The sequence below is a fragment of the Macrobrachium rosenbergii genome, chromosome 16 (assembly GCF_040412425.1).
Source record: "Macrobrachium rosenbergii isolate ZJJX-2024 chromosome 16, ASM4041242v1, whole genome shotgun sequence".
NCBI lineage: Eukaryota > Metazoa > Arthropoda > Malacostraca > Decapoda > Palaemonidae > Macrobrachium > Macrobrachium rosenbergii.
The window spans coordinates 61,639,554-61,711,642 of NC_089756.1; the positions used below are offsets into that span (position 1 = coordinate 61,639,554).

At 36.2% G+C, this 72,089-nt stretch overlaps 1 protein-coding gene across 1 annotated transcript; it reads left to right on the top strand.

Annotated features, from left to right (window-relative positions):
• Positions 1–29,671: 29,671 nt before the first annotated feature.
• Positions 29,672–50,243, top strand: LOC136847471 (uncharacterized). The gene is made up of 6 exons (XM_067119204.1): positions 29,672–29,776; positions 37,762–37,825; positions 38,375–38,458; positions 40,026–40,202; positions 46,706–46,793; positions 48,972–50,243. Exons 2-6 carry the CDS (start codon positions 37,776–37,778, stop codon positions 50,097–50,099), a joined length of 1,527 nt encoding a protein of 508 aa, XP_066975305.1. The 5' UTR covers positions 29,672–29,776; positions 37,762–37,775; the 3' UTR covers positions 50,100–50,243.
• The last annotated feature ends 21,846 nt before the right edge of the window (positions 50,244–72,089 follow it).

The following is a 72,089-nucleotide window of genomic DNA, read 5'->3' on the forward strand; positions in this document are numbered from 1 at the left end:
GCTCGCACACACAAAGGAGGAGGAATAACAAAAATACAGGAGTTTGCTATAAAAATAGATTTATTAATATTAAAGTTAATAAAAATCTTAAACAAAAAAAAGGCCATAACAAAATGAGCCAGGTCCGGGCCACGAAACACAAAAATAAAGCAATATTACTTTATATCAAAAAAGAAGTACCAGCAGCAGTCGATACAAAAAAAAAAAAAGCATCTCCAGCGAAGTCCACCAACTAACGACAACAGGCCGTATTATCACGACGTCCTGCTGCCGTCTCGCCAAAATACAAAGGACACGGGGCCACTGCACCCGAGCCAAAACTGCCGACAGGGTCTCCACCTGCGGCCAACAAACAACCATCTTCGTTGGTGCGCTGCTCCAGCCTGGGCCCAAACATCGGCTGCATCCTCAAAGTCGAACTGCTGCTGGTACTCAAAGTCCTCTTCCCAAGAGAACAACCCGTTCGCCAAACAACCTGACTTGGTGCTGTTACGAACCTGAAACTGATACCTGCTGCTGCTACAAAGTCTGCTACCCCAACTGACTCGCTGCTGCCCTGGACCATCGGTCGTTCTGCCCTAGAACCTGGCTCGTTGCTGCAAATGACTTGTTGCTGTTCCCTGACTCGCAAAGAACATACCTGCTGCTGCCCTGGACCATCGGTCGTTTCGCCCTCCAGAACCTGACCGTTGCTGCAAACGAACCTGACTAGAGGTTGGCGCCACGCCAACACAGACGTAAACACTCCTGTGAAAATAAGAGGAGGGGGAGGATTAGCCAAACAAACAAACTACCGTAACGCCCATAAAACAACCAAAGATCCTAATACCTTCCTCCCCGACAGAAAAAAAAAAAAATTTACAAAATTTTTTTTTTCAAAATAACCAACCTCCTCCTCAATGTGGTGAAAACTCCGACAACCAGAGCAGAGCCAATCCTGTCACACGGTCGCCAATGTTACGAACCGAGGTTTTCGGCCCTTAAGAAAAAACACAGGATCTAGATGGAAATATTATTGGGGCTGCTCTGGCTAATCGACAGCTCGCACACACAAAGGAGGAGGAATAACAAAAATACAGGAGTTTGCTATAAAAATAGATTTATTAATATTAAAGTTAATAAAAATCTTAAACAAAAAAAGGCCATAACAAAATGAGCCAGGTCCGGGCCACGAAACACAAAAATAAAGCAATATTACTTTATATCAAAAAGAAGTACCAGCAGCAGTCGATACAAAAAAAAGCCATCTCCAGCGAAGTCCACCAACTAACGACAACAGGCCGTATTATCACGACGTCCTGCTGCCGTCTCGCCAAAATACAAAGGACACGGGGCCACTGCACCCGAGCCAAAACTGCCGACAGGGTCTCCACCTGCGGCCAACAAACAACCATCTTCGTTGGTGCGCTGCTCCAGCCTGGGCCCAAACATCGGCTGCCCAAGAAACGTCCTCAAAGTCGAACTGCTGCTGGTACTCAAAAGTCCTCTTCCCCAAGAGAACAACCCGTTCGCTACTGCTGCCCGAACCTGACTTGGTGCTGTTACGAACCTGACTCGCAGGTACTGATACCTGCTGCTGCTACCCCAACTGACTCGCTGCTGCTACCCCAACTGACTCGCTGCTGCCCTGGACCATCGGTCGTTCTGCCCTCCAGAACCTGGCTCGTTGCTGCTACGAACATGACTTGTTGCTGTTACGAACCTGACTCGCAAAGTCGCAGGTACGGATACCTGCTGCTGCCCTGGACCATCGGTCGTTTCGCCCTCCAGAACCTGACTCGTTGCTGCTACGAACCTGACTAGAGGTTGGCGCCACGCCAACACAGACGTAAACACTCCTGTGAAAATAAGAGGAGGGGGGGAGGATTAGCCAAACAAACAAACTACTGTAACGCCCATAAAACAACCAAAGATCCTAATAGTAACATATATGAAAATATATTATTTCCGAGGTAGAGCGAATTGGATATTAAAGGACGTTTGTAGCTTACTGATTGTATATGAATCACGGTGATGTGATAAAAAGTCATATACATGTATATTTATATATTGTAACACGCATATCAAGGGTACTCAGTCTTATTTCAAGGCAACAACAGACGACTGCCAATGTTGGTTGTTGGTAACTTTATATCACTTCTCCTTTACAGTGCTAGCCCTAGAAACAAATGAGTAAAAAAATCAGATGTCGCTATCCTTGTAGAAGATACTCACTCTGCCTCATATAGAAATGAAGTTCCGCTAGCAGTAGCAAAGATCTGGAAGAGATCAGTAATTCATGTAGTCACTTGAGTATTAGGTTAAACTCCATCAAGATTAACTACTGCATTTTTGCTTTATGATTAACATAATTATTCATTTATGTTTGACAATATTTTCCATTTTCTTCATTTTTTCACAGCACTTCAGTAATATTTTATGAAATAATGCTATATCAAAACTAAGCAGCCTTCGACAGGATTCCCATTATCGACAGAGATGATGGCGTGAATGCTACGGGTTTTAGATATTTTGTGCAACTGCTACTGAAATACTGTTTTCATGTCTGGATGTAAACATCTCCCTGGAATGGTGATTTCCTTATTTTTAAATAGTGGTAATTATGATATGAACCGTCACTAGAGAAGATCTGGCTTGACCATCTTCCATTCTAATGTAAGACTGAGTGACAGTTATGGTAGTATTGTACACACCAACACTCAGGAGTAATATCGTTTTGCAACATTGACTTGGTTTACTCAAATTATATTCCATCTTAAATAGCTAAACCGCAATTATTATCTTCACAAAGGTGCTTTCAAGACTGAATCATTATAAATTGTATTCCACTTTCTAAACACATGAAGTACCATAGAATTCAGATGCAACAGTGTTTTTCTTTACTCATAATAATCTTTTATCATTGAGGTATTGTTGCGAATTATTTGAGAATAATTTTTGTGGTCAAGGTTTCTTCAATCTTTCAAAATTAAGACAATATATTGTAGTGTTTAGTCCTAGACTTATTTCGTCCATGACTTGGTTTTTATCCTCATAATATTGGTTGTGATGTCCCGACAAGCCATTTAAGCTAAATACTTAGCTTACCTTAGTGGTGATAGAAAGTATAACTTCATACTAGACATTTTTGAAATGACTGCCAGTGACAAATGGTCTCTCACCATTAAATTTTTTGACGAGTAGAATATTTGAGGGAATTTAGTTTTAAGGAAAAATGTGAGATACATTAATACCAAATAATAAACTTACTTGATGAAGAATAGTTTTAATATGCCATTGTTAAATTCTTGTATATTTCTTAGAGTACCAGAAACAGGAGGATGTATAATTATTCATATTCAAATTCGAGGTTTGGTCTTTCTTCACAACAAAACCTTACGACTACATCCGTAATGAGCATGATGAAATAAAGCTAAATATTATCAAAATAGAGTCAGCCAAGGTTATTACACAAACATAAAACCAACCATGGTAAGACAAAATGACTGGCAATTAAGAAACAGTTCTGTTAGTAATCAATAATATAACCAGTTGTAATTTATTCATTGAGCACTTAGTGCCTGTTTTACATGTAATTTATCTTAGCACCAACACCACAGGCCCCTTCTTCCATTCCCATATCTCATAAGAGATTACCACTAAAGGTATTTCAGACCCAGTTCCTGAATCTCAGCATTAGTGCAACAATATAAAAACATTCAGCAGGTTCCAGCAAAATGGCTGTGACGTCCCTTCTGAAGAAATTATTTTAAACCACTAAGGTCTAACCAAAAATTGCCACTGAAGTATCAAACATTTCTTTCAGCAAAATCCCTCAACCAGAAGTACTTCATCAACTTTAATGTAACTGATTACAGATGCTAATCCTGACAGATATACTGCTCCTGCTACTTACTTGTGCGTGCAAACAAGTATTTTACTACTGTAGTTTGGATCATTTTACATGTGTTTTTACGGACTGCTTTAGATGAATCTAGTAAGCAACACGCTGCATTCAGTATGGGTAAAGGTCTCTATCAATATCTATGTGTACCATTTGGCTTAAAATCCTGGCTTATCATTATTTTTACAAGGATGATGAACTTGCATTTTAAAGTTTATTTGGTTTTGTTCCATGAATTATTTTTCCCAATTATCTTGATGAATACATACAGAAACCTAGATTGGGGAATTAATTTTAAAGTGAGATTAAAGAATTGTGATTTTTTTAAGCCATAGTTGACTTCTCTGGGAAGCATACTGTAAGAAATAAGGCACCTCATATTTTGCAGGTTAATGAAAAGGGTATTCAAGATTTTCCTGTTCCACAATATAAGAAATATATATATATAACAATTCCTTGGTTCCTTAATGTACAAGACATTATGGAAGAGCATATTTATAGATATTCATCAGTCACAGCCCAATTAACTCAGTTACATAAGAAATATATTCCTTTTGCATGGGGAACATGATCAAGAGAATACTTTTAATAAACAGAAAAAAACATTCAGAGTCCAACTATTTCCAGTTATCAAAATGTTGACATATCCTTTATACTTTTTAAGCTTCCAGTAAGTTTTCAAGCTTACTGAACCCTGCAGAATCCAGGGAAGCCACCAGGCTCAGGAGCTTCTTAGAAAGTGCTCTAAAAGTCACATACCCATACATCACTCTCATTTCCCTCCATAAAGTCGTGAAACCCGGGTAACCAATCCACCTGTTGTATTAAAATGGGTAAGAGTCCACTAATGAGGTCAGTTGTTTTCTACACTAGTTACCTCAGACTAACCTGGTTGAAATAGACCACAGACAGTAAGGGACTAAAAAAAATCCATGTTATACCAACAAAGAAGCTACTACTAAGGGATTCAGAGCCGATGAAACATGGTTTTCCAGCAACACCTTTTTACCAAAGCATCGGATAAAGGTGAAAGTTGGGAAGTGTATATTTTATAACCCTACCTAATTTTTGCAAGTGTTATTAAGTACCTAAGTTCGATAGTTTAGATATTTATAGAGTAAAATGAAGTCGCTGATGCCAGAACTGAGAAAATCACAGACAAGGATCCTTAAACCATTCGTCACGTAAACATACGATGTCATGAAGCGCCACCCATCCAGTCATCCACCAGGTAGACAGTAAGTCACTGGCGCTAACGCTTACACAGTCTAGGCTTCAACAAATTCAATAATGGCCAGCAGGACATGGGATTGTCCCCATGGTTGCAAGACTGCATTTGTGCTATGGCTTGCCACTTTGTATAGCCTACTAGTGAGAGGACCCGTGGCAAAATTTACTATAGCATGAATAGGTAATCTTTTCTATAGTGGGTAATAGTTACTTGGCCACCCCAGAAGTGTGGGCAGGAGCTATTAGACATCATGTCATTTTGAGGAGGAGGAGTACTGGAAGTCGGGCAATATCCATGAGAGCGTGGAAGGAACCAGTCTTCACTGACATCGCTAGCGACGATGAGGATGGGGATGATGACCTCTTCCTCGAGAGTGACGATGAAAAAATTTTGTAAATAAATTATGTATAGTGTTAGACGTTTTATTTGTACATCTAAACAAACTTATTAAAATACAATGATTATAACAATACGTTCCTCATTCAAACTGATTTCAATATATTTTCATTTCCATGCATACCAGCATGAAGCGTGTTACATTTGATTGATATTAAGGATATGAATAATAGCTTGCTGCTTAGGGTGCTGTATGATATAAAAAAACTAAGAAAAATAACAATGGGTTACATTAACTGAAATAAAACAATGGCGTTGACCTTTACGCCTTAAACAATTGAGGGAAATGAGCATCATTGCTTTTCATTTGAATTCTACTTCTAGTGACCACTCCTGACTTGCTGCAAATAGAAGACTACAGTGTCGAAAACTGAGGTAAAACAAAGCGGATTGTCTTTTTGTATTCCCACTCTGAATAGATGTAGATCTAACAAATGAGCTATAGACTGGTTCATTATGCGGATGAATTACATACATTGAATTATTTTTAAAGTAGAAACAATATGAATATCAAGAAAATGCAAGAATTCCAGGCTAGCAAATTCGTCCCAACAACTACTGTAGAAGTTGCGATTAAACCTCCACAAAATAATAATAATAATAATAATAATAATAATAATAATAATAATAATAATAATAATAATAATAATAATAATAATAATAATAAAATTATTGAGAATGATAATGCAATCAACGGGACGATGATAAATCCTTTCTGGCCACAGGGAAGAGACGTTTTCCTCCTATTTTATCTTCTCTTCACTGTGGGTAGATCCTCATGATATCATAGGTTAACGTCACTATTGTTTTCAAAACCCTTACCTGCGATTTTGATGTCTCTGGGATAGGAAACACACTTTTACTCTGATAAGTACCCGAACTATTGAACTTAGGTATTAAATAATACTTGCAAAAATTAGGTAGGGTTATAAAATACACATTTGCCAACTTTCACTTTTGTCCGAAGCTTTGATAAAAAGATGTTGCCGAAAAACCGCGTTTCATCGTCTCTGAATCCCTTAGTAGTAGACTAAATACAGTGTCTCAGCTTTGGTTTTACTCTCCCAAGAGTGCAAAGTCATCCTCCAAAAAATCAGCAGACACAGCATAGTTTTTTCGTCAGACTGCACAATTCACAGACTAACTACACCCATACCTACCAATAAAAACGCCACCAATTAATTAAATATGGTTTTCTGAGTTCTGGTTTTGATCTCTCGAGAGAGAGTTAAGGATTGGATTGTCTTAGAAGCATAGTGGACCTAACTTACTTCTTGCACCTAACCTCTGTCGACTAATAAACTAGCTACATCCATGCCTACTTCTATAAGACAATCGAGTAAGGGAATCATAGTACCTGACAATGAACAAACAGATGGACATCTGTCTGCTCCCCTTCTCTGCAGCCAATCCATCAGTATAATCTTGAGATACATATATACAATTCCTCCTCTGGAATATCTCAAGTTTGATACCCAGGAATGAAGAGTCACCTACAAAGATCTGTACCAATTCCTTTCATCTAAATTTTCCATGCTTCCACCCACCCTTGTCCAGTGAGCCCCCTGTTTGCTGAACACGCTGATGGGGACACAATGACAAGGGAATCCTGGGATGAACTCAAGTCCCTCCTCATGCTGCCGAGACTCGACACCTACAGAAAAATGCAAAATTCAACCTTGTGAGGAAAATGTGAATCCTCTAAATGCCAACCAGCCTCCAAACTGCTCTCCCAAAATCTGAAGGTACACCAATGGCAGACCTCCTGATGGGAGCAGAGGAGTTTCTAGAGGCCTCAAAGTCCTCTCTGTGCGCTGTCTACATTTGAAAAACCAGAGAGGAACAGGACCAAGATGATGTTAGCGGGACCCAAGCTAACACCATGCACATGTGCCCATTTAAACAGCGACATAAAGAGGCTTTCTCATTCACCTGTTTGGGAAAGCAGTTGGGAACTGACCTCTGAATCTGACTGGAGAAAAAAATATGAGCTGGGCAACCACCCAAAATACAGTGACTACCATAATCCCGATAGATGCCCACTCCAGCTGATTCTATATCACTGACCCGGCCTCTGACAAGAAGTTCGCAGCAGATATGGGGCCTAAAAATCCATTTTCCTTGCACTGATATGCTCATTCCATAATCTGCTCCATCCCCATAAAAAAACTGTCCTTACAAAAAAGGCATTTAAAAAATCGAATAGTTGGGCCTTTTCCAGAAGGCTTCTAGCCCATGGGCCTCCCCACTCAATATGATGAAAAAATACTTCATGTTCTGCAATACCAGTACCAGTCACCCTCCAGGAGAAAGTGTTCACTTCCATTCACGGCCTCTCCCACACCTCCAGAAGAACCGCAGGCAGGTTGGTGACAGAAATTCATTTGGCACAGAGCAAAAAGAGACATAATATCATTACCCAAATAGTGCCCAAGGTGCCCAACAAGTAAAATAAAAGACAGAATCTGGCCTTGTCAGTTTCCCTCAACCTTGGTCACTTGCATGTCAACACTGTAGGAACCATGCCATTATCAAGGCAATGGAATGGTCTACACAATAGCCAACAACCCAACTGCTGATGGATGGCAGAAAGAACTAATCAATCCCTCAAACCTGCCCTCATCGCCAGATGTAACAGATCTGAATGGAAGTCGCAATCGCCCTAGGTCTTCCTCAGATGGCACACGGCCAACAGACTGAATACTTCTCAAGACTTCATGAAATTGTTGGAACACAGACATATAAGGACATGAAAAAACAGTGCAATCTGAATCATCTATTCACTTGCCAATTTATATTCCTGCGGAACAATGCCCATGAACCACCTCTGATGCCCCGTACAGGGGCATCTAACCCCCCCTCTAGAATGTATAAATAAAATATTCAAAATGTAGCTACATGGGCACGAAGACTGGGTCTTTATTGCCAGGCTAAACCTGGCATACCTCGTAGATAATAACAGCCACACACCCGTCATCAATCTATCAAAGTCTAGCTGTCATATCTGCCTACCTTGAAAACTTGATCTGTGACAGATTAAATATTTGGAAACAATCCAGTACTGTAATAGTATCTGGAAAACTAATATGGGATGGTTGTACGTATATCATTTCACCATGTCTTGTTTGTTCGATATTTCATTTAATTGCACTTAGTTCTGGAAGGTATGTCCTTGGTATAGGTCTGGAACAATTATATCATTCATATCTTGTGCTCACAATGCTTCCAAAGAAAAGCAGTGATTGCAAGTATCATCATCACCAAAAGTATGAGAGCTATGAATAAGGTAAGTATCTCATAATTCTCTTCATGGAAGTAGATTTTATCTTCTATTTTTTTCCAGTTTAGATAATCCTAAATGAAAGATTGCATATCCATCAAGACATGATAGCTGGCAATATTTGTAATCAAGAAATATTTGGTATATCTCTTGAAATCTTTTCTGATCCATAGCAAATCATTGTAGGTGTTGTAATGTTGCATGGCCCCGTGAGTACGCTGAAATCCAACCTCTTTCCACCATGACAGGCCATCTCAAATCTGTGTCACTTACAAAGGACCAGTGAAATATATTTCAAAATCATGAAATCGTTCCACACATCAGGCGACCTCGTATGAGAAAGTTCCCTTTTATCCTAGTTATGGTAGTATACAATCATTGTTATTGGCAGCCTAGAATGCAAATGAATCTACTGAGCACACTTCAGCATTTAAGATGCATTAACTGTCATCATTTTCAGATACAGTAACAAAAAGAACATTACTTTAGAAAGCAAAACTAATGCTCTGTAGAGAACAGATATGACATAAGATCCAAATGGATCAGTAGGTTCAAATAGAATAGAAATAACTTAAACAGTTATGAGGCTATAGTGAAGTTACCCTTCCTGGTTCAACCATAGGTTTCCAACCCATCTTGTTCTGTGCATTCTGTCGATTTAATTAAATCTTTAATAATTAAGGGGACCACCCTTAACAGCCAAAGTGATTTCCTTAGTTGATTTTTTTTATCATCAAAAGACAAGATCTTGATATACATTTGGGAGGTCTTCATGTACCCAAAAGTTAAGGTTTTTAATAGCAACTGAGCATCTCCAGTATCTTGCATTATGTCGGTTGCACTGTTCAACTCACTGGTTATTAACTGAGAGATGATTATATGTTGAAACTTATCCATTTTGCTTTTAGACCTCTAGTCTGGATTAAAGAAGCAATTCCCAGTCGAATAGAGAAAACATAGGAAAAGAACTAACAAATAAGAATACATGACCAGACAATAAATAGACACAAAAATGCACGACTATACGTCAGAAAAAACACAGGAAACAAAGAATTGCGCTATAGAATCGTATCAGTATTTTAGGTATCGGCATCAATAATACTTACAAGACAGCCATTCCACAATTTTACAGTGTAACACCAAGAAACCTAAGGTGGTTGTATATGCCCAGCAAAGTGAAAAACCCCTTCAGATTGCCTTTCAGGGCGCAAACACTACAGATTCTAACAGAGGTCTCAAGATGAAATAGGCTTGGCCAGTCAGCCTACGTTCCTGTGATAGTCAAAATTATAATTACCGCTGTAGGGTAAGAGGATACCACCATCACTCAAATCAGTTAAGTCTAAATCATAAATATCTCTGAAAGCTGCTAAAAGTATTTTAATCTTGAGTTTTCCTGGCACAGGCAATTGGTGTGGGATACCAAGAGGAGGAGACTTTCCTGCACAAGTCACATACAATAAATATTAGCTAAGTGAATATCAAGGGGTCGCAATGTCATACTGCATGGTTGATACAAAATATCTCCTTCATGTGGCAAAAACATATTCGAAGTACAAGGTAAAAGTATCATCATAAACACATATATGGGAAGTTCCAGGATCTCAGCATTCCATCTTACCAAACGTATTCACAATCACGTTATGGTTTCAGGAGAGCGACAATTGTGAACGGAGTATGTGAGACATTTGCGTGAAAGGAAAGAAAAGGTAAAAATAAATATGTAAAGCAAATACAACAGAGTTAGAGAAAATAAAGCTGCATGGACTCACTTTTTATTCTGATGGCCATGTAAATCATTGTCGTAGTTTGATCTACATGTAAATCAGTAGTAGTCAACTTATATGACTCTTTCTTCAGATATTTTATTATCAAGGCTTGTAGGATACATAATTTCGCAAATATTAATTTTTACCACCAGCTACTGGTTTTTGAAAGTTTTCCCCTAAGTGTCGATGAGCCAAGTTTGCTGAATAAACCTGACTTGTATCCAGGATGACGAAGTCTCTCGGTTTCAGCAGAACGGTTGGAATATGTATTGTTTTCTTTGCCGAGGTTTTGCTCGTTTGAAAAACCTTTTCATTGTTATTAAACGAGTCTTTATTTTTCAGGGAACTCTTCTTCCACACACATCTATCCCGTTGGATGTCAACTTTTTTGTGCTGCTTTCTCATAGGAAACAGAAACTTTAAATAAAGTGGACCACGTCTATGCCTATGGTAGTCAGCTCGTGTCGGCTCTGTCAGGTGCAAACTAAAAGATTGCTTCATATTTCACACTGAGGAAACAGCATATCCGCAGCATGACTCCTGATTTTCGATACGATAAAAGAATGGAAAAGGGATTTCGCTCTCCCGGCTGTTATTTCTTTATTTCCATTCTGCCTATGGCAATAGTGAGCATCGGATTTCCTTTTGCGTCATCCATGTAAGGACAAGAAAAAAACACACACACATCTAGAGAATCTATTTGCACATCTTTGAGGTAAAATATTTAGAAAATCATTTAGAAAACTGACAGGTTAGAGAAATTATGAAAATAATATAAACTTGAGGAAAATATCAGTACTAAACTCAACAAATATGTAATAGAGGTAGCTTGCTGAATTCTCTGTAACGTAATGTTAAGTGCGTTTTATTATCTTGCATATTGCATCCTTTCTTATGGTACTACTACTGCTTTAATGCATGGCTGCAGTGAATCTTTATCAATAAGATTAAGCTGTTGATAATTTCAAAAGCACCAAAGATAACCACCACTTTACCTGATAACCCTAACCGATAAGACATACTGGTGGTACAAATGGCCTTGGAACTCAGCCCTCTGTATCTCTGATGCTCGTTCACAGCCCAGATGCTCTTTGCTGATGACTTTTTTGCGTCTGATTTATTGACCACCTTCTCCTTCTCTCATGTGAATGAGCTCTATTACACATGTTTCAACTCCTCCAAGCTATATGAACTCTACAACTCTAGAACTCTCCTACTGGTTCTGTTTACCCATATTCTTAACCTTGTAGACCGTGGGCCACCAATAGCCGCCCATCCCCCCTTCCCCTTGGAGATTTTATAGGATGATTACTTTAATAATCTTTGTATTATTGACTGATGGATATTAGTTGTCTGCCAAAAATTATCCTCTATTTTTATCGATTACTACCATTTTAAATAGGATAAAATTGTTCTTTGTTGTTGTAAGTTAATAGAGGTTTTATGTAGACTCTGATGCTGTGTTTTATCAAAAATTCTGTTTGGACTTTGTTATAAACTTAATTCTGAATAAATTGGTGAAAAGTTTTCAGGACTTTTATTCAGGAATGACTACTTAACAAGGCGAAGAGTTTCAGTGAACTAATTAAAAGGCTCAATCTCAAGACGTTCTTAGCAGCTGCCAAGTCAGCAAATGTTACAGGAAAGTTGAAAAAGACCCACAAAATAACAGCTGAGAGAAATGTCTTTGGTCATTTATTTTTTCTTGCAGTAGAGAATAAAATCAGTCTAGAAAGAATTCTAAGCTACCCCTTGAGTCCAGTTCCATGGGCACTGGCTACTGGAGATGCAGTACTGGCAAAAACAGACAAACCTAAGTTGTTACACCTACTGGAAAGTGATACACATAGAGCCTCAAACCCTATTCAAAATAAGAACAACTACATCATCGATGGAATTGTTATAATTCAAGCTCAAGTTGTTCTGCCTCACACATTTGGGGAGCTATCGAAAAGGTTGCTTACACAGCTCCGTAAAGAACCTCATGTCGATTTTGGTACCGATTCATATAATCCAAACTCGATAAAAAGAGCTGAAAGAAATAGAAAAGGATCTTCTGCAGCTTACACGATCAAGGGCCCATTGACAAAAATTCCAGGAGACTGGAAAGGCTTTTTACTCACTGACAAAAATTATCAAAGCCTTACTCTTTTCCCTCTAAATGAGTGGAAGCAAGACAGATATGCTAGGAAGTTGACGGGGAGAAAAATATACTTTGTATATGGAGATAAATGCACTTGTTTGACAACCACTGATGGACAGTATACAATTAATGAAGATATTGAATAACTTGGATCCTGACAAGAAGAAGCAGACACCAAAATTGTGCTCCATTGCTTGCACATTGCAGCTCAAAGCTCGTTTGATTCAACTATAACTGTACGATCACCTGACACTGACGGTTTTATTCTCCTCCTTAAACATTCTCAGAAAATAACACAGACTGCTTTGTTTGATACTGGAGTAGGCAATAAAAGACGTCTAATAGACATTCAAAGTGTCATCCAAGATGATGGAAAGAAATTTTGCTGAGTTCTTCCAGCCTTGCACGCACTTAGTGGCTGTGATATGAGAAGTGCGTTTGTCAGAAAGGGTTAAATTGCCATTGTCAAAATCATTAAACAGCATTTAGAGTTCGTTGATACCTGTGCTCAATTAGGAATCTCAGTGAAATTCCAGACCATGTCCTATCCGAGCTTGAACACTTTGCATGCCTTCTCTATTGTGGATTGTCTAATAGAGACAGCAACAAGTTGACACATGAGAAGTTCTTCCAGGATTCAGTATCAAGAAGTCAAAAGCACTAGTCACAAGCTATGATGGAGTGGACAAGGCCCTCTTGCCCCTTTCTTGCAAGAATTCATTGAAAATGCACATCAAAAGAGCGAATTATCAGACCCTTATTTGGAACCAGGCAGGCACAGCGAACCCAAATTTACCTATGCCAGAACTTATGGGTGAAAAATTTCAGAAGGAAAGATAGAATTGAAATGGTCAGAAGGTGAACTCACGCCACAGGAACCAGTAGACGTGTTGTTGGAGGAGCCCGAGAGGATACGAAATGATGATGATGACCCTGAGTTTGTTAATCTTGTAGATTACATTTTGAAGATTAAGTTTAAAAGATTATGACCAGCTATGTTTATTTATAAAACTTGCTGTACAAACAACTCTTCTTTATTGTCAATTTGCATGAGAAATTTAAGATAAGGATGACTTTCATTTAGGAACTTGTGGTTCCAATCCTGCTTCTTATTATGTTGTTGAGTTATTATCTTAAAAATATTCTCTATTATCAAAATGACTTAAAAACTTCAATTTCCAATGGAAAGTATTTGTACTCTGATAGAATATGCCTTGCATTTGAATACGGTATTCTCTTTATTTCTAAGGGCCTTGCACAAACTTCTTTGCCTTAAACTTTGATGAAAAAAAAAGTTATGTGGTTGTTATAGAAGCACTTACAAGTAAAATTACATATATGTTGCTACTTGAGTAATTCAATTGGGCATCGGTAAAGAGGTCAAACCAAATTTCTTGAACTGTTCAGCACCAGTATTGTAACTGAAAAACTTATTATTTGGTCATATGATATCTAATAATGATAATTGTATATAATGTCCAGGCATTATTTAGGCTAGCTATGTAATTCATCTCCTAATTTTCCAGGTCTTGTTGTATGTGATGATTGCTGTTATGATAAAAAAAATATCTTACATTTAATTGCATTACATCATTATTTCAAAGGATTACTCACTGACTATGTGTTAAAAAACTTATGAGAAGTTACTAAGTTCTTAAAGATATTCATGGAATGAAACATGTTGGAGATTTCCTACGAGAAATATTCAGATTATAATTATGGTTTCACATGCATTTTTTATCAATATAAGTTCCTTACATTGATACACTGTAATTACAAGGAGAATTACTTTTGCCTTAAATGTAATGAATAAATCATATATCCTGTGTACAGCATATAGCCCGGAATTAAATATTTGATTTTAATCCTTAGTTTTCCGAACCTTTTTAATTTCTTATTTAAACACACTGTCGCTGATTTAAACGTGCAACTTTTCTTAAAATCAGAATGAAAGAGTGTTTTTTTTTTTTTTTTTTTTTGCAGGTATCTCTGAAAGTCATGCGAGTTGCGGATTTTGTAATTATAGAGATATTAATGCTTAAACTCCACATGTACTTTCACTCTGAGAGTCAAAAGCAGCAGAGTTCAGGTGGCAGACAAGCAGATTCTGCAATTATATAGCTTGGAGATTAAAAAATCTGTATCAGCAAAAATCCTCAGGTACCTGTCCATGGACTATTAAAGGTCTCTAGAGTTAACCCCACTTTTTCTCCTCCTCCTTAATGTTGTAGTTTTCTTTGGGCCTATGCAATATTTGGATATTGAGTTAGCAGATCCACTGGCCTCGTCATCCATTATTTTAGATTGCACCAATTAAGTTTCAACGCCCCTATCTGCCATTCCACAAGAAGAACAGGAAGATTTCTTATGATAACAACAGAGAACATATTGCATAAAAGCTTTATTATACTGCCATAGTACAATAACTTCATGGATAGCCATATGATCAAAAGCAAAAGTGTTAAGGTGCCATTTAAGAATAATAAATTATTTCCAAAGAATTCTCTTGACAATACCAAAGGATATGTATATCAAATCTCGTCAGTGATGGTAAATTCTGTGCTGGTCAAACGGGAAAACAGTTCACCAAGCGAAATGAACATTATAGTCTGTATCAGACATGCAATGGATACCAGTGCAATTTTCGTTCGAGCAAGAGAAAATAGGCTTTTAACTGGGACGTGTCTAAAATTTGGTATAATTTATTTATATATTTGAATCCTGTATAATAAAGTTTTGATTGCTATGTCATTATCAGTATAGGAATGCATAAAACTTATCGAATTTACTTCAGAAGAAATAGGTAACTTATATAGATTTTAAGGAGCATAGTTATTCTGGTCCAAATGAAAACAACCACAATTTTCTTTTAAGCAGATGCCCAGGAGTAAATTCAGCTTTCCAGTGAAAAATGTACACTAGTAAGCAATACATACATACATACATATATATATATAGTATATATATGTGTGTGTGTGTTTGTTTGTATGTATGTATGTATATATATATATATATATATATATATATATATATATATATATATATATATATATATATATATATATATATATATATATAATGTATCTAGATTTTTAAATTGCGTGATTTTAAGCGTGTCAAAAATATATATTTGCGCATTATAATAATTGTATATTTTTTATATTTTTTCTTTTTTAGAACCATTGAAAATGTAATTATTCGAAAATTACTAAACGTCCAGAATAAATACGAACAATGTCCATCACCATAATGTCCATCACCATATGTATATATATATATATATATATATATATATATATATATATATATATATATATATATATATATATATATATATATATATATATATATATATATATATATATATATATATATATATATATTATTAAGAATAGCAAGACTTCGCTAGAAAATTGCTCCCTTTCCTTTTGCTTGCTTCTTGTCTGCCGATCGATATTTTGCCCGGTCAGAATACAAGGGATTAAAACCGATTGTAAGCCACTCCCTTTAAGTAGATAATTTCTGAGGCAAAAGTGAATCTGTCTGGTAGTCCTTTTCAGGCAAAAAAAACCCCTGCGGGCATCAGCTGAACATGACGCAACACCCCTATGTGTTGGACGTGCCCCCTGCCCCATAGGAGGAGATAAAAGCGGAAACCAGGCCGAGGTTTGGTCTCACACACGCGCTGGATGGGTTGGAGTAGGGTCGGCACCCCAAATCACTGCCATGAGATGACCTTAGCTACTAAGCACGTGGCACTCCTGCCCAAACACGTGTTCCCTTGGATGCTGGCCGGACCGATGACCACTCCATTTGCTTGGAGTTTCGAGAAGTCCCCATTGTCTTACCCTTTACTGAAGCCCTTGCATCTCACCACGTGGATGAAAACTCGCCCTCGGAACTCCCAATTCATCCACGGACCGCTTTCTGCGCTGGAACCAAATCTGCCTTATGGAAAAGTGCTCTGGAAGACACCCATTCAGTCACGCTTTTCCTTGTAACATTTACTTAATTTGAGTGCCAGTAATCACCGAATCTCTTGTCAAATGTCCGTGCTCCTCGAGTGTCGGCAGTGCTAAGCTATCATTAATTCATCAAAGGCCCTTGGCACTCTCAGTGCAGCTTCGAATCCATTATTCTTTGTCTAGTTTCATTACTGGCGTATAATGTGTATATCTCTCATTTCAGAGGGACCCTATATCGTGGAAGCTTCTTGGACTGTGTCTGGAATCCCCCACAGTTTCATCCATCCCGTAGGAATCCCCTTCAGGATCAATAATCTACTTGCATTCCTCTTTCCCGTACTGATGTTATTTATGTAAATACACTCCTGCAAGTTTGCCCACTTGTTTATGTAATATTTTCCTCAGTAGTAAGAGCCTTACGCTCATATGAAATTCACCCTTTTTTCCTCGTTTTATGTTTCCCTGGCCCCACGAAGTCAGAATCACAAGGCTAAATTATCTGAAATTGTTGCTACCTGTCTCACAGAGAATATTTCAAACTAAATTGCCAGGAAAAACATATATATATATATATATATATATATATATATATATATATATATATATATATATATATATATATGTGTGTGTGTGTGTGTGTGTGTGTGTGTGTGTGTGTTTAATGACCCTATCCCCAGATCAAATAGGGTCATGTTCTATTGTTGTATCTGTTTTAAGAACAGCATCAATCATCTTACTTTCCTAAGATTCTCTGGTAGCAGTGGTCCATCCTGGATCAGCAAATTCCTTCTCCCTCATCGTCTCTTCTCACTGAATCTATTCTCAAACAAGAGCCTACTGGAATTAAACAGTGATATACAAAACTAGACTATTTGTAAGTTTAATGAAAGTGATTCAGCAAAAGCTACGATCATGAAATGGAGTGAATTCAACCCCCTATAAATGGAAATCATCACTAGAGGAAATTCTGATTCCCAAACATTCAGATTAATGATTCTAGACCAAACAATACTAGTGACTCACACCCTGGTCACCAAACCAAGTAAACAAGTCATAATTATTCTAGACCACAATAAATGCCATATAGTATGTAAAGAATAAAAACCACTGCCAAAATATTCCTCCTCCCAAGATGAACTCAGACTTCCTGTTAGAAGAAACATATCATATATTTAAACCTGAAATGGTGTAACAAGACATCAATGTTCAAAACAGAAAAATGTACAATGGAGAACAGAATTGGAAAATGCATAATGGAGACACAGAGGAATTTCACTGCAGCACAACTGTGTATTTCCACATTATGTCTGGAAAAGATATGTGTTCATGAGTTATGGTACTCACTTATATGGCGACAAATAAAGTATCGTCATAGTGGTGGTTTTTAAACACTCACAAGGCAAAATATACTCAGTCACCAAAAACCACAGTCCTCCCCTGAGTCACTGTTCCTCTGATAATATACCATTAGAGAGTGCAACACACATACACACTCACTCTGTTTCCATGCACCTAAATCTTGATCATGAGCAGGAAAGCACAAATTCATGCATCAGATACCTCGCTGTACCTAACTGTGTAAACCTCCAGCGTCGACACAACTGCACCTGCAGTGGATGTGCCCCTGCCAGGCCAGCACATAGTTCGTCAAAGTCGTCACAGACGTAACAGGAGCTTGGTCCACCTACCACTGGGCGTCCCCGCCCAGGAATGATAACTGTTCAATCGAAAGTTCAGTAAGGGCCAGCTCCAAAATCATAGCAAACCATATGCACTAGATACAAAAATTATTTGTCTCATATGCACAATTGTTATTCTAACACACTGTTCATGGTAGAAAGCATCACTTCACATCTTGCATTCTTGATGGTCTAAATATTCTGGACGACTTGCAACTGTACAAGCCCATGCTTCTCTTCACATCTTGAATTCCTAGCAATCTAACCATGCTGAACGGCTTGCGATTGCACAAGCCCATGTTGAATGCGGCACCCACGAATCCTTTGCGCCAAAGAGATGTCTCCCAGCAACGACGGCGATTTGTAGACGTCCTGCCTGACATCTCTCCAAAAAATCCTGGATCCTCTCATTAAGGTGCAGGTGTAGAAACCTGCAGGTGTAGAAACCTGCAGGCATAGCATAGACGGCCCCCATATCTAACTTGTATCCTTGTATCAGCTGAGGCCCATAGAAGTCATTCATAAGGCACTGCTGCGAGGAAGTGGTGTATAACGTATGTTGGTCATGTCGACAGTCAACCCAAAAGGTACCCAGTCTACTCGCTATGCCATACTACTACTGAATCATTAAAACCACTAAGGAAAGGTCGTATGATAAAACTGTGGAACAATTCCAAGTTACTAACTGGAATTTCCACAATGAACCCTCTATCAGGTAAACTAACTTTTAGAAACTACCCATAAAAATTCTTCCCAGTAAAATTTACCTGAGAACCATACTAATATACTGAATTCATCAAAGGCAATTCTACACATCCGAGAGGTAAAATATCTTGTAAAGTCATCAAAGTTTTACCCTAGTTAGCAAATACTGTCGATACTTGCTCATTTCTCAACAAAATAGCAATTGACATAATAGCAATCGCTCCTATAATCATAACAACTACAATTACCAATGGTGCAGCCCTCTTATTCCTTCTAGAAGAGAACTGAAAAATCTAAACACATAATATTTGGAAGCCATATTAAAGTCTTCCTAATCCTATCCTGAACCCTAACTGATTTGCCCCAAACCAATAACAAATCAGACAAATTCCGTCCGATATACAAATTAACCCCCCCAAAAATTCTGAGCAACAGAACTTTATTCAGAAATTCTATACTCAAAGATATTGCATCAGGCGACTACTACACATCATAGAATTCTTACATAATAACACAAGGGCCTAACCTCACTACGAAATTATCCCATACCACGACTCCTAAAGTCATGTGAATACGAAACTTCATCATAAAAACAAAAGAAAGAATCTCAAAGATACCCAATCTCGAAAGGGAAAAACCAGCAAACAAAAAAAAAGAAATTCATAAATCTATAAAACCCTGTGGTATTTTGCATTTAATTTCAATTAAGATTTGCAACACATAAGAGCAAAAACTGAACTCGAACAATTAAAGATTTGTATAACTCTATGGACCAACGTCCTCCCCCAGTTAAAAAAAAAAAAAAAACTACAACATACGCCCATTTAAAACCCTTCTTTGTTTAACGTGTTTTTTCCCATTTTTCATGTGGGGTAAGCACGATGCCTTCTCTTGAAGGACTTTAATTTGGCATTGGGGTAGGCCGTAACCTCAGTCGGCTGCCCTGCCTGACATCGCTTAGACCCCAGTAGCACATATGTATATGTATCATGCCAAATCCCCAGCTCCCTTTCTCCCAGCAGCAAAGAGACGTGAGTGGTTTAGGCCGACAGTTCGAGACGTGTAAGGCGTCTGTTATGTTTTTAGAAGATGTTAGAGTGGCTTTGTTTGTGTGTGTATTAGTTTGTAACACCCATTTTGCTTTCAGCAAACCTATCCGTTGATTACATACATAATCCCGGGGTGTCTACACGGATAGCAAAGTGTCCGCCCTCTGACTGGCCGGCTGCGGATTTGAACCTGCGACACAGACTTCTTATGAAGTCCGAGTCTGCTGCTCTACTGACCGAGCCATCGAGTCTCCACGCCCATTTAAAACCCATTAAAAAAAAATAAAGGGAGAGAGAAAAAGAAAAAAATTACATACCCACAGTACAACACATGAATTAACCCATAACATTCCCATTCACCTGTCTTTTTAATTTTAGATGTGTCAACCAAGACACCCGTATCCTCATCTAGAACAACAAATCAGTTCCCATTCTTTATTTCCACAACACAAAAAGGACCTTCAAATTTAGGACCTAGCTTATAGTTCAACTGATTCCTGACATTTATTTTCACAAATACCCTATCTCCCACAGCAACTTTAACTCTATCTAGCTTTTGCTCACTCCTATCTACCATGTCCCGCACCTTCATTTCAAGTTTCCTAGCAAGACGCACATATCTCTCTTTTGCCTTTGACATGAGCACTTTAATCGTTTCATCCCCCGATGGAATAGGCAACAAATCAAACGTGCCCCACGCTGGTTAACCAAACAGCGCTTCATTGGGAAACATTCCAGTGGTATCACTAACCAGGGAATTAATGCTATGCTGCACCTGTGGAATATATCAATCCCAATTTACCTCGTTTCCCCCTATGGTCATCCAAGGAGCTTCAATGACCTTCCTATTTACCCATTCACACAGCCCATTAGCTTCCAGTCTATAGGGGATAATAGTGACCTGCCGAATACCCATTACATCCACAAAGCGCTCTAACATCTTGTTCATAAATTCCCTCCCATTATCTGTAATCAGAGCCTCAAGAATCCCATAACAACAAATATATCCATTAAAGAATGCGACTGCCACCTCTTATGCTGTTTTATGCTTCAACGGGAAAATCTCTACAAACCTAGTTAACTCGTCAACAACCACCAACAGGTGCCTGTGGCCATAACTAGATTCACAGAAATTGCTTAAAAGGTATGTAGGTTTGGGACCAAGGTCTGCTAGGAATCGGGAATGAACCCAGTTTAAAGGAAAGAACCTTGATGGCTTACACGCATTACAAACTGAACAACCTCTCACAAAGTCTTCCCCAGACATGAGCATATTCTTCCAAAAGAATTGCCCCTGTATATTCTTATGTTTTCTAAATCACCAAATATGGACTGCCAGACCTACAGTGATCAATAACCAGTTCCATAGGTACTAAACTCCTAGGAACAACTATTAGTATCATATCACCCTTATCCTCAGTATTCCTCAGTCAGTATCTAATCTTCCTAACTATCAAATTACCCTCTAATTCAAGCCCTGCAAAACACAACTTATACGCCTTCCTAACTAATTCCCCTCTAAGAAACGCTTTTGCATCTGCCAAAACCTCATCCTCATCCTGCTTAGCTTCCACTAAACTAATATCCCAGTCTATGCAATCTCCAGATACATAACATGCACAAGTACCATCTGTATCAGAAAAACTTCTACTCAGGGTGTCTGCTACAACCTAAGCTTAGCATCTAAATCCCTGTTGTCAGATATCACCTAGCTCTTTTTGGGGAAAGATCTGGCTAATTAAAAATACCCAACAATGGCTTATGATCTGTAAGAACCTTTACTTAATTACCCATCAATAACATTTTAAAATTTATCAAGCTAGACACTACAGCAAAGCCCTCTTTGTTCACTACTGACCATAACTGTTGACTACTACCCCGTATCTTGAACTTCCCACTGTAAAAAGCAATCGGATGGAGTCTTCCATCAAACTTCTGCATAAGGCATGCCCTTATACCATCATAACTAGGGTCCGTTACCAACGCGAAAGGACATTCCAAATCTGGCAGTTTCAAGACGGGGATTCATTAAGGCACCCTTAATCTTCTGAAAAGCTACTTGCTGTCCATCTCACCATACAAACTGCACATCATCCCTCAGGACATCTGTCAAGGGAGATGCTAGAATAGAAAAAACCCTCACAAACTACAGAAAAATCCAGCAATGCCTATGAATGACCAAATATGTTTCTTATTCTTGGGAGTAGCAAAATCCACAACTGCCCTAACTTTATCATCATTCATTTTAACACCCTCCTTAGAAATGACATGACCCAAATATACTATCTGCCTCTTCAGATAATTACACTTAGCTAATTTTATCTTCAAACCCAATAACCTAAGCCTCCTAAAAACCTCCCTAAGAACCTCTAAATGTTCCTCTACCGAATCAGTGGCAACTAAAATATTGTCTATATATGAATAAATGGACTTCCCTAACAAGCTATGCAAAACAGTATTCATTAGCCTAGTAAATGTCATCGGACTGCCTGATAGACCAAACGGCATCCGAGTGAACTCGTAATGCCCCTTTGGCAAAGAGAAAGCCGTGTACTCTCGACTCTCCTCGCTAAGCGGTACTTGCAAATACCCTTGCATCAGATCAATTGAAGAATAAATATTCTTGCCCCCAATCTCAACAAATAAATCTGGCAAACACGACACAGGGTAGGGATCAGGAATGGTTTTCTCATTCAACTTCCTAAAGTCCACACAAACTCGGACTGAACAATCCTTCTTAGGCACTGCCGACAACGGGAAATTAAAAGGTGAGGAACTGGGACTAACAATGCCTTCCTCCTCCCACTTATTAACCTCTTGCTCTACCTGTTCTCTAATCTTAAAAGGAATCCTATATGAAGGAACAAAAATAGGCTTAGTCTTGTCCTCCAACTGAACCTTGTGTTCTAACACATTTGTTAATCATAACTTATCCCCTTAAATGAGACTATGTCCACAAACTCAGCCAGAACATCTTCTACACCCCCAGCATTCTCTTTATTATCAGCATTGGTTAAATGATCCTTAAAAACCTGCCTCCTAGCCTGTGAATGCTCTTCTGAAAAACTACAAAAATCCCTGACAATAGCAACTGAATTATCTTCATCGACCCAGTCAACAAAGTCAATTGCATAAGTGCCCTTCTGATAATTGTGAACTGTCATTACAGTTTAGCAATTCCACCCAGGTATCCCCTGAACTCGATACCTTGTTTATAGAACCCGTACACACTACCTGCTTCAGCTTGTCGCTACACTCATCCACACCCATCTGTCTGGATTTATGCACTCCTTTCACTCAAACTTTCACCATAGCAACCATACCAGGACCAAGAACCTCATCATCCAACAAAACCCCCTTATAACACTTCTTACTCACCGACGCCTGTTCAGCGTCCACCTGCAGATTCTCATGTACACCCGATCTATCATCATCCACTACACTCGCATTCGCCCTTCATAAGGCACAAACACACCAGGTACTCCAATAGTTATACCACATAACCCTGTATGAGCCAAGATTTTTCGCCTACGGTATGCTGGATGACCCAGTAACAACGTATTCCCCAAAGCAGCCCTTGTATAACCAAAAGTGGTTCTGTAAAAGTTCTACCCCCAAGAGGCAAATCTACATCTACGTATCCCAAAACTCTAACCTATTTGCTTGAACATCACATACATTATATTTAGCAGGTCTCAAAGAACGATCGGAAAACATCGATCGGAACAACTCATAATTCATCAAATTAATAAAGGCACCTGTATCTATAAAAACCCTTACATTTATCCCATGCACAGACCCTTTTCTTACTGGCTTTTACCCTGAGGGTTCCCCCAGAAGTCCTATATCTCAAGAAACACCCATCCAGTTTTCCCTTACAACTGACTGGTCTTTAAACAATGCTCGCCGATCGTAAGATCCCCTCGAAAAATTGCTTGAGGAACTTGCTTACCTGAGCTAACAAAATTCTGACATACAGGCCTGTGAGAGAGGTGCGAAATAATGAGCAGGAAGACAAGTACTGCTAGTTTATTGATGAAGCAACCCGCTTATAAAGCGGCGTGCAGACGTCTGAGTATAGCGACGCGTTTCGTTGTTTCTTCATAACAACATTTTCAAGCCTATGAGAGACATTACAGTATTTAGATATTTAAAAGATTATACAGTCATTATTGGGTGACAAAGCTGAGTAAAGGTGACAACAAGAGAGATAGTTGATAAAATCTTTAAAATGATTTACAATAGCATATAAACTACTTAGTGGATAAAACAGAAATTGAACGGTTTACATTATAAATGAATTATTGAATAATTTATATCAAAAGCAAGGTATAAGATGAACTGTCAAAGTTAAAATCTGGTTTCCTAAAAAATATTTCTATCGACTCAGAGATTCTCAATAATGATTCTTCATTAAAAGTACCAAGAACACTAAAATTTTCTGATCTTCTACCTGTATTCATTCCTCTATATGCTGTAAAATCAGTGATCTGGTTGGCTTGGCCAGCAAGCAACCACAAATGCCATAATATTTTGAAAATCTTGCCCAGACGAGCCTCTTTGACTGGCCAAAATAGGTGGCGCTACATGCGTCACACTTGAAAATATAGGTGATGCCTGACAAATGTTCTGAAGGTAATTTATCCTTACGGTTTAACAAAGCTTGAGTAATACGGTTGTTGGTAAATATTAACTTGGAGTTAATGTTGAAAACCTATTTTTTAAATATTTTTTAATTCTCTCGTAACGTATTTAAAATGTAATACAGATAGATTAGTGTTCTTGGTACTTATAGTGAAGAATCACTATTGAGAATCTCTAAGTCGATAAAAATATTTTCTAGAAACCAGATTTTAACATTGACAATTCATCTTATCCCTTGCTTTTGATATATATTATTCAATAATTCATTTATAATGTAAACTGTTCAATTTCTGTCTTACCCAATAAGTAGTTTATATGCTATTGTAAATCATTTTAAAGATTTTATCAATTATCTCTATTGTTGTCACTTTTACTTAGCTTTGTATAATCTTTTAACTATTAAAATACTGTAATTTCTCTTTTAGGCTTGAAAATTTTGTTGTGAAGAAACGACGAAATACGTCGCAAATAATATATATATATATATATATATATATATATATATATATATATATATATATATATATATATATATATATATATATATATATATATATATATATTTACGTATTTTCCTAGGTTTATGGTTTTTACAGGCCGGCAACGGAAATTTTATTTAATTGGCCTTGGAGTTCTGACTTGCGTAAAGGGAAATCGTAAAAAAAATAAGAAAAGTGGGAGAATTTAGGAGCTGAAGGCTCTGCTTCATAAAGAAATGTTACATAAACACTTGGGCTAAATTAAAGAATTATATTTACAAAAGCAAGCATTTGCAGGGAAAATGGATAAGTAAATTGATAAAGGGCTTGCAACGCCTGAAGATCCTTCTAAGGGAGTCTTGATTAAAGGTAGGGCACAGGCCAAGATGAGTCCACTGAGAATGGGTCTCTCTGCAAGAGAGATTTACACATTACATGCCAGTAAAGGAACAATTTAACACAGAATATGACTCGAGTTTGCACTGAGGGCGCCAAAGACTTGAGGAATGAATGACCACTTTTACACTCGAACACAGGACATTGGAAATATCACGGGATAAATGGCACAAGGACAGAAATGAAATGCTGGTACTTGAGGCTTTCTAAAGGGCAAACTTTCGTGACCGAAAAGTCTTTACTCCACTTTCCTTAGGGGAAGCTGGTCTCTGACGAAAATAAGGACGAGGGAAGATCACACATATGGCGGTTCTCTCGAGGATGACTGGAGACTGGAGACTGGAGTCAGGAGTCGGACAGGGATGAAGGGTGAGCTCTCAGCAAAGTTGCCACTCGCCCGCGTGGAGGACTCTTACTGCGTCTGCATGCTTTATGTTTCCACAACTAACTCACTAGCTGACTGCTTCTCCCTTTTAAGGCACACGGCCAAGGCTAGGGGCCATGTACAAGCATGATTCACTGGCCAGGTGGGCAGCAATTCTGTTGCCCTGGGTTTCCTGTGGAGGTAAGACAATTCGGGCAGCTTAACTTGCCTTTAGAAAGTCCATTTAAGAAGATTAGTTGGGCTAATCTTCTTAAGGGAGTGGCATCAAATATCCTCCTGGCCCCTGTTATCTGTGTCGTCTCAATATCTGTTCCAGGTAAAAAAAAGGGACAGATCGGAGTGTTGATAATACGTCGGCCATGCGGCTCTCAATAAACAAAAAGGGGTAAATTAGGTGGGGGGGAGGTGTACTGTGCGAGACTGCTGAATTATTATAGTAATTATATATATATATATATATATATATATATATATATATATATATATATATATATATATATATATATATATATATATATATATATATATATATATATATATATATATATATATATATATATATATATATATATATATATATATATATATATATATATATATATATATATATATATATATATATATATATATATATATATATATATATATATATATATATATATATATATATATATATATATATATATATATATATATATATATATATATATATATATATATATATATATATATATATATACATATATATATATATATATATATATATATATATATATATATATATATATATATATATATATATATAATTAATTATGTGTGTGTGTGATACATATACGCAGATGAACCACAGGGAAAATGAAACACTGGGGAGTAAATTCAGATGGTTCCTTCTTCATTTGTAAGACATCTTCCAGAGAGCTAATGCATAGAGGTAGAAACCTAAATTATATATGCAAACAAATAGACAACTGGCAACCGAATATTCTCACCTGACAATTGGAAAAAAAGGGATGAGCAGTAAGCTAATTAGTATATGAGGTTAATATTATATTATTCTGTTTGTGCATGCTTTGTGCATGCAGGAGACCTCACGCCTGTTGCCTTCACCCATATCAACTACCTTTCTCAGAATTTGTACATTTTACATATTTCTTTTGAAATTAATAGATCAATTCTATACATGCCTATACTGAAGTTTATATTCTTGCAAGGGCTTTCTTTTATTAATCTGGACTTGACATTCCCATTCCACAGCATTAGTGCGGCATTGCGACACCTCAGGTGGTTGAGAGGCCTAGGAAAGCAAGTGCAGGGGCACTAAAGGCATTAACTTAGGCCCCCTGTTGAAATATAGCTTAATAAAGGTGGCAAAACTGTGAAAAAGGAAACCACCACTTCAGGCAATTATGTCTAAATGTAAAGATCCGAAGATTTGCTAATATTTAGACATTAGAGCAATATCTCAGTAATAGTAGATGTGAAGCAAATGCTGTTAATGTAGTCATTCTGAACACATCAGATTACCTATGTATAATTCTGCATTTAGTTTTCAGGCAGATTCAGATATAGTTCCAGTTTTGTGAAATGTTCAGAATTACCAAGTAACCTACAGAGCTACCTATGCGAAAAATAAATAAATAAATAACTCAAGGAACAAAGGAATGGTACAAAGTCAGGTCTCTGCTACGCCAAGCAATATTTTCACTTGGCAAGGAACTGCCATCAGCAGCAGACTGTACTATCCAATTTATTGAAACAAGTTGTATATTTTTAGAAAATATTAAGACCAACAAAGGTCCTAGAGCACTAACCTGCAGAACGCCATGTCAACAACAACTATACATTAATGGTCACTTGAGCAATGGCTAATATGGTCAAGTGAAAGCTTTTACTTGCCAGCCACGGCCTTGGCAACGGAATGCTATAGAATGGGTGACAGAAATACAAAAGAACTGAGAAGCATAAAAAGACAGGGAATACTAACCATTATTTCTCCCTTAGTCAAGTTACTGTAAGGTGTAATTACTGTATGCTCAGTTAACGATTAACTACATTTACTTAACAAATAATAGCAATAATCCACAAAGAGTTATGCAACTGGCACACGTGTTAATACAATATATGAAATAAAATTTTTATAAATATTCAGCGGTACCGTAGAGAAATGGAAATCCCTTGTTTCGTCACACGTGGAGCACAGATGGGTGACGGTGTATGAGCTAAGATGGTCTTACATCACACACGATAAAAACATACTTCCGAAAGAGAGAGGTGTTGAATTAACTATATGAACAGCATACATTTAAGCCCTAAATATACATCATCAAGCTACCCTAACTCCTACAATATCGTGCCCGAATGCTTAAAGATTTCTCTAACCACTCAAGCAGCATATGGACGGTAGGCTACAGCCAGGCAAAAGATGACTTGGTATCACTTCCAAATCTTGAAATGAATTAAGCATGCAAACAGTGGGAGTCTTTGGCGCAGAAGAGAGGTATGGTGGTGGGACATACAGTGATAAAGGGAGAGAGAGATAGCCTACATGTGGGAGACCATGGCGGAATTTATGAAGGTTTCTTGATAAAAAGTAAGGGAAACAGAATATAGTCGAAGGAAAATGGGCCACCAAATTCCTGTGTACGTTTTAGATTTACCTTGGGTATCCAAAATGATCACTCCTTTATGAGTTGGGGTCCCAGAATTGGTGTCACGTAGTACTAGGCAAATAGCGGCCTCTGTGAGGTAGAGTGGGAATAGACGTCCACTCGAAACAGCTCCTAGTAGCAGAATACCTAGTCTCCCTGGGCCATGCTTCTCTGGACTGGGTGGGGATCGCCTCAGGGCAACTTTCACAAAATGGCAGTGGCTGCACCCATAAGCCTAAAAGTACAGATACAGCAGCACAGAGAGTGGGTAAATGGAGGGGTCATTGAGAAAAAGGAATGCTGGTTTGGACGCCATTGTACTGGTCAGCCATCTTACGTGAATTCGGTCACTAGGTTAAGCCCAGTACCCGTAAGAAAGATGAAGAGCCCTAACTTTGGAAATATGCAATGCAATAGATTTAGGGTCTATAAAGTCAAAGGTAACACTTAAACTTACCTGAATAAATCTGTACCCCTAACAATGGGCAAACTTATCTTGGATGTGATTATTAGTAACTAAAAGTATAGATCTTTTAAACTTTATAGTGACAATATAGTGTGCTTATATTATATGCCCCTCACACGAGTATATAGGTGTGTTTATATATTTGTTTGTGGTTGTCTGAAAGTCAGACATGTTTGAATATTTTAGCCAAGAGTCTGGTTTACCATTTCATAACTAAAGCTTTTTACTTTGAAGATTACTGTCTGAGAAGTTATTCTTTTAAGTATAGCTTTGGCAAGATGAATCACTGAAGAAAATTGACATCTACAACTGACCAGCTGAAGCGAAATTTTCTTTCCTCTAAATATTCCCAAATGCAAAAATAAAATTTAAGACAAAACAGAAATATTAGTCTTTGACTGCATTGTGAGACTAATGATGAATTATTATACAAACATTTTACCCTGATGGTATCAGGCCTTATCTATGTTCTTTCCCTCTACCAAATTGTTCTTACAGCATTACTCATCACAATACGACTGAAAGATAAGACTAAAAATATAAAAGGGCTTTACCGACCGTTTTCTTTTCAGTGAGCACTTTTGGCTTGCTGCGGTACCTTCACCCGACATCCTCTGTACCTTCCAGTTTATCTTTGTTGACTTCATTCCTGTAGAAGGTATTCACCAGATATTTATTTCTTCTTTTGATACATTTTACCCGTTTATATCCTTTTACAAACCTCCACAGTATTTTAGCATATTTATGTGCTGTGTTCTGTCTGAGATTTGCAATGATAATAGTGACTCATGAGTTTGCCACAGGGGCTCGTTCTAGAGGAATTTGTTCGAGTTATAAAGAATATCATGTTCGTGGAATTGTTGTAAATTCAGATCCTAATTAACTTTTGCGATAAATATTCTGCGAATTTTTGCACCCCTTTGCGCGATCATTCTAAAATTGCTTTCACATTTATAGCTGGAATTCGGATAAGGTAACTATTCTCAGTGTCAGTTAAAGATGAACTGCAAGAAGCTTCAGGCATCGAAAGCTCAGAGTAATTTTTAGTTTTGAGAGCATACTTGACTTTCCTTTGAATGAAGAGGTCTTTAACATCCTCTGATAAAGTAATATGGAATACCTTTTGTATACTATCTAATAACTAAATCAATATTTTTTATTTGTCTCCAACTAATTCATGGGCATGTAAAGCACTCTGAACCTGTTGGAGACAAATGAAAAATATTGATTTAGTTATAAGATGGTATACAAAAGGTATTTATGTTACATACGTATTTCAACAAGCAGACCAGAAAAAGACAGTAATAATAATTGTGAACAATAACTACCTGCTTTCTAGGATCCCAAAGGCATTCCCCACTGTACATCTTGCCCTGCTTAGTCAATAGTTGTAGATGCGTTAAGGTTTTGTCAGGCATCGTGCAGGGTATGGTTTCATCATATACTTCTTAAGAGCGAAGGCATCATCTCCAGTGAAGAAATAGTCGACTGGGGTTTATCTTCAGTTTCGTTGGCAATCTTCCAGGGGCAGGCAGATTGGCATCATGTCGATCCAGCATTTTGCCAAGTTGTGTCTAAGCAAAGATACCACCATCAGACTCGGACCCTATGCCACCTACATCCACGTACAGGAACTTGTACTCAGCGTCAACAACTGCTAGTAGAATGAGAGTAGAACTTCTTATAAATAAAATAATGAGTTCCTCCAAAGGTTAGTTCTGGATGCTAATGTGTTTCCCGTCTATTGCTCCAACGGTGTGTGGAAAATTCCATCATTGCTCAAACCCATGGGCTCCCTCCTTCCATTCCTCTGGGGTGCTGGGTACTTGCATGACCTCATCTCCATAGACAGCCACAGTGGCCCTACAAGTCTCAGGCACAATACTGGAGATCATATTGGAAGCTTCACGGAATTGGTAGGACAGGCTCTTGTAGGATTCTCCAGTTGTAAGGTAACATGGGGTAATTGCAACATGCAGGCCTAGCTCAACGGGTCTCATCCAGAATATTAGGGTCTTCTTTATGTAGGGTGTGACACATTCCACAATTTCATCGTAAAGGTCCTCCATAATCCTGGTAAAATTCCTGTACAATACTGGATTTTCAATTGCCACTTCTTGCACCAAGTTGTCATAGTATCCTTTCTCCTGTCTGCACTGTAAGTAGGGCCAGACTCAGCAACGCCTTGGTTTTCTATACATCTTCGTTTTCGTTCCTCCAGGCACCTTAGGATTCTTAAATGCAACATGGCATTGTGAGAATCCAAAATGCATTTTACTAATTCAGGGTCATGTTGGTTCTCAGGTATGAGGTGTAGCAAATCCACCTCCTCCATGTTCTTGCTCTGTCTGTGGCTGCAACTAGAATGATCAGTGACGAGTTCACCTGGCACGTTACCCTTAAACGCCGAGCCTCTATTTACAAAAGTGTCTGTCGTATGCCGGCGGTGTTTGGGAGTTAGCGCCAAACCGGAAAAAAAGTTTTTTTCAAAAAATCACATCACGCTTAGTTTTTAAGATTAAGAGTTCATTTTTGGCTCCTTTTATTTTCATTGCTTGAAGTTTAGTATGCAACCATCAGAAATGAAAAAAATATCATTATCATATATAAATTTTGGAATATATGACAGCGCGAAAAAATAAATTTTATATATAATTGTATACAAATCGCGCTGTGAGCAAAACGGTTAAAGCTAATGAGTTCTCTTTTTTTACGTTGTATTGTACACTAAACTTTCAATGATTTTGGTATATAAAAAATTGTAAAACGATCAAAGCAACACAGAGAAAATATTATGACAAAATGATGCATGAATTCGTAATGCGCGGTCGTAAAAACAAGTTTTTTCTAAAATTCACCATAAATCGAAATATTGTGCTAGAGACTTCCCGTTTGTTGCAAAATGAAGGTAATTGATTGTATATTACTATATTGTAAGTGTTTTAGCTTACAATTGCAGTTTTCGACCATTTCGTTCGAGTTAAAGTTGACCGAAGGTAGAATTTTTTCTATTTATCGTGATTTATATGAAAATATTTCAAAACTGATAAAAGCTACAACCGTGAGTTATTTTTTTGTTGTATTCTACATGATATTGCGCACATTTTCATATATAACACTTTATGTAAAGTCTAATATAAAACGGTGCGAAAATTACGACAAGGTGACTAAAGAAATTCTGAGATTTTCAGCCGAGTTACCGCGCGCGGACGTAAGGAAAAAGTTTTTTCAAAAATTCACCATAAATCGAAATATTGTGCTAGACACTTCCCGTTTGTTGCAAAATGAATTTAAATGATTGAATGTTACTAAAATGTAAGAGTTTTAGATTACAATTGCGTTTTTCGACCATTTCGGTCGAGTCAAAGTTGACAGAAAGGTTGAAATTTTTGCACTTAGCGTGATTTATATGAAAACATTTCAAAACTGATAAAAGCTACAACCATGAGTTATTTTTTTGTTGTATTCTAAATGAAATTGCGCACATTTTCATATATAAAACTTTATGTAACGGTTAATATAAAACGGTGCAAACATTACGACAAAGTGACGAAAGAATTTCTGAGATTTTCGGCCGAGTTACCGCTCGCGGACGTAAGGAAAAAGTTTTTTTCAAAAATTCACCATAAATCGAAATATTGTGCTAGAGACTTCCAATCTGTTGCAAATTGAAGGTAAATGATTGAATATTACTAGAATGTAAGGTTTTAGCTTAAAATTGCGTTTTTCAATCATTTCGGTCGAGTCAAAGTTGACCAAAGGTTGAAATTTTGGCACTTATTGTGATTTATATGAATATATTTCAAAACTGATAAAAACTACAACCATGGGTTGTTTGTTGTTGTATTGTACATGAAATTTCGCACATTTTCATATATAAAACTTTATGTAACGGCTAATATAAAAGGGTGCAAGCATTACGACAAAGTGACGAAAGAATTTCTGAGATTTTCGGCCGAGTTACCGCTCGCGGACGTAAGGAAAAAGTTTTTTTCAAAAATTCACCATAAATCGAAATATTGTGCTAGAGACTTCCAATTTGTTGCAAAATTAAGGTAAATGATTGAATATTACTAAAATGTAAGTTTTTTAGCTTACAATTGCGTTTTTAGACCATTTAGGTCGAGTCAAATTTGACCGAATGTTGAAATTTTGGCACTTATCTTGATTTATATGAAAATATTTCAAAACTGATAAAAGCTACAACCATGTGTTTTTTTGTTGTATTTTACATGAAATTGCGCACATTTTCATATATAAAACTTTATGTAACGGCTAATATAAAACGGTGCAAAAATTACAACAAAGTGACGAAAGAATTTCTGAAATGTCCGGCCGAGTTACCGAGCGGACGTAAGGAAAAAGCTTTTTCAAAAATTCACCATAAATCGAAATATTGTTCTAGAGACTTCCAATTTGTTGCAAAATTAAGGTAAATGATTGAATATTACTAGAATCTAAGATTTTTAGCTTACAATTGCGTTTTCCGACCATTTCGGTCGAGTCAAAGTTGACCGAAGGTTGAAATTTTGGCACTTATCTTGATTTATATGAAAATATTTCAAAACTGATAAAAGCTACAACCATGTGTTTTTTTGTTGTATTTTACATGTAATTGCGCACATTTTCATATATAAAACTAAATGTAATGGCTAATATAAAACGTACCGTACGTCCGCTCGGCACCCGACAGACAATTTTAGCCGACGTACGATACGTCCAGTCGGCGTTTAAGGGTTTATATATGGTGGCATCCATGTTCACAACACAGTTACGATGCTGTAGCACATGTCACCATGTGATGTAACTACACTGCAATTGAATCGCCAAGTGGCACTTGAAGTAGTGGGTATTAAGGAGTCTAAGAAACTGGTACTGGGGAGGATGACATTATGGAGATCTACAGCAGGCGAAGGTGGCATAGTATGTATGGGTGTAGATGACCCACCAACAAGAACATTGCTTGGCCAAGTAGACGTGAGCTGACCCTGGGCATACATAGCCAGTTGTTGCCCTGTCAGCCAGTAAACTTGCTCCGTTTGAGCGTAGGATGTTGAAGGCATAGGTGCAGGGGGCTGAAACAGAAAAGATCTCATAAACGAATCTTGCTCCATTTCCAAAAACGTCTGTCTGATGCTTGGGAATAAATCAAAACTCGCTTTCAGTCTCCCTTCTTTCGTGGCCTTCTGCAGTTTCTGCACCAGAAACCCGATCTCTGTCTGCAGGCATGGATAGAAGACCGGGTCAATCTCTCCACAATCCTATGTAACCTTCTTTAGGTGGAGATTCTAATATGCCTCCTTTGGGTTGGATTTAGTCCTGTCCAATATTGCCTTATTTGCTGCTTCTGCGTTTTCAATAACCTAAAGAAAATTAAAAAGAAATTAGTCATCATAGAATGGTGATTTATCATATAGAAAATCGGAAACAAATCACAGACACCATGAAAAATCTATATAGTTTAATGATAAGAAAATCAAATACTTTATAAATGTTAATCAACATGTTTGTAAATGCAATGTTTTGTTTCAAGATTGAAAATAATAAAATATTTACCTTCTCAAGGACGAAGCCTTCACTTTGCTGACATTTCTGGTCAAACTTTTTCTTCTTGGACCTCTTTTCCTCGATGGCAGGGATGGTCGTCACCTCGTCATCGTCCCCACCAGCAGACAAAAGTTCAGCAGGGTCCTCAGGAGGGGCAGCAGCAGCAGCAGCAGACTGTAGGGGAAAAAAGGAAAATGGATTAATAATTTTCGAAGCAGCATATATTACTTTGGTTGATCTGTTAATCATTAGTGCAACACGAAAACTTATATTATGAAATTTAATAATATTGAAAAACAAATTTACCATATGAAACCAATACAAGGTAGAACAATTTTCTGCCATACCTCTTTCAATCCAAGAGTCTTAGGCTTCTTATGATGGATAATGCGCTTCCGGAAGAATTTAAATTCCGAGCAAATCCACCTCTCCCTTTCCGCTAAGTCCCTCACTGCTGACTGGCCCCCTTTCCCCCTTCGTCAGACGCCCATTCCTGGTGCAGATCGACTTCAACCAGGTACTTAGCTGAGGTCCTGTCAAAGGCGGGTCGAGGGACTTGGCCTTCTCATCAAGGAGCCGCATCTTCTTGGCCACTTTCTTGAAGTCAGTGAGCCCCCTGTCATACAAAAAGGGTGCTCCTGCAACCATTCCCCGACATCCTCTCATGGTCGTCTGTCAGGAAGACACATGGAGTTGTTTATCCTACGCTTCTGAATTCCTGACCCCTCATCGCCCTTCTCTGCATCCATCGTAAACATATACTCGTCGTTGCCTCTTACGTCATCCTCAGACATGACCTCGGCGTCCTCCCCAAGTTCCAAGGGGTTCAGTTCCTCATCCTGGTCAGTTGGGGCCATTGAAGTTAACAGAGACAATTAGCTTTCTTCGGCGGCTTGATGAAGTGCCTGCTGACAGGGCCACAGTCAGCAGAAGAAGCAGAAGCAGGGGACAAAGAGCCCTGCAACTGGACGGCTGCTGCAGAAAAGAAAGGAGCATCCTGAAGAGGGGAGTCCTTGTAGGGCACAATCTTCATCGTCTTCATCCTCATCTCCTTTACAAGGGCACATGGCATCCTGACGGTTAATCCAACAAAGGGCATCACGAGGAGAGCAGCAGAGGTCACAGTGAGGTCTTTTGTGAAAGGCTGGTTGACCTCTCGTGTGAGCTGCAGACGCGGGACTGTCACGTCACCACGGTGATTCATGGTGCACATTGTAATGGATGCTGCATGTCACAATTGCGAGTTACGACTTGTGCATTCGTGATTGCCAATTCACTTTTGAGAAACACAGCTGGTCTGTCTCTTCTTTCAGGACATCTGGAAGCCTATATATCCTGAGGAAATGTTTTAATTCAGTTATTATTCCATGTTTTGAATACTGATCCCCATTTGGTCTTCAGTGGCTGACCAAAAAAAAATTTGAAATCTACTGAATGTCTTATCCCTGGCTTGACATTAACTTCTGGCATTGTCGTTCGAAAAGGCCATTGAGCATGCTGTATCCACCACACAGTACTAAATTACTAAGCATGTAGCTAATTCTAACAGTCTTGCCTTTCCTTTTATGAGATTGAGTACCATCATAGTTTTCTAGATTTCTTATTCCTCTTGTGACCAAGTTGTGGAATGATTTTCCTTATGCTGTAGCTGAATCGTTGGAAGTTTTGTTGTTCATGTGAAGATTTTCGGATTACTATAAGGATAGGCTCCTTAGGTTAACGAGTTCCCCAATAATGCAGATAAAGTACGATAGCGCATGTATGATTGTTCCCATGAGGAACCCGATTTAAGAGTTGATATAGATAGGTCAAGGTGGCTCTTCCACCTGCCTTTATACCCGCAGGGTACGATAGTTGCGACATGGAAATGGCAAATATCAAGTGAGGATTGACTTGTGACTTTACACAACTAAAGGACAAAGGATGGGGCTTTCTTACAAGTACACATACGCAAAGTTAGAATCTAGGATCATCTGGTGAGCATGATTTAATCGTGGTTTCGCAGACAAATAGCACATGAAATTGGCGCTAACACACATGATTTTGGCGCCAACACACGCGATTTTGGCGCCAACCTGAAAGTTATGTAGTTTTGATGCAAGAAAAATATTCAAAACACATGAAGTAAATTGGGAATCAATTAATACAACCATACTACTTATCAAAAATTTCCTCAGTGATACATACACAATCTTTTAGGAAATTCAACTTCATAAATCTACGACAATCTCGCTTAGAGATGGGAGATGGCTAAATTGGCGCTATATTCAAATATTGGACAGTTCAAACTGGATGCACATTTCAGGGTTTATATGTTATTTGCCTTGTTTATTTTTACTTTGTTACTCATCTTGTGTGTTGCTATTTATTTTATTTATTTTTCTTTGTTATTTCTCTTCCTTTACTTCTAAATCTTTTTATCCTATTTAATTTATCATTTTTACTTGGTTGTTCCCCCTTATGGGGCCATAGTTTCAACATTCTGGGCTGTAGCTTGTTTTGTAAAGTGACCGCGTCATCCAGAGAAAACATTAGTTTTCTTCATGTTGATAATCACATATGGAACAGGTACAGAAGTCTCTCTCTTTAAATCGCTTTGTAACTGTTTTCGACAATTCCCTCTGGCGATCCATGAAAAAAGACTGCAAGTTTACATGCACAGAGAACGGGAATATATCAAGAAGACGTACTTGATGCGACGCATCTACTTTTGCCTTGTACTGTAATCTCATGCAGAAGTATAGAAAGTAGAAAAGCTCAGTATACAGATTTAAAATTCCATCAACTAAATTTACGGAGAAGACTTTTTTTTTTTTTGTAATTAGGCCCAGCATCCATAGAAGTCTGGTGCACACTTGTTACGTAAATCAAGAAGTACAATTCACTTTGTAACTATCAGTTCACTTTGCTAGAAAGTTATATATATATTTTTTTTAAATAAGTCTGGATTGGACCAGGGTTCTTGCCCTGATTTCTACTAGATACTTGAAAAATAAATATGCTTCTGTTTTTCTGTTGCTCTCCCTTTCTGTAAACTGCAGAAAATTTTCGAGTGACCTTACACTAAACCCTAGTGATATTTTCTTTTTTTTTCAGAAAAGATTTGAAATATGGCATATCTGGTAAAGAAGACGATTGACACAGCATACCGGCAGTCACTGTGAGTTTTCGCTTCAATTCAGGCATGAAGAGGGCCAGTCCTATCGGTTTTATCATACTGAAACAAATTCATAATCATTTATATCGGATCTGATATTTCAACCGACTGTTACTGTAAAACAGACAATGCGGATTTAACACATTTGGAAAATCCTTCCGAATTCGAAGAGATTTTCCCTGGGCAATGATAAATCCTCCCTGAAAATATCATCAACGTCAGTTCATAAGTTTTGCAACTAACCAAAGCAGCAAACAAAATGTTCATTAGGTTATTTCCCTTGAAAACCTTGGTTTATTAAATAAAATTCTTTACCAAATGCTTTTAATTATCGTTGTCCTTTGATACTTTTCTAGAATTATCACAAGCTGCTATGTCATCCAACTTCTAGTAACTCTACGCCTAATTTCATCTATTCCAAAAAATGGATTTACAATACCAGTGTTGCTCCACTGCAGTGCTTATTTTATGACGTTCATATGTCGGAAACATTGAAAAAATATAAGGGGTGTGCAATACTAATTCCTGCCTTCCATACATTTCAATTTTCAGAAAAATTTCAGGATGCGCTGCAAGTCGGACATTCTTCACAAGAAACTTCATACCAGATCAGGCTAAACCTTCAGATTGTATACCGTTAGTTTAATATTATCCACTGTTGTTTTTGCATAAAACCTTGGTGTTTTAGAATAGTTCAACAGTAATAAACATCTCTAATATTTTTAAAAACAGTCTGCTGGAATCGCTAGTTTTGGTTTATAAGATAATCTCTCTATATATCTATTTATCTAGATATATGTGTATGTGTGTGTGCGTTTCTATAAGTACGTTACTATGTGACAACGTAGTGTTCAGCACATTCCAGTGCATAGGTGATCGCCCGATGTTCTGTGGAGCTCAGTACAGAGTGCCTGAATGAAAGTCACCTTTAAATACAGCTGTATCAGCAACACATGGCCAGAAGTGCTCGTCAGCTTTTTGTCTCGAATGTTCTAGAAGCTTTTATCCAGTTAAGATCTGGATATGGGTGTGTCGTTAAGAAGGTGTTCATACGTTTGTCATTAATAAAAAGTGGTTTGTAGGGTAAGTGTTGAGAGCTTTTGTGAAAAGCCATGCACTCGTTTTAGAGGAGGCAAGTGAGAAGGACTTGGAGGGCTCTGGACCTGGTTCCTTGCTGGAGGGGTAAGTGTAAAGACAAATGGTAATTTCGCATTTTTTGTGACTTGTCTCTTTGCTATCATTTCTTTCTGTGGTGTGATGGTTTAAGTATGGACTAAGTTGGTTTTAATTCTAATGGGAGATGATTTCATTGTAATGGGAGATGATTTCATTCTAATGGGAGATGTTTCACGCTCATGGGTAGTCATAAGTGTTCATAGATTGTCGTGCACCTGCACATGCCCATGGCCACTATGGAGAATGACCACTTAAGTGAACTGGTGACATAGGACACAAAAAGTTAGAATGGAGATGGAATCGTGTTGGGCGGTTTGAGATGGGAAGAATCCTGCTTATAGTTCTAGTGACTGATAAAACTTTTTAGGAAATTATTCGTTTACCTTTTCTTTCCGTTTTAGTATTATGCTTATTTTTCATTTAACCTGTCATATGTTAGATTTGCTGAATAAACTATTTTTGTAAACACAGTTTGATTTATACACACTAGTTGTAGGATATTTAGCACGACAGACAGACAGACAGACAGACAGACAGACAGACAGACCTGCTCGGATCACGTCTACCAACATCTTAGGGTAGGTCTGTTGTTTTTGGTTACATATATATATACTGTGTGTATATATATATATATATATATATATATATATATATATATATATATATATATATATATATATATATATGTATATATATATATATATATATATATATATATATATATATATATATATATGTATATATATATATATATATATATATATATATATATATATATATATATATATATATATATATATATATATATATATATATATATATATATATATATATATATATATATATATATATATATATATATATATATATATATATATATATATATATATATATTTATATATATATATATATATATATATATATATATATATATATATTTTTATATATACTGAATATATGTATTTATATACACACAAATAAATATAATGTAGGTATGTGTACAACCAAAGTTTGAACTCATTTACAGCAACAGCCCAGCACCAGCCACAGAATTGAAATGGTTGTTTCCTGCTTCCCAGGACGCTGAAGAAACATATTACGCACATAGATATGGCTCAGCTCTGACTGGTACGTGTATCACCTACAATACAAAACAGCCATTGCAGGAAGAGCATGTCGCAAGAGCCCTTGACATTTGGCAAAGGTTAGTTATTACGTGAAACAATATTGTCTTTAAGAATATTAAGGAATTTATAGAGTAGTTGAACAGAAGCCAAATAAAATAAATATATATATATATATATATATATATATATATATATATATATATATATATATATATATAAAAAGGCATACAGCAGGGTCCATAAAACACATCAAAAGGGCCATAATTTATTCATCAGAGACTTTTCGCACATGTACCTACTATGTGCATCTTCAATCTGCAAATATAATAAATTTCGTTAAAATTTACAAAAAACTATTTTAAAAGATAAAGTTAAGAGAAAAAAAATAATTATTTACAAAAATTAAAAATAACCTGAAACGTATACAGTAAAAGAAACCAGTACAGTTCAAAAAAGGAAACCACGTGACCAAGAGACCCCACCCTACGACTTCAGTTATGCTAGATAAAGAGGAGAAGCGAAACGTTAGAGTTTAAAGACGGAACAAGTCGTTTGATGTATAAGGACTCAAGGGTGGTTAGGTAATCACTATGGCTTGTTCCACCAATAAGAGAGAAATGTTTTTTATTTATTTCGATTTTACATTTGGAGGCATGGTTCTTTATATTAGAAAAATCTGGTTTACTCAGTTTCTGACCCGTTCTAAAACTGTATCCCACATGGCTACAATATCTTACCTGCAGTAACCTACGGCAAGATCCACCATAGATACCGTTACATCCCGGGCACTTGAATTTATAAATAATGTTAGATCTCATGAATCCAATCAATCCACTCAAGATCGGTGTATTCTTTGGCTACAAGGACAAACTGCAGGCCTTCATGAGATCTAAGAAACAAACTAGAAAACTCTAGCGAAAAGTATCCATGAAAATATAGTCATTCATATAGCTGTGATCGCGACCTATGCACACTGATTTTCTTACACACTCGAATTTCTTTAGTTCTTAAAACCGTCTCTATGATGAACACTTACTTATCAGGGAACATGAAGCGCCATAATCAACATTCCCTCTCTGCGCTTTCCACGCTCAACCGTTACTACAGGGTGTAGGCCTAGGTGACTTAGGCCCAATTAATTGGTGTTAATAATAATATATACAGTATATACAGTATATATATGTATATATATATATATATATATATATATATATATATATATATATATATATATATATATATATATCATGATAGGTTGAACTCAGGAAAATGTAAAGAAACAGAACAAGATACGCTTTTATTACTCGAAACATATCAGACAAACGATAGTTCAAAATAATTTAAACAAATTTAAAAAGATAAAAGAAAGAAGCAATCCAGTTTTGCTTTAGTAAGGCACGTCGTAAAACAAACTGGGAACCTGGGAACTTAGACTTGAACCAACTCTGAATAGCATATATTTCAAAGAATGACATACAAATACAATATAGTTTTCCTTTCAAACAGAGAAACATAATATACATAAACACTCAGCAATGGGTGTATGACCCATGGCAACGTCAAAGTCAGCTGGTTGTGACAGTCGATACATCAAGTAACATCCAGTGACGTGTTTCTCCGCCCAAAAATCCCAGGCTCTTCACAGCGTTCTCTAGCGGCTTTAACTACTGTATATCTATTCGACTTACATTAGTTGTCACAACATTACTGCCACTAAACACTATAGATGTTACCATTACTTCTTATGATGATGTAATAACAATGAGTGAATATTGTCGTCTTGATATGGAGTGCCACAACAAGATATCCACACCTTGTAGATCTCTACGAACGAATCCATCTGAGAAATTTCAGTTACTTCTTGTATATACTGTACAGTGTTATTAATTATCTCAACGTTTTAGTTTTGCAGATTTAACACATATGATATAATTTGCACTGTGTAGTCATATTCTAGAGTAAATATAACGAGATTATGTGTTTTAAGTAAAAAAAAATAAACACACGAAGTAACAAATGAAAATCGTTGCTTATCGTCTTTGTCGAGCGTACATAAGTATGATCGTATGAAGACTGAAATATACAGAAGAGGTTCCCTCATGATTGCAGGTATTTTAAGCAGGAATGTATGCATCGGAATGTATAATAGAAGAGGTAGTTGAGTGAGTGGTATAATTAGGAGAAGGCAAAAGAAGACTGTATTGGATGAAGTAATATCGCAGATAAGAGCGAGAAGAGTTCACAGTGAACTAATGCACTAGTGGGAAAAAGGTCATCAGGAAATAGTCAACTCTTCTTTAATGGAGCTTTGTTTCAGAATTGACATAAATTATACTGATGGGATATTACTTTTGTAAAAAAAAAAAAAAAATTTTGTGTTCTTAAAGAAAACAAAAAGGTAATTCTATGAACACAGAACAGAACAAGGGTTCAGGGTGCCCTAAGTATTAATCCACAGAGAATTACAAAATGAATTGTTAAACTCCTTCCACTGACAGTATGGTAAAACAACTGCACTCAGCATCTGGATTGCTTTTCTCTGAGATGCACCTTATTTTTCTTGGACAGTGAATGGAAAATTAATAAAATAAATAAAGTGTGGTAACTTGTAGGCCTTCACTAAATGATGCTGAAATCGAGGGGAAACAAGACAACTTCATCTCATGACTTGAAGTTGGTTCCACTGCTTGGAAAGAATGGAATTTTTAATGTGAAAGCAACTGAAAGTGAAATATTTCTCCCCAGTCCTACAGTAGAGAAGGAAAAGAAAGGGAAGGAAGAAAATTATTAGCTGAATTCTGTAAGGGAGCAATGGACTCGCTGATAGAAGGAAATATTAAAACCCAGTTACAAAAGTTTTGCTCACAGGAAACTGTGTATGACAGATCAGAGACTGAACAGTATTGCCACTCTTTAAATTCTGACGGTGGAATACTATTAATCTTCCTAAACTGAAGTAAAATCAGAACGCTTAAAAAAATCTGCCACACTGAATTCACTTAGGTCGTAGCTTCACGGCACTATTTTCCACCAGATATAGGAAATTTTAAGCAAAAATATTTAGGTTGGAGTAGCACCAAGGAATGTTGGTACCTGACAGGGAAGTAACAGAAATTGTTGATGTGATGGAGAGGCAGGTGGTAAATGTTCTACGTGCACAAAAGACTAGGTGGAAGAGAAAGGGAAACAGATGGGTTAGGTAATAAGTTTAACTTCATTATTGTGAGTTACAGATGGAAAGAAACAGAGAAGGAGATAGAGTCAGTAGAGAGGGGAAAGGAAAAATGGTAGAAATAAAAAGAGTTAGTGACAGGCTTAGAATCTCAGTGTTACTAGTACGGGAAGATATTGTTAATGTAATTTCAGCAGACTCACCCTGCTGGGCCATCAGGAGCATGAAAAGGAAATGTTTGGGGGAAAACTTGAAACAGTAGTGAGAATAGTAAAGTATAGAGAGAAAATAATAATTTTGGAGTTTGGGAAGAGTACAAATGAATATGAGGAGGTTCAAGGAAACCAAGGATTTAGTCCTTATGAACTGCTGTTTTGTGAAGGCAGATAGTCATTTAGTAATGTATGGACTTTATGGTTTGGAGGGAAGGCAGACTTCAGTGTAGTAAATTGTAGGGTAATTCTTGGCGATGCACGTGTGAAACAACATAGGTTGCTAGTGATGATATCAAGATATGAAGCAGGAAATCCAACAAGAGCTCAAAGGGAAAAATAATTGATATATGAGATCTTCAGGGAGAATAGTGTGAGCAATGTAAGAAGTATGAAAGAGAAAGATAACTTTTAGGAACATTTAAGAGAGAAGGGAGCTGGTACAGTAGAAATATTAGGAATGATGTGAAAACGTGTGTGAAATGTGCAGAGGAAGCCGTTTGGTGAATAAGTGGTTATGGAGTGTCTAAAGGGGGAAAGACTTGTTACTGTAATAAGATGTTAAAGATTCAGTTAGGTGGAAGTCTAGGACTATAAAGGATTGAAGGACTGGAAGGGGAGACATGTAGAAGGTGCTGAGGAACAATATAAAGAGGAAAAAGAAACTAAGGTGTTAAGCATAGGCATTGGGAAAACTACAGAGAGCTAAACAAAAGTTTAGGAACAAGGGAAGGTGAAAAGGGCATTTTGGAGAACATCAAACTCAAGGAAAAAGCAAAGACAAGACCAAGATCTGGGTCAGGTGCCATAAATAATATAGAAGGATATATCTCGCGAAAGGGTGATGACAAAAAACAAAGATGGTCAGATTATCATAAGCATCCTTTAAACAGAAAATGAAAGCGGAGATCTGAGCGAAGAAGGAGGGGGAGGGGCTTGAATTGAACATACAATCTATAGAATTAAAGAAGGCCATAAGTAAAATAAAAAAAAAAAAAAAGACAAAGCATCAGGTTCTACCGAGGTGCAAATTGTAATGTTGGCGATACTTGTTAGAAAGTAGGAAGGATGGATAATGGAACTGTTAATAGCAATCTGGTAAGAGGAAGAAGGGAGAGAATGTGGAGAATGGTAGTTATAGAGCAGTGGTTCTCAAGTGCGGCCATGGTGGCCGCATGCGGCCGCCGGGCAAATTTAATGCGGCCACCAAGGGAAATTTAGTCATCCAATGGAAAGAGAATTCAACTGAGAGAGAGAGAGAGAGAGAGAGAGCTAATTTTGTTATTATTATTATTATTATTATTATTATTATTATTATTATTATTATTATTATTATTATTATCCCTTTAAGTTTAACCAGAGACCTGGGTTTCAATCTGTATGATTCTTGTTCCATTGTTTACAAAGCATATCATACCTGTTTGGTGGTTGTTCATACGTATGACACGTGTCCTTCAGAGTCGTGACATGCTGTCCATAGGTTTTGTTATTATTATTATTATTATTATTATTATTATTATTATTATTATTATTATTATTATCATCTCTTTAACATAACCAGAGACCTGGGTTTCAATTTGTATAATACCTGTTCCGTTGTTTACAAGATTCTTGAAGCAGCTTTGAGACTTGCTCTGGAAGAGAGAACAGTACAAGGATTCCCTTTTTCAAAACTATTATCTGAAAAATGAATATCAAGACTGTTACTTGAATAATGAATAATAAACTGATTGCCGGCATACCTAAAAGATATGAATATGAAAGTTATTATCTGCATTCTGTTTTTATTTTTAAGATTACTTGTAATTGGACATTTCTTGTAGGTACCTATAATTAAGCCATTTATGGAGGATGGGACCTTATTGCCACATTTTATATTGATTGTACTTAGTGCAGCCGCCAGCAACATCTCATGGCCGTCGATGCGGCCCCTAGAATAATCTGCTTGAGAACCACTGTTATAGAGCAATTAAGCAAATAGAATACTTGTTGAAGATTATAGAAAGAATGCTTGAATAAGATTACAAGAAACAGTGAAGAGTGAACGGCAGTGCAGTTTCATAGATAAAGAGATAGGGACGATACTCTTTTCATAATAAGACTGTTACAGGAAAAGAGGTTGGAAAGTAATCGGAAGTTCTGCTGTGCATTCTTAGAACTAAAGAACAAGAGAGGTAGTGTCTGGTGTTTAGAACTGAGTGCCAGAAAAGTTGGCTAGGCTAGTTGAAATAAACGAGGACAGCAGTATTAACAACCTGCGACAAAACCAAAATATTTGAAGTTAAAGTTGAGGGATTAGGAATGAAAATCTATTGAATGATCTCGTGATTATGGCAGAGACTGAAGAAGAGTTACAAAGAAAGGTAAGAGAGTGATGGGGTGGTATGAAGCTGGGGCGTCCAGCAAGCAGGGAGGGGATAAGTTATTCATATAAGATACAAGAGTCCTAGATTTAAAACAGATAGAGAATTTCAAATGCCTAGGGTCTACTTTAGGCCAGGGAGAAGGGTGTGAAACGGAGGTTGAAAGCAGGATAAAAGCAGCTTTGTGGCACTGGAGAGAAGTGGCAGGCATACTGTGTGACAACAAAATCAAAATAAACTGTGAATAAAAAGATCTATTGTACTGTAATTAGATCAGTGATGATGTATGATTCTGAAACACGGGCATTAAAAAGATGGAACAAATAGAAATGAGGATCCTGAATTAGATAGCATGATAACATGAAGGAGTATTTAGAGAGGAGGGGCTTAGCAGAAGAAGATGCTTTTGACAGAAATAATTGGAGAAGATCCATCAAGGCAACCAACCACTTAGCGCAGGGATAGCAGAGGGGATGAAGAAGACAATTCTACATATACCAGTAACCAAATTAATGCCAGTCTGAATGTTGAATTAGTTGCTGCTTTGAATTTGTAGTAGCCCACATATTAAGTGTGAGAGGTGAGTCTGTGTGGCTATATATGTGTAGTGTGATGGTCTGTGGTGAGGTGGTCTAGAACCCAGGGTGCTACCATCATGAAAAATTACGGGAACCCATACTGAAACTGGAACTATAAAACTAAATTAATGGTAACAAAGTAAATTAGAAATATGCATGCTGAAACTATGTTTACATTTATTTTCATATTTCCATAAAATTTTTCATAGGTAATATTGTCTTTTGAAGTATAATGAAATCTCTGGTTTTTTTCAGGAAAATTCCCAGTTACAGTTGCTGTATAAAGGAAAGAGACAACCAGCTTTGGATATGTCAAGATCCCAATCCAAAACTTGATTTTGAAGTAAGTACAGTAGTGCTTACAGTGTTGTATGTTAATATCACTGTCATAAACAATATACAGGGTGTCCCAAAAAAAATGTACTTAGTTTGACTACCCACAACTCACTGACTTTTCATTTCTTTTCGTATTAAATTGACCCTAATAATGGCAGAAGTACGACTAAGCTTTGAAGAAAGAAAGTTGGTCTCAAAGTGCTACTGGAAGCTCAAAAACATCATGGAAGTGCAAAGACAATTTAGAAGACATTTTCACAAAGATTCACCAACGCAATACACCATCCCTCGCATCCGAGATAAGACTGAACCAGATGGAACTGTGCATGGCGTCCATAAGGAGCATTCAGGAAGGCCACGGTTACCTATCAGCCTGCAAAGGAAAAACAGTTGCTGGAAACCCACCACCGAGCCCCACAGAAGTCTGTACGTCAAATTCCTCTTGTGACAGGAATCACAGAATCAAACGCCCATTGCATTTTCAAGCGACTTCATTGCAAATGTTACATGATGTTTTCAAGTAGCACTTCATGATCAATTTTCCTTCTTCAAAACTTAGTCGTACTTCTGCCATTATTAGGCCATTTTAAAATGAAAGTAAATAACAATTATATTTTATATATATATATATATATATATATATATATATATATATATATATATATATATATATACACATATATATACATATATATATATGTGTATATATATATATATATATATATATATATATATATATATATATATATATATATATATATATACATATATATATATATATATATATATATATATATATGAATTTTTGTCACTTACACGTGACTTTTATATTCACAACTATTAAACCACAAATATCATTTAGTACCCATCATACTATATTTCGGGAAAACTTCCACTCATTAGAATCCCCCTTGGTTGTAAGTTATTGCAGTGGGATGGTGAACTGGATATTGAATTAAATTTGTGGCTTAATTTTTGTGAATATATACACAGTATATATATATATATATATATATATATATATATATATATATATATATATATATATATATATATATATATATATATATATATATATTTATTTATTTATATATATATATATATATATATATATTTATACACACACAAAAACACACACACGCACATACACACACACACATACACACACACACAAACATAAACATATATATATATATATATATATATATATATATATATATATATATATATATATATATATATATATATATATATATATATCCTCCTGAACATATATAGCATAGTATTGTAAACAAAGTATTGTCAATTGGATCAAGAATAATTAATGATGGGAATATGAATTAATCTCTGAATGACTATTCTGTTAAAACTGGAATCACAAACAGAGAAAAGGTTGTTACCAGCCGATAAAAATAGCATTCATTATAAAGATTCGATCCTTGATATTCTATTCAACAAGAATACTAAGCAATTACCCAAGATGCTTCTTCAAAACCATTGTTTATAATAGTGAAAATGCCCTTTTCTTTTGTAAACTTTCAACAATATAAAACTTACCTTAAATGTAACAGCTGTGATACTTGCACTAACGAATAATACCTATCTACATTCTACAAATTTAAAACAAACTCTGAAAATGCTGTGCAAGGATATATCAGTTCATTCGAGTCAGGGAGCTCTTGCAAAATTTTGTCGTCAGAATACTCAACAGATGAAAGCAAACACCTAACAAAAAAAGCAGAATATATATATATATATATATATATATATATATATATATATATATATATATATATATATATATATATATATATATATATATATATATATGTGTGTGTGTGTGTGTGTGTGTGTGTGTGTATACATGTTTTCAAAATTTATTTATTAGAGAGTAGATTCTATATATATATATATATATATGTATATATATATATATATATATATATATATATATATATATATATATATATATATATATATATATATATATATATATATATATATATATGTGTGTGTGTGTGTGTGTGTGTGTGTGTATAAACATTATGTTTTACTATATCCAAGCTGTCTTGTTATGGGGTGTAATGTTACTGTGCAACCTAGAACAAAAATTGTTACTCAAAAAAGTAACATTTAAAACTAAGTTTATAATTACACTATATTTTCTTGATTAAATCTGTAACAGGTACTGGAAGAGAAGGATCGTCAAGAAACAATTGAGAGATTCAGCACTGATGCAAAAGGATCTGGAGAAACTCCATTGTGGAAAGCTCGTCTCATACGAGTATCTGATGATTCTCCTTGTGTTCTGCCAGAATTAAAAGAGGCTTTTCCATACCAGTATGATCTTATACTTTCTCTCCACCATTGTTTCATGGATGGCTTCACATCAGGTTTTGGTTTCCAAAAGCTGGTAGAGATACTAAACGATGTCATTGCTGGTCGACCTCTTGACAACCAACCCCTTGCCATGTGTGTCTCTGATGCAGATATCCAGGAACTAAATGCAAAGATCAGGAGACAGCTAGAGGAAGACCCTGTCAAACTTCAAGAACTAAAGGAAGATACACTCGCCTGTAATAACATGCCAGTGCTTCTAAAAGCATTTCCCCCACCAGGGGGAAAAAACTATTCTAAGACAATTTCTCATGATGTAAAACAACATACTTTACAAAAGTTTTATGCTTATTGTAAAAGTGAAGGAGTAACTTTCAACAGTGGGTTTGAAGCCCTAATTAACACAGCTTTAGTGGAAATGATAAGAGACGCTGGTGTTCATGATGAATCTCATCAAATAAGTGTTAACATGGCTTTTGACATGCGGCGGTACATGAAGCAATATGAACTACCAATTGTTGGCCTGAACAGGCGTCACCATGCACACAGAATACAAACTCATGTGAATGTTCGAAATCACTTTTGGACATATACTCGAATGCTCCATGACAAGCTTTCAAGGCTGATAAAATCTGGAGAAGTCATGCAACAATATGTTGTGCTGCAAATGACCATGCCACAGGTTTCCTTAGATGACCACTACAAAGGTAACCTACCCCTTGTTCGAGACTATGCCCTCTCAAATATTGGTGATATAACAAAAATAATACCAGGTGAGGGAGAACACTTGCAGATGACAAATTCAATAATTTTCAGTTCAATTCATAAATCACCATATATGATGTTACAACACATATTTACATTCCGTGGACACTCGCCTTATACCATCGCTTACAACAGGAATAGTATGTCTGATGATACTGCAGGTGAGCTTATGGATAGGGTTGTGAATCTTTTGGAGAACTTTCCTCAGTGAGAAAATGTGTTTTTCATACAAAGTTACGATAAGTATTGTTTTCGGATGAGTGATTATGATGCAGTGGTAATGTATAATCCAAGCCAGAATTTAAAGGATCATAGTAATCTAAAATACAAGTTTCCTTGAATGATTTCTTCCAGCCTATAAATAACTTGTTGCATACTAACTTTTTTTTTATTGTAGACTCCCTTTTACCCATAGCTGGTGACATATAAGACTGTCTTCCCTGTGTATATGAATAGAATAGCATACATAATTATTTTAATGTTACTGGTGACGACGTTATTATTCATATATATATATATATATATATATATATATATATATATATATATATATATATATATATATATATATATATATATATATATATATATATATATATATATATATATATATATATATATATATATATATATATATATATATATATATATATATACCTATATACATGTATAATCAGTAAGCTACAAACGTCCTTTAATATCAATTCGCTCTACCTGGGAAATAATATATTTTCATATATGTTACCAAAGGTGAATTTTTAGTTGATAATAAGTTCGTCGTCCCGTGGGCTCGAACCAGCGAAGGACAGCGTGGGTTAAATGCGTCCACTGTAGTCCTGAGTTCTTGTCCTTCGCTGGTTCGAGCCCACGGGACGACGAACTTATTATCAACTAAAAAATTCCCCTTCGATAACATATATGAAAATATATTATTTCCGAGGTAGAGCGAATTGGATATTAAAGGACGTTTGTAGCTTCCTGATTGTATATGAATCACGGTGATGTGATAAAAAGTCATATACATGTATATTTATATATTGTAACACGCATATCAAGGGTACTCAGTCTTATTTCAAGGCAACAACAGACGACTGCCAATGTTGGTTGTTGGTAACTTTATATCACTTCTCCTTTACAGTGCTAGCCCTAGAAACAAATGAGTAAAAAAATCAGATGTCGCTATCCTTGTAGAAGATACTCACTCTGCCTCATATAGAAATGAAGTTCCCGCTAGCAGTAGCAAAGATCTGGAAGAGATCAGTAATTCATGTAGTCACTTGAGTATTAGGTTAAACTCCATCAAGATTAACTACTGCATTTTTGCTTTATGATTAACATAATTATTCATTATGTTTGACAATATTTTCCATTTTCTTCATTTTTTCACAGCACTTCAGTAATATTTTATGAAATAATGCTATATCAAAACTAAGCAGCCTTGACAGGATTCCTATTATCGACAGAGATGATGAAGTGAATGCTACTGGTTTTAGATATTTTGTACAACTGCTACTGAAATACTGTTTTCATGTCTGGATGTAAACATCTCCCTGGAATGGTGATTTCCTTATTTTTAAATAGTGGTAATTATGATATGAACCGTCACTAGAGAAGATCTGGCTTGACCATCTTCCATTCTAATGTAAGACTGAGTGACAGTTATGTTAGTATTGTACACACCAACACTCAGGAGTAATATCGTTTTGCAACCTTGACTTGGTTTACTCAAATTATATTCCATCTTAAATAGCTAAACCGCAATTATTATCTTCACAAAGGTGCTTTCAAGACTGAATCATTATAAATTGTATTCCACTTTCTAAACACATGAAGTACCATAGAATTCAGATGCAACAGTGTTTTTCTTTACTCATAATAATCTTTTATCATTGAGGTATTGCTGCGAGTTATTTGAGAATAATTTTTGTGGTCAAGGTTTCTTCAATCTTTCAAAATTAAGACAATATATTGTAGTGTTTAGTCCTAGACTTATTTCGTCCATGACTTGGTTTTTATCCTCATAATGTGATGTCCCGACAAGCCATTTAAGCTAAATACTTAGCTTACCTTAGTGGTGATAGAAAGTGTAACTTCATACTAGACATTTTGAAATGACTGCCAGTGACAAATGGTCTCTCACCATTAAATTTTTTGACGAGTAGAATATTTGAGGGAATTTAGTTTTAAGGAAAAAATGTGAGATACATTAATACCAAATAATAAACTTACTTGATGAAGAATAGTTTTAATATGCCATTGTTAAATTCTTGTATATTTCTTAGAGTACCAGAAACAGGAGGATGTATAATTATTCATATTCAAATTCGAGGTTTGGTCTTTCTTCACAACAAAACCTTACGACTACATCCGTAATGAGCATGATGAAATAAAGCTAAATATTATCAAAACAGAGTCAGCCAAGGTTATTACACAAACATAAAACCAACCATGGTAAGACAAAACAACTGGCAATTAAGAAACAGTTCTGTTAGTAATCAATAATATTACCAGTTGTAATTTATTCGTTGAGCACTTAGTGCCTGTTTTACATGTAATTTATCTTAGCACCAACACCACAGGCCCCTTCTTCCATTCCCATATCTCATAAGAGATTGCCACTAAAGGTATTTCAGACCCAGTTCCTGAATCTCAGCATTAGTGCAACAATATAAAGACATTCGGCAGGCTCAAGCAAAATGGCTGTGACGTCCCTTCTGAAGAAATTATTTTAAACCACTAAGGTCTAACAAAAAATTGCCACTGAAGTATCAAACATTTCTTTCAGCAAAATCCCTCAACCAGAAGTACTTCATCAACTTTAATGTAACTGATTACAGATGCTAATCCTGACAGATATACTGCTCCAGCTACTGACTTGTGCGTACAAACAAGTATTTTACTACTGTAATTTGGATAATTTTACAGGTGTTTTTACGGATTGCTTTAGATGAATCTAGTAAGCAACACGCTGCATTCAGTATGGGTAAAGGTCTCTATCAATATCTATGTGTACCATTTGGCTTAAAATCCTGGCTTATCATTATTTTTACAAGGATGATGATCTTGCTTTTTAAAGTTTATATTTGGTTCTGTTCCTTGAATTATCTTTTCCAATTATCTTGATGAATACATACAGAAACCTAGATTGGGGAATTAATTTTAAAGTGAGATTAAAGAAGTGTGATTTTTTAAGCCATAGTTGACTTGTCTGGGAAGCATACTGTAAGAAATAAGGCACCTCATATTTTGCAGGTTAATGAAAAGGGTGTTCAAGATTTTTCTGTCCCACAATATAAGAAATATATACAACAATTCCTTGGTTCCTTAATGTACAAGATATTATGGAAGAGCATATTTATAGATATTCATCAGTCGCAGCCCAATTAACTCAGTTTCATAAGAAATATGTTCCTTTTGCATGGGAACATGATCAAGAGAATGCTTTTAATAAACAGAAGAAAACATTCAGAATCCAACTATTTTCAGTTATCAAAATGTTGACATATCCTTTATACTTTTTGAGCTTCCAGTAAGCTTTTAAGCTTACTGAACCCTGCTGAACCCAGGGTAGCCACGAGGCCCAGGAGCTTCTTAGAAAGTGCTCTAAAAGCCACACGCCAATACATCACTCTCATTTCCCTCCATAAAGTCGTGAAACCCGGGTGACCAATCCACCTGTTGTATTAAAATGGGTAAGAGCCCACTAATGAGGTCAGTTGTTTCCTACACTAGTTACCTCAGACTAACCTGGTTAAAATAGGTCACAGACAGTAAGGGACTAAAAAAAATCCATGTTATACCAACAAAGAAGCCACTACTAAGGGATTCAGAGCCGATGAAACGGTTTTTCAGCAACACCTTTTTATCAAAGCATCGGGTAAAAGTGAAAGTTGGGAAGTGTGTATTTTATAACCCTACCTAATTTTTGCAAGTGTTATTAAGTACCTAAGTTCGATAGTTTAGATATTTATAGAGTAAAATGAAGTCGCTGATGCCAGAACTGAGAAAATCACAGACAAGGATCCTTAAACCATTCGTGACGTAAACATACGACGTCATGAGGCGCCACCCATCCAGTCATCCACCAGGTAGACAGTAAGTCACTAACGCTAACGCTTACACAGTCTAGGCTTCAACAAATTCAATAATGGCCAGCAGGATATGGGATTGTCCCCATGGTTGCAAGACTGCATTTGTGCTATGGCTTGCCACTTCGTATAGCCAGCAAGTGAGAGGACCCATGGCAAAATTTACTATAGCATGAATAGGTAATCTTTTCTATAGTGGGTAATAGTTACTTGGCCACCCCAGAAGTGTGGGCAGGAGCTGTTAGACAACACGTCATTTTGAGGAGGAGGAGTACTGGAAGTCGGACAATATCCATGAGAGCGTGGAAGGAACCAGTCGCCACTGACATCGCTAGCGACGATGAGGACGGGGATGATGACCTCTTCCTCGAGAGTGACGATGAAGAAATTTTGTAAATAAATTATGTATAGTGTTAGACGTTTTATTTGTACATCTAAACAAACTTATTAAAATACAATGATTATAACAATACGTTCCTCGTTCAAACTGATTTCAAAATATTTTCATTTCCATGCATATCAGCATAAAGCGTGTTACATTTGATTGATATTAAGCATATGAATAATAGCTTGCTCTCAAAATCTTGACACTTACCATTACCTTTTATTTGCAGCGAGTATACGAGCGCTGCTTAGGGTGCTGTATGATATAAAAAAAAATAAGAAAAATAGCAATGGGTTACATTAACTGAAATAAAACAATGGCGTTGACCTTTACGCCTTAAACAATTGAGGGAAATGAGTATCATTGCTTTTCATTTGAATTCTACTTCTAGTGACCACTCCTGACTTGCTGCAAATGGAAGACTACAGTGTCGAAAACTGAGGTAAAACAAAGTGGATTGTCTTTTTGTATTCCCACTCTGAACAGATGTAGATCTAACAAATGAGCTATAGACTGGTTCATTATGCGGATGAATTACATACATTGAATTATTTGTAAAGTAGAAACAATATGAATATCAAGAAAATGCAAGAATTCCAAGCTAACAAATTCGTCCCAACAACTACTGTAGAAGTTGCGATGAAACCTCCACAAAATAATAATAATAATAATAATAATAATAATAATAATAATAATAATAATAATAATAATAATAATAATAATAATAATAAAATTATTGAGAATGGTAATGCAATCAAGGGAACGATGACAAATCCTTTCTGGCCACAGGGAAGAGACGTTTTCCTCCTATTTTATCTTCTCTTCACTGTGGGTAGATCCTCATGATATCATAGGTTAATGTCGCTATTGTTTTCAAAACCCTTACCTGCGATTTTGATGTCTCTGGCATAGGAAACACACTTTTACTCTGATTAGTACCCGAACTATTGAACTTAGGTATTAAATAATACTTGCAAAAATTAGGTAGGGTTATAAAATACACATTTGCCAACTTTCACCTTTGTCCGAAACTTTGATAAAAAGATGTTGCCGAAAAACCGCGTTTCATCGTCTCTGAATCCCTTAGTAGTAGATTAAATACAGTGTCTCAGCTTTGGTTTTACTCTCCAAGAGTGCAAAGTCATCCTCCAACAAATCAGCAGACACAGCATAGTTTTTTCGTCAGACTGCACAATTCACAGACTAACTACACCCATACCTACCAATAAAAACGCCACCAATTAATTAAATATGGTTTTCTGAGTTCTGGTTTTGCTCTCTCGAGTGAGAGTTAAGGATTGGATTGTCTTAGAAGCATAGTGGACCTAACTTACTTCTTGCACCTAACCTCTGTCGACTAATAAAATAACTACATCCATGCCTACTGCTATAAGACAATCGAGTAAGGGAATCACAGTACCTGACAATGAACAAACAGATGAACCTCTGTCTGCTCCCCTTCTCTACAGCAACTCCATTAGTATAATCTTGAGATACATATATACAATTCCTCCTCTGGAATATCTCAAGTTTGATGCCCAGGAATAAAGAGTCACCAGCAAAGATCTGTACCAATTCCTGACATCTAAATTTTCCATGCTGCCACCCACCCTTGTCCAGTGAGCCCCCTGTTTGCTGAACACGCTGATGGGGACACAATGACAAGGGAATCCTGGGATGAACTCAAGTCCCTCCTCATGCTGCTGAGACTCGACACCTACAGAAAAATGCAAAATTCAACCTTGTGAGGAAAATGTGAATCCTCTGGCTGCCAACCAACCTCCAAACTGCTCTCCCAAAATCTGAAGGTACACCAATGGTAGACCTCCTGATGGGAGCAGAGGAGTTTCTAGAGGCCTCAAAGTCCTCTCTGTGCGCTGTCTACATTTGAAAAACCAGAGAGGAACAGGACCAAGATGATGTCAGCGGGACCCAAGCTAACACCATGCACATGTGCCCATTTAAACAGTGACATAAAGAGGCTCTTTCATTCACCTGTTTGGGAAAGCAGTTGGGAACTGACCTCTGAATCCTACTGGAGAAAAAAATATGAGCTGGGCAACCACCCAAAATACGTGACTACCATAATCCCGATAGATGCCCACTCCAGCTGATTCTATATCACTGACCCGGCCTCTGACAAGAAGTTCCCAGCAGATTTGTGGCCTAAAAATCCATTTTCCTTGCATTGATATGCTCATTCCAAAATCTGCTCCATCCCCATAAAAAAAACTGTCCTTACAAAAAAGGCATTTAAAAAATCGAATAGTTGGGTCTTTTCCAGAAGACTTCTAGCCCATGGGCCTCCCCACTCAATATGGTGAAAAAATACTTCATGTTCTGCAATACCAGTACCAGTCACCCTCCAGGAGAAAGTATTCACTTCCATTCATGGCCTCTCCCACACCTCCAGAAGAACCGCAGGCAGGTTGGTGACAGAAATTCATTTGGCACAGAGCAGAAAGAGACATAATATCATTACCCAAATAGTGCCCAAGGTGCCCAACAAGTAAAATGAAAGACAGAATCTGGCCTTGTCAGTTTCCCTCGACCATGATTTGGTCACTTGCATGTCAACACTGTAGGAACCATGCCATTATCAAGGCAATGGAATGGTCTACACAATAGCCAACAGCCCAACTGCTGATGGATGGCAGAAAGAACTAATCAATCCCTCAAGCCTGCCCTCATCGCCAGATGTAACAGATCTGAATGGAAGTCGCAATCGCCCTAGGTCTTCCTCAGATGGCAAACGGCCAACAGACTGAATACTTCTCAAGACTTCATGAAATTGTTGGAACGCAGACATATAAGGACATGAAAAAACTGTGCAACCTGAATAATCTATTCACTTGTCAATTTATATTCCTGCGGAACAATGCCCATGAACCACTTCTGATGCCCCATACAGGGGCATCTAACCCCCGTCTAGAATGTATAAATAAAATATTAAAAATGTAGCTACATGGGCACGAAGACTGAGTCTTTATTGCCAGGCTTAACCTGGCATACCTGGTAGATAATAGCAGCCACACACCCGTCATCAATCTATCAAAGTCTAGCTGTCAAATCTGCCTACCTTGAAAACTTGATCTGTGATAGATTAAATATTTGGAAACAATCTAGTACTGTGATAGTATCTGGAAAACTAATATGGGATGGTTGTACGTATATCATTCCACCATCTCTTGTTTGTTCGATATTTCATTTAATTGCACTTAGTTCTGGAAGGTATGTCCTTGGTATAGGTCTGGAACAATTATATCATTCATATCTTGTGCTCACAATGCTTCCAAAGAAAAGCAGTGATTGCAAGTATCATCATCACCAAAAGTATGAGAGCTATGAATAAGGTAAGTATCTCATAATCCTCTTCATGGAAGTAGATTTTATCTTCTATTTTTTTCCAGTTTAGATAATCCTAAATGAAAGATTGCATATCCATCACGACATGATAGCTGGCAATGTTTGCAATCAAGAAATATTTAGTATATCTCTTGAAATCTTTTCTGATCCATAGCAAATCATTGTAGGTGTTGTGAAGTTGCATGACCCCGTGAGTACGCTGAAATCCAACTTCTTTCCACCATGACAGGCCATCTCAAATCTGTCACTTGCAAAGGACCAGTGAGATATATTTCAAAATCATGAAATCGTTCCACACATCAGGCGACCTCGTATGAGAAAGTTCCATTTTACCCTAGTTATGGTAGTATACAATCATTGTTATTGGCACACTTCAGCATTTAAGATGCATTACTTTAGAAAGCAAGACTAATGCTCTGTAGGGAATGGATATGTGACATAAGATCCAAATGGATCAGTAGGTTCAAATAGAATAGAAATAACTTAAACAGTTATGAGGCTACAGTGAATTTACCCTTTCTGGTTCAACCATAGGTTTCCAACCCATTTTGTTCTGTGCATTCTGTCGATTTAATTAAACCCTTAATTATTAAGGGGACCACCCTTAACAGCCAAAGTGATTTCTTCAATTGATTTTTTTTTATCATCAAAAGACAAGATCTTGTTATACATTTGGGGGATCTTCATGTACCCAAAAGTTAAGGTTTTTAATAGCAATTGAGCATCTCCAGTATCTTGCATTATGTCGGTTGCACTGTTCAACTCACTGGTTATTAACTGAGAGATGATTATATGTTGAAGCTTATCCATTTTGCTTTTAGACCTCTAGTCTGGATTAAAGAAGCAATTCCCAGTCCCATACTAATCAAGATCCAACAACACCGAAACCACTTAGAGCAGCAAATAATAATGAGTTTCCTCTCTCTACTAATTCACGAGGAATAGGCCCCTGCAAAAGGTCAACCACTTTTAATCTTGTGTCATCTGACTTTGCATGAATGTTATCAAAAATATCCTTGGTCATATGATAGATAGGTGTAACTGTTCTAGACTTATTACCATGAAAATGTTATTCTCTAACAACATACCAACAATGACTGAAGATTCTGTAACTGATCGAGCAGACCCAGAAAATTATTCTCCATCAGGAATATGGCTTTTAAGTTGATAACCATAACTAGTTCTCGTGTATAGAAAAGACAGTTAGTCCATTCTGCGTAACTGAAGCAAGGCCAAAATCAAAGGAACTTTCATGTTCAATGGCAACCTTGCAAAACACTAACGTGATTCTAATAACGGATAATATTCTGTGCATTTAGGGCCTACAAACAAAACTAACTTGTAAATATGTTCTCACCATGCACACACGTAATAAATTGGCAAAATACAAATAATAGATCATTATGAAATAAATTAAATCAGTCATACAACTTCAATGTAACCCCATACAAAAAAAAAGCTATATAAACAAACTTGTAACTGTGAGATATGTATTATCTTCACATCATTTGGATCTAGCAAACGTTTAACCTTTAACCTAATTACTAATAAAAAAATTCCTGCATTTGGAAAGGGCCTTCAAAAGAAGTCTTAACATTTATTGTCACATAAACTCTGTCTCCAACCTTTAATTATTTCATGTTCCATAATTACATTAGCATCAGGTAAATTTTTAAACAACAAATCAAACCTTAACTTGCTATTAGCTATTGTATTCTTCAAGTATTCGGTACTGATCCAGTGTAATGCAATATATCAAATGGGGATCTCTTTGGGATGCCATATAACACTGCATGTGCCGACATCTTAATGGACTGATGATAAGTAGAATTAATTGTACATAAGTGCAGATATCACCAAATCCCAATTTGTATCCATTCCACTTATTGTAACCTTAAGGACATCAAAAAATATCTGTTAACCCTTTCACAAATCCTACTGACACTGGATGATAAACCAAAGAATTAGTTGCTTTCTTGATATCCAGATAGGTACATGCTTGGCAACTTCAAAAAGGTATCAATACATTTACCTACACAATCTAAAATCAAAGCATTAGGAATCCCAAGATGACAAATAAAGCCATCATATAAGACATGTGCAAACTCTTGTGTAGTTTTACTCTTCAACAGAATATTTCAACAGACCTTGCCAAAGACTCAACTGCCATAATCATATATTTATTACCTCTTCATGTTTTATTGAAATTAGACAATAAATCCATATGAACCACAAAAAGTTTTCTAAGGAACAGGATAACAACCAAACCCAACAAGTTTCCTAACATACCCTTTATTCTTGTGACAAACCTTCCAGTTCTTAAGAAAAAATCTTTATCCTTAGACAGTCGACTAGTAGGACATATATCTAACTTTTTCAGACATACAAGCAAATCCTGAATCAAAATTTAGTCTATTTGTATGCAATCATTTTATAACAACACCCACTAAATTCTTAGGAACAACAGCTTGATTAGTATCAACATTCACAGTCTATCAAGTTTTTCTAGGAAGATTTCTGCATAAAACATTGTCAAAAATGCTATAAAGTTCACTAAGTAAATTATTGTGAGAAAGTGTATCCTTGGGCCCTTACAAGGTACCTATTATATTATTAAGTTTAGAATCCTTACTCAGTTCACTAACTAGAACATCACAACTTCAGCCTAGGTAAATCTATGGAATCAGAATTAGGTGAACCTAGTGCCAGCCGACAACTATCCGGAGACTGCAGGTCTAATATTATCATCATTCGAACATTTAGGATCAAAAACATTACTCGACAAAGGATTCCGAGATAAGGCATTAGCTATTGCAAATTATTTTGCCTGGAACATATTTAAACTTTGCTCCAAACTCTTGAATAATCATATTTCAATGCGTACATTTTGGACAGAACTAATACTCTTGAAAAAATCACAAAGCAGCTTATGATCCATCAAAACATTCACCTTCTATCCATATATAAAAAATTTAAAATTGTAGAAGGCATATATGCATAGTTGCATCAATTACAACAAACGAACTAAAAAGCAATTGGGTGCAATTTATTATCCTTCCACTGTAATAAAACATCCCTACTCCATAATCCCATGCGTCAGTAGCAATGAAAAAAAAGTTTCAAAAAATCTGAGGAGATTAAAATTCCTGTCTCAGTGTTTCAAAAGCCAACTTTTATTCAATACCCCATATGAAATCTACACCTTTCTTAGTTAATTCTGTTAGGAGACATGCTATTACTGAATAACTGTACACAGTCCTACAAAACAACCAGTCCCAAGAACTGCTGGACACACTTAACTGTCGTTGGCTTAGGGAAATTCACAATAGGGATATCTTATGGACAATCTTTAATCATCTTTGAAAAATTCATATTCTAAATACAATCATTCACTTTTGAAGAAGTGGAAATTTAAAAGTTTGAACTGTCTTAATCTCTGTAGGACCACTCTAATTTTCTAAGGTTTTCTTCCGACGAGTCTGAATATATAACAAATCATCTATAAAAGCATGAAGTATATCACCCAGCATATTACCAAAGACAGAATTAATCATCCTAGTGACTTTGATAGGTTCACAATGCAACTCGAAAGTCATTCTTAGAAATTCAAAACACCCACAAGGTGTATCAAAAACCGTATACTTCGTGTCATTCTCTGTCAAAGGAATTTGATAGACCTCTAAGCAAATCTAGATATATTGCTTTATTAGGATCGTGTATCCTGATTTGATATTCGGTCATATTCGCTCTCCCTTAGCTACCAGAGCCAGTACTTAAAACATCATGGCACTTCTGTAACAGGCTTACAAATTTCTACCTCACATAAATAGCATGGATATCTGTGGCTAGCTTATCATTTATGGGTTTAAGAATAATTGCATCCCCACTGTTTGAACTTCAGCCACTTCAGCAGCTGTTATCATTCTATGATGAAATACCTTATCATCCACCAAAGATATATCCTTATTTAAAATCAAACCATTTTTCAAGCGATTGAAAAATTCTATCACTCATTGATTATTACTATCAACTGTATACCCAGCCTCTGTGGCAGGTAACCCATGTGCCTTGCATGATTCACTCAACAGCAAAATTTCTGGTCCAAGCAAGACCTTCTTGACTGATATGATAATATTATAATGGGACATTGGGTTCGACTATTTGTGTTACATTAGCATTCGTCTGAGAAAATTTACCCTTGATTGCCTCACTGATCTCAGGCATTGACCAACTTGAAAAGTTTTCTCTGAATTTGATTTCCTTCAGTATTAGCATTATTTAAGAGTGAGGGAAGACCAGAAAAATTTTCCTCTAACCATAACACCTTGCTTAGCCAGCACACAATAATGTCATTCCGAGACACTGATGTATATCCCAGTATTGCAGCTGGGTACATAATAATGCCCCAGTATTGCAACTGGGTACATAATAATGTCATTAATAGCGATAAAGTTATCTGCAAATACGCATTTGCCTATCCAGTACTGGAATTTGACTTTACCTATGATGTCTAATACCAGCTAACAGTACTTGAGTTTTCTCAATAGGAAATTCATTAAATAGAAAATGATGTGCTTTGAAGTCCTCAATGTCTCTAGGACTACCGGTGTCAAGGAAAAGAGCAACGCAAATATTATGCTCATTAATCACTTTAAGGACAGAGCTGTCTTTGAGTTTTGCTCAGATCTTCAGTTTTTCTGTATGCAGTGCTGAAACAAAATTCCACATTTCAGGATAAAAACCTGAAAATCATTTACTTTGAACCAAAATTTAACTATCTTATTGCAGAATCTAACTAAATTAGCAGCACTACAAACAGAGACAAACTGAAATGATCTGAACAGGAAAAGCAAAATAACAAGTTATGATGGAAGTCAAAAATCATTTACTTTTAGAACCAAAATTTAAAATAATCTTTTATTGCAAAATCTAACTAAATTAGCAATTAAGGATAGATTATTGAAATAAAGAAATAAACAAATAACGAACAAAAATATTAAGATTATCTGTCTGACACCCTTTTAATATATTATCAAAATAATTCACCAAATGTCTTGTTACGAATAAATACCTCAGCAATTGCTCAAAGGGTATTAATAATGGCAAATGTCGACACAACAATCAGTAGTAACAAGAAAAGGGCTGAAAACAAAAGAATAACAAGTAGATAAATACACTATAAATCCATGAAATTTAGAAATACACTTTTAAAGAAAAATTTTAAAGATAAACACATTTCACAAAAAACTAAACAAATAAATCCACTTACCGCACGAATAAAGAAAATACAAAATTTATATTTCCAAGTCTATTATGGAACGGACAAAATCCAGAAAATAAATACTGTAACAAAAAAATAGATGCAACACTATAAATTCGTCAGAAAAACACAGTCAAAAAATTCCCTGAAAAAACACAGGAAAAGAACTAACAAATAAGAATACATGACCAGAAAATAAACAGACACAAAAATGCGGACTATAGAACAAAGTCGTATCAGTATTTTAGGTATCGGCATCAATAATACTTACAAGACAGCCATTCCACAATTTTACAGTGTAACACCAAGAAACCTAAGGTGGGTGTATATGCCCAGCAAAGTGAAAAACTCCTTCAGATTGGCTCTCAGGGCGCAAACACTACAGATTCTAACAGAGGTCTCAAGATGAAATAGGCTTGGCCAGTCAGCCTATGTTCCTGTGATAGTCAAAATTATAACTACCGCTGGTAGGGTAAGAGGATACCACCATCACTCAAATCAGTTAAGTCTAAATCATAAATATCTCTGCAAGCTGCTAAAAGTATTTTAATCTTGAGTTTTCCTGGCACAGGCAATTGGTGTGGGATACCAAGAGGAGGAGACTTTCCTACACTAAGTCACATACAATAAATATTAGCTAAAAGTGAATATCAAGGGATCGCAGTGTCATACTACATGGTTGATACAAAATGTCTCCTTCATGTGACAAAAACTTTTTCGAAGTACAAGGTAAAAGCATCATCATAAACACATACATGGGAAGTTTCAGGATCTCAGCATTCCATCTTACAAAACGTTTTCAGAATCACGTTATGGTTTCAGGAGAGCGACAGTTGTGAACGGAGCTTGCTATGTGAGACTTTGCGTGAAAGGAAAAAAAGGTAAAAATAAATATATAAAGCAAATACAACAGAGTTAGAGAAAATAAAGCTGCATGGACTCACTTTTTATTCTGATGGCCATTTAAATCATTGTCGTAGTTTGATCTACATGTAAATCAGTAGTAGTCAACGTATTTGACTCTTTCTTCAAATATTTTATTATCAAGGCTTGTAGGATACATAATTTCGCAAATATTAATTTTTACCACCAGCTACTGGTTTTTGAAAGTTTTCCCCTAAGTGTCGATGAGCCAAGTTTGCTGAATAAACCTGACTTGTATCCAGGATGACGAAGTCTCTCGGTTTCATCAGAACGGTTGGAATATGTATTGTTTTCTTTGCCGAGGTTTTGCTCGTTTGAAAAACCATTTCATTGTTATTAAACGCAGTCTTTATTTTTCAGGGAACTCTTCTTCCACACACATCTATCCCGTTCGATGTCAACTTTTTGTGCTGCATTTTATCAACAAAAGTGAAACAGAAACTTTCAATAAAGTTGACCAATTCTTTTTGGGTGATGCCTATGGTTCAGTCAAAAGCTTAACACATATGTCGGCTCTTTCAAGTGCAAACTAAAAGATTGCTTCATATTTCAAAAATTAACACTGACGAAACGGCATAAATCCGCAGCATGACTCTTATGATTTTCGATGGCGACGATAAAAGAATGGAAAAAGAACTTTTCGCTCTCCTTCCTGGAGTTAGCTGTTATTTACACCCTCTTTATTTCCATTCTGCCTGTTAAGGCAATAGTGAGCATCGGATTTCCTTTTGTCATCCATGTAAATATAACATACACGAAAAAAAACAACATCTCATCTAATTTTATATCTAAAAGGTTTTTATTACATCTTTGAGATAAAATATTTAGAAAATCATTTAGAAAACTGATCAGGTTAAAGAAATTAAAATGAAAATAAAAAAAAAAAAAAACGTTAAGTAAATGCGTTTTATTATCTTGCATAAACGCATCTTTTCTTATGATACTACTTCTGCTTTTAATTCATGGCTGCAGTGAATCTTTATCAATAAGATTAAGCTGGTGATAATTTCAAAAAAAGCACCAAAGATAACCACCACTTTACCTGATAACCTGTTAACCGATTCTGCCTAGACATACTGGTGGTACAAATGGCCTTTGGATAAAATATTTAGCTCAGCCCTCCAGTTATCTCTGATGCAAACTCGTTCCCAGCCCAGCTGCTCTTTGCTGATGACTTTTTTATCTTGCATATTGTCTGATTTATTGACCACCTTCTCCTTCTCTCATGTGAATGAGTTCTATTACACAGGTTTCAACTCCTCCAAGCTATATGAACTCTACAACTCTAGAACTCTCCAACTGGTTCTGTTTACCCATATTCTTAACCTTGTAGACCGTGGGCCACCAATAGCTGGCCATCCCCCCTTCCCCTTGGGGATTTTATATGATGATTACTTTCATAGTCTTTGTGCTATTGACTAATGGATATTAGTTGTCTACCAAAAATTATCCTCTATTTTTATCGATTACTACCATTTTAAACAGGATAAAATTGTTCTTTGTTGTTGTAAGTTAATAGAGGTTTTATGTAGAGTCTGATGCTGTGTTTTATCAAAAATTCTATTTGGACTTTGTTATAAACTTAATTCTGAATAAATTGGTGAAAAGTTTTCAGGCCTTTTATTCAGGAATGACTACTTAACAAGGCGAAGACTTTCAGTGAACTAATTAAAAGGCTCAATCTCAAGACATTCTTAGCAACTGCCAAGTCAGCAAATGTTACAGGAAAGTTGAAAAGGACCCAAAAAATAACAGCTGAGAGAAATGTCTTTGGTCATTTATTTTTTCTTGCAGTAGAAAATAAAATCAGTCTAGAAAGAATTCTAAGCTACCCCTTGAGTCCAGTTCCATGGGCACTGGCTACTGGAGAAGCAGTACTGGCAAAAACAGACAAACCTAAATTGTTACACCTACTGGAGAGTGATACACATAGAGCCTCAAAACCTATTCAAAATAAGAACAACTACATCATCGATGGAAATACTATAATTCAAGCTCAAGTTGTTCTGCCTCACACATTTGGGGAGCTATCGAAAAGGTTGCTTACACAGCTCCCTAAAGAACCTCATGTCGATTTTGGTACCGATTCATATAATCCAAACTCGATAAAAAGAGCTGAAAGAAATAGAAAAGGATCTTCTGCAGCTTACACGATCAAGAACCCATTGACAAAAATTCCAGGAGACTGGAAAGGCTTTTTACTCACTGACAAAAATGAGCAAAGCCTTACTCTTTTCCTTCTAAATGAGTGGAAGCAAGACAGATATGCTAGGAAGTTGACGGGAAGAAAAATATACTTTGTATATGGAGATAAATGCACTTGTTTGACAACCACTGATGGACAGTATACAATTAATGAAGATATTGAATAACTTGGATCCTGCCAAGAGGAAGCAGACACCAAAATTTTGCTCCATTGCTTGCACATTGCAGCTCAAAGCTCGTTTGATTCAACTATAACTGTAAGATCACCTGACACTGACGTTTTTATTCTCCTTCTTAAACATGCTCAGAAAATAACACAGACTGCTTTGTTTGATACTGGAGTAGGCAATAAAACACGTCTAATAGACATTCAAAGTGTCATCCAAGATGTTGGAAAGAAATTTTGCTGAGTTCTTCCAGCCTTGCACGCATTTAGTGGCTGTGATACGACAAGTGTGTTTGTCAGAAAGGGTTAAATTGCCAATGTCAAAATCCTTAAACAGCATTTAGAGTTCGTTGATACCTTTGCTCAATTAGAAATCTCAAGTGAAATTCCAGACCATGTTCTATCTCTATGGTGGATCGTCTAGTAGAGACAGCAACAAATTAAGACATGAGAAGTTCTTCCAGGATTCAGTATCAAGAAATCAAAAGCACTAGTCACAAGCTATGATGGAGTGGACAAGGCCCTCTTGCCCTCTTCTTGCAAGAATTCATCGAAAATGCTCATCAAAAGAGCAAATTATCAGACCCTTATTTGGAACCAGGCAGGCACAGCGAACCCAAATTTACCTATGCCAGAACTTATGGGTGAAAATTTTCAGAAGGAAAGATAGAATTGAAATGGTCAGAAGGTGAACTCACGCCACAGGAACCAGTAGACGTGTTGTTGGAGGAGCCCGAGAGGATACGAAATGATGATGATGACCCTGAGTTTGTTAATCTTGTTAGATTTTGACATTTTGAAGATTAAGTTTAAAAGATTATGACCAGCTATGTTTATTTATAAAACTTGCTGTACAAAAAACTCTTCTTTATTGTCAATTTGCCTGAGAAATTTAAGATAAGGATGACTTTCATTTAGGAACTTGTGGTTCCAATCCTGCTTCTTATTATGTTGTTGAGTTATTATCTTAAAAATATTCTCCATTATCAAAATGACTTAAAAACTTCAATTTCCAATGGAAAGAATTTGTACTCTGATAGAATATGCCTTGCATTTGAATACAGCATTCTCTTTATTTCTAGGGGCCTTGCACAAACTTCTTTGCCTTAAACTTTGATAAAAAAAAAAAAAAAAAGTTGTGGTTGTTATAGAAGCACTTACAAGTAAAATTACATATATGTTGCTGCTTGAGTAATTCAATTGGGCATCGGTAAAGAAGTCAAACCAAATTTCTTGAACTGTTCAGCACCAGCATTGTGATTGAAAAACTTATTGTGTGGTCATATGATATCTAATAATGATAACTGTATATAATGTCCAGGAGCTATTTAGGCTAGCTATGTAATTCATCTCCTAATTTTCCAGGTCTTGTTGTACGTGATGATTGCTGTTAAGATAAAAAAATATCTTACATTTAATTACATTACATCATTATTTCAAAGGATTACTCACTGACTATGTGTTAAAAAAACTTATGAGAAATTACTAAATTCTTAAAGTTATTCATGGACTGAAACATGTTAGAGATTTCCCACGAGAAATATTCAGGTTATAATTATGGTTTCACATGCATTTTTTTTATGTAAATGGTAAGGGATATAACTAAGTTCCTTATAATGATACACTGTAATTACAAGGAGAATTGCTTTTGCCTTAAATGTAAGGAATAAATCATATATCCTGTGTACAGCATATAGCCCGGAATTAAATATTTGATTTTAATCCTTAGTTTTCCGAACCTTTTTAATTTCTTATTTAAACACACTGTCGCTGATTTAAACGTGCAACTTTTCTTAAAATCAGAATTAAAGTGTGTTTTTTTTTTTTTTTTTTGCAGGTATCTCTGAAAGTCATGCGAGTTGCGGATTTTGTAATGTTAGAGATATTAATGCTTAAACTCCGCATGTACTTTCACTCTGGTAGTCAAAAGCAGCAGAGTTCAGGTGGCAGACAAGCAGATTCTGCAATTATATAGCTTGGAGATTAAAAAATCTGTATCAGCAAAAATAATCGGGTACCTGTCCATGGACTATTAAAGGTCTCTAGAGTTAACCCCACCTTTTCTCCTCCTCCTTAATGTTGTAGTTTTCTTTGGGCCTATGCAATATTTGGATATTGAGTTAGCAGATCCACTGCCCTCGTCATCCATTATTTTAGATTGCACCAATTAAGTTTCAACGCCCCCATCTGCCATTCCACAAGAAGAACAGGAAGATTTCTTATGATAACAACAGAGAACATATTGCACAAAAACTTTATTATACTGCCATAGTACAATAACTTCATGGATAGTCATACGATCAAAAGCTTAAGTGTTAAGGTGCCATTTAAGAATAATAAATTATTTCCAAAGAATTCTCTTGACAAAATACCAAAGGATATGTATATATCAAATCTCGTCAGTTATGGTAAATTCTGTGCTGGTCAAACGGGAAAACTGTTCACCAAGCGAAATGAACATTATAGTCTGTATCAGACATGCAATGGATACCAGTGCAATTTTCGTTCGAGCAAGAGAAAATAGGCTTTTAACTGGGACGTGTCTAAAATTTGGTATAATTTATTTATATATTTGAAGGTAGTATAATAAAGTTTTGATTGCTATGTCATTATCAGTATAAGAATGCATAAAACTTATCGAATTTACTTCAGAAGAAATAGGTAACTTAAACAGATTTTAAGGAACATAGTTATTCCGGTCCAAATGAAAACAACCACAATTTTCTTTTAAGCAGATACCCAGGAGTAAATTCAGTTTCAGAGAAAATATAAATAGTAAACAATGAATACATACATACATATATATATATATATATATATATATATATATATATATATATATATATATATATATATATATATATATATATATATATATATATATATATATATACATATATATATATATATATATATATATATATATATATATATATATATATATATATATATATATATATATATATATATATATATATATATATATATATATATATATATATATATATATATATATATATATATATATTATATATATATGTATATATATATATATATATATATATATATATATATATATATATATATATATATATATATATATATATATATATATATAATGTATCTAGATTTTGAAATTGCATAATTTTAAGTGTTTCAAAATATATATATTTGTGCATTATAATAATTGTATATTTTTTATATTTTTTATCTTTTTTAGAACAATTGATAATGTAATTATTCGAAAATTACATAAACGTCCAAAATAAATATCAGCAACAGAGGTGCACCTAATGTCCTTCACCATTGTATTATATATATATAAAAATATATATATGTGTTATAAGAATTGTATATGTTTTTATATATTATAGAACCATTGTAAATATAATTATTCGATATATATATATCCAGAATAAATGCTAATATAATATATATATACCTAATATCCATCACCATATGTATATATATATATATATATATATATATATATATATATATATATATATATATATATATATATATATATATATATATATATATATATATATGTGTGTGTGTGTGTGTGTGTGTGTGTGTGTGTGTTAATGACCCTCACCCCAGGTTAAATTGGCCATGTTCTATTGCTGTATTTGTTTTAAGAACAGCATCAATCATCTTACTTTCTAAGATTCTCTGGTAGCAGTGGTCTATCCTGAGTCAGCAAATTCCTTCTCCCTCATTGTCTTTTCTCACTGAATCTGTTCTCAAACAAAGGCCTACTGGAATTAAACAATGATATACAAAACTAGACTTTATTTGTAAATTTAATGAAAGTGATTCAGCAAAAGCTACGATCATGAAATGGAGTGAATTCAACCCCCTATAAATGGAAATCATCACTGGAGGAAATTCTGACTCACAAACATTCAGATTAATGATTCTAGACCAACCAATACTAGTGACTCACACCCTGGTCACCAAACCAAGTAAACAGGTCATAATTATTCTAGACCACAATAAATGCCATATAGTATGTAAAGAATAAACACCACTTCCAAAATATTTCTCCTCCCAGGACGAACTCAGAATTCCTGTTAAAAGAAACATATCATATATTTAAACCTGGAATGGTGTAACAAGACATCAATGTTCAAAACAGAAAAATGTACAATGGAGAACAGAATGGGAAAATGCATAATGGAGACACAGAGGAATTTCACTGCAGCACAACTGGGTATTTTCACATAATGTCTGGAAAAGATATGTGTTCATGAGTTATGGTACTCATTTCTATGGCGACAAATAAGGTATCATCATGGTGGTGGTTTTTAAACACTCACAAGGCAAAACACACCCAGCCACCAAAAACTGCAGTCCTCCCCTGAGTCACTGTTCCTTTGATAATATACCATTAGAGGGTGAAACACACCTACTCACTCACACTGTTTCCATGCACTTAAATTTTGATCATAGGCACGAAAGCACAAATGCATGCGTCAGATATCTCGCTGTATCTAACCATGTAAACCTCCAACATCAACACAACTGCACCTGCAGTGGATGTGCCCCTGCCAGGCCAGCACACAGTTCGTCAAAGTCGTCACAGATTTAACAGGAGCTTGGTCCACCTACCACTGGGCGTCCCCACCCAGGTACGATAACTGTTCGATCGAAAGTTCAGTAAGGGCCAGCTCCAAAATCATAGCAAACCATATGCACTAGTTACAAAAATTATTTGTCTCAAATGCACGATTATTCCAATACACAGTTTATTGTAGAAAGCATCACTTCACACCTTGCATTCTTGATGGTCTAAATATTCTGGACGACTTGCAACTGTACAAGCCCATGCTTCTTTTCACATCTTGAATTCCTGGCGATCTAACCATGATGAACAGCTTGCAATTGCACAAGCCCATGTTGAATGCGGCACCCACGAATCCTTTGCGCCTAAGAGATGTCTCCCAGCAACGACGGCGATTTGTAGACGTCCCGCCCAACATCTCTCCAAAAAATCCTGGATCCTCTTGTGAAGGTGCAGGTGTAGAAACCTGCAGGCGTAACATAGACGGCCCCCATATCTAACTTGTATCCTTGTATCAATTGAGGCTCATAGAAGTCATTCATAAGGCACTGCTGCGAGGAAGTGGTGTATAACATAAGTTGGTCATGTCGACAGTCAACCCAAAAGGTACCCAGTCTACTCACTATGCCATACTACTACTGAATCATTAAAACCACTAAGGAAAGGTCGTCTGATAAAACTATGGAACAATTCCAAGTTACTAACTGGAATTTCCGCAATTAACCCCCTATCAGGTAAATTAACTTTTAGAAACTACCCATACAAATTCTTCCCAGTAAAATTTACCTGAGGACCATACTAATATACTGAATTCATCAAAGGCAATTCTAAACATCCGAGAGGTAAAATATCTTGTAAAGTCATCAAAGTTTTACCCTGGTTAGCAAATACTGTCGATACCTGCTCAGTTCTCAACAAAATAGCAATTGACATACTAGCAAACGCTCCTATAATAATTACAACTACAATTACCAATGGTGCAGTCCTCTTATTCCTTCTAGAAGAGAACTGAAAAATCTAAACACATAAATTTGGAAGCCATATTAAAGTCTTCCTAATCCTATCCTGAACCCTAACTGATTTTCCCCAAACCAATAACAGAACAGACAAATTCCGTCCGATATACAAATTAACCCCCCAAAAAATTCTAAGCAACAGAACTTTATTCTGAAACTCTATACTCAAAGATATTGCGTCAGACGACTACTACACATCATAAAATTCTTACATAATAACACAA

What these genes read in the sequence shown, in the direction of transcription:
- LOC136847471 (XM_067119204.1), top strand. Translation starts at nt 37,776, where the DNA reads ATGGCATATCTGGTAAAGAAGACGATTGACACAGCATACCGGCAGTCA. An exon ending in AAACCTTCAGATTGTATACC is followed by an intron (nt 38,459 to 40,025) that starts GTTAGTTTAATA and finishes ACTCATTTACAG; the next exon opens with CAACAGCCCAGCACCAGCCA. An exon ending in GCCCTTGACATTTGGCAAAG is followed by an intron (nt 40,203 to 46,705) that starts GTTAGTTATTAC and finishes GGTTTTTTTCAG; the next exon opens with GAAAATTCCCAGTTACAGTT.